General features: G+C 39.9%; 2 protein-coding genes across 2 annotated transcripts; both read right to left on the bottom strand.

Moving 5' to 3' along the window:
• Window positions 1–24,379: 24,379 nt before the first annotated feature.
• Window positions 24,380–29,346, bottom strand: alx1 (ALX homeobox 1). The gene is made up of 4 exons (XM_085412953.1): window positions 28,998–29,346; window positions 28,333–28,637; window positions 27,849–27,977; window positions 24,380–25,513 (listed from the first exon to the last, which is right to left on the bottom strand). Exons 1-4 carry the CDS (start codon window positions 29,185–29,187, stop codon window positions 25,178–25,180), a joined length of 960 nt encoding a protein of 319 aa, XP_085269079.1. The 5' UTR covers window positions 29,188–29,346; the 3' UTR covers window positions 24,380–25,177.
• Window positions 29,347–30,600: 1,254 nt separating this feature from the next.
• lrriq1 (leucine-rich repeats and IQ motif containing 1) lies at window positions 30,601–70,807 on the bottom strand. The gene is made up of 27 exons (XM_085412952.1): window positions 70,718–70,807; window positions 70,489–70,580; window positions 69,580–69,676; window positions 69,391–69,473; window positions 69,178–69,292; window positions 67,384–67,559; window positions 65,752–65,826; window positions 63,761–65,413; window positions 63,454–63,606; window positions 63,187–63,337; window positions 62,177–62,370; window positions 61,296–61,423; window positions 60,931–61,004; window positions 60,377–60,470; window positions 55,133–55,312; window positions 50,640–51,029; window positions 49,928–50,111; window positions 48,035–48,160; window positions 47,735–47,824; window positions 46,412–46,503; window positions 44,971–45,042; window positions 44,780–44,868; window positions 43,822–43,923; window positions 38,263–38,371; window positions 37,790–37,850; window positions 37,112–37,232; window positions 30,601–34,520 (listed from the first exon to the last, which is right to left on the bottom strand). The coding sequence occupies exons 2-27, from the start codon at window positions 70,564–70,566 to the stop codon at window positions 34,387–34,389; spliced, it is 4,821 nt and encodes a 1,606-aa protein (XP_085269078.1). The 5' UTR covers window positions 70,567–70,580; window positions 70,718–70,807; the 3' UTR covers window positions 30,601–34,386.
• Window positions 70,808–72,089: the final 1,282 nt, after the last annotated feature.

The raw sequence follows: 72,089 nt of genomic DNA, 5'->3' as shown, positions 1-72,089 counted from the left end.
ATATGTATTATATGTATACATACAGGACCAATAAACACGCTCTCTTCTAGAAAAATGGTATTCAGCATTCCCCTGGTTATAAAGCTTCGATGTTTTGAACACTGTGCATTTTTTGTTTGGACTAATTTCGTGCTGGATTACAAATCAATCAGGGAACATAACCATTCCATTCCCTACAATTCAATATCATATGATGAAATAATAAACAACACTCAAAAAATATTCACATTATTTTTTAATTACCTTATTGAATCCTAGTTAAGCAAAAATCTTACCCTCTAAAGGCAAGTGAAAAAACAACTCTGTATGGATTCTTTAAATACTGAATATTGAATGCAGGAGTACTCATAGCATAAATGTTAGCCCAGCTTCAGTCAGTGTTCCTCAAAGGAACACTTAACAGTAAGCAAATCCCTTAAGGAATTAAGAGATTTTGAACCACTTGAATGAACATGAGCCTCATATTAACTTTTTTAACTGCAAAACCGATTTTGGTTCATTTATTGCATAGTTGTTGATTTTCTCCAAAGAAACGCCAAAAAAGCACAAAACTGGAGGAGAAATATACAGTGGGGCAAAAAAGTATTTAGTCAGCCACCGATTGTGCAAGTTCCCCCACCTAAAATGATGACAGAGGTCAGTAATTTGCACCAGAGGTACACTTCAACTGTGAGAGACAGAATGTGAAAAAAAAATATCCATGAATCCACATGGTAGGATTTGTAAAGAATTTATTCGTAAATTAGGGTGGAAAATAAGTATTTGGTCACCTCAAACAAGGAAAATCTCTGGCTCTCACAGACCTGTAACGTCTTCTGTAAGAAGCTTTTCTGTCCCCCACTCGTTACCTGTATGAATGGCACCTGTTTGAACTCATCATCTGTATAAAAGACACCTGTCCACAGCCTCAAACAGTCAGACTCCAAACTCCGCCATGGCCAAGACCAAAGAGCTTTCGAAGGACACCAGGAAAAGTATTGTAGACCTGCACCAGACTGGGAAGAGTGAATCTACAATAGGCAAGCAGCTTGGTGTGAAAAAATCAACTGTGGGAGCAATCATCAGAAAATGGAAGACATACAAGACCACTGATAATCTCCCTCGATCTGGGGCTCCACGCAAGATCTCATCCCGTGGGGTCAAAATGATCATGAGAACGGTGAGCAAAGATCCCAGAACCACACGGGGGGACCTGGTGAATGACCTGCAGAGAGCTGGGACCAAAGTAACAAAGGTCCCCATCAGTAACACACTACAACGGCAGGGAATCAAATCCCGCAGTGCCAGACGTGTTCCGCTGCTGAAGCCAGTGCATGTCCAGGCCCGTCTGAAGTTTGCCAGAGAGCACATGGATGATACAGCAGAGGATTGGGAGAATGTCATGTGGTCAGATGAAACCAAAGTAGAACTTTTTGGTATAAACTCAACTCGTCGTGTTTGGAGGAAGAAGAATACTGAGTTGCATCCCAAGAACACCATACCTACTGTGAAGCATGGGGGTGGAAACATCATGCTATGGGGCTGTTTTTCTGCCAAGGGGACAGGACGACTGATCCGTGTTAAGGACAGAATGAATGGGGCCATGTATCGTGAGATTTTGAGCCAAAACCTCCTTCCATCAGTGAGAACTTTGAAGATGAAACGAGGCTGGGTCTTCCAACATGACAATGATCCAAAACACACCGCCCGGGCAACAAAGGAGTGGCTCTGTAAGAAGCATTTGAAAGTCCTGGAGTGGCCTAGCCAGTCTCCAGACCTCAACCCTATAGAAAATCTGTGGCGGGAGTTGAAAGTCCGTGTTGCTCGGCGACAGCCCCAAAACATCACTGCTCTCGAGAAGATCTGCATGGAGGAATGGGCCAAAATACCAGCTACTGTGTGTGCAAACCTGGTAAAGACCTATAGTAGACGTTTGACCTCTGTTATTGCCAACAAAGGTTATGTTACAAAGTATTGAGTTGTATTTTTGTTATTGACCAAATACTTATTTTCCACCCTGATTTACGAATAAATTCTTTACAAATCCTACCATGTGGATTCATGGATTTTTTTTTTTCACATTCTGTCTCTCACAGTTGAAGTGTACCTCTGGTGCAAATTACTGACCTCTGTCATCATTTTAGGTGGGGGAACTTGCACAATCGGTGGCTGACTAAATACTTTTTTGCCCCACTGTGTATATATATATATATATACACAGAGAGAGAGAGGCCAATAATGCCACATTCATTACAAAATCTCCATATTCTTTTTTTTTTTTTCCATTGTGCTCGAGCTACAACCAGCTGTTTTCCGTTCCTATGCTGGGAGAATAAAAATAGCATTGTACAGCTTTTGAGGTGTAAATGTTGCACACTTGGATTAAAATGAATTGAAACCAGTGTGGCTTTGTGAATTCGCCTTTACTGCATCTGCAAATATATACATTGACATAGCACAACGTTACACACTTTTGCAGTCTCACACAACTCTTATAGGCGCACTGCCTTATGGGTAGTCTTTAAACTCAAATCACTAATATTTCTTACAGTGCAACAATGAAATAAACATAAACAAAAGATAGTGTGATCCACCAGTCTATATCTGCTTGGTTATAGCTCGGTACAGGTATAAATCCACAAAAGCGCCACGAGGTTTCCGCACAAACTAATGAATTAGATCTAGCTGCTAATCGTTAGCATCACGGCTAATTCACATCGCTACCAATAACTTCTATACTAATGACACATAGTGGGGATCAACAGCCAACTTTCCCACATTCTCTGCAACCCCGTGGACTCATCTGTAGATACATTTTAAGTTATTTACCATCTTGTATCTGCTTACCTGCAAATATATACATTGACATAGCACAACGTTACACACTTTTGCAGTCTCACACAACTCTTATAGGCGCACTGCCTTATGGGTAGTGGCTGGGCTTATTTACTCCCGCTAGACCTGCTCATTTTAGGGGATACTCCCTCTTGTGGTGTAACGGAGGAATAACTACCCTTCTTGCACTATGTCATTTTTGGAGACTGGGGCACACATTATTTTACCACAATCAAAGAAAATACATATTTGAACAATCAGACCATTTAACTAACTATAATATTGTAACTAAAGATTATGGGGGGTGCCCTGTTTTGTCCACAATGTCTTTCTTGTCCTTACACTCTTACACCCCTCAAAAAGTTAATGGCGTCCCGACATTCTATCAATATCAGTCCTTATGTGGCAACTATACATTGCTTGTAGGAGGCTACATCCCTTTAGGAGTCAGAGTTCAGCATTACTGCTGGCCACAGTGAAACACATGACATGTATCTCCCCTTCATGTCATATGCCGCCGCAGGTGTTATTGTGCACGATAACAGTCCACTGCTTTTCCGTCCATATCACGGGTATCTGCATCTTTACTGAGTAAGGTGCTCTCACCTTTACCTGGACATAACCTCGCTACATAACATCGGGTGCCATTCTCATAACGGGTCATTACACTAAAAGACCGAGAACCAGGAGCTTCCTTTCAATGTGTTGAGCATATCCTGTATGCGGGGTATGGGATGGCGGTCAGGGATTGACTTCATATTTAGCTCCCTGTAGTCACAGCACAAGCGGAGGCTGCCATCTTTTTTCCGCACACATACGATGGGGCTGGAGTAGGAGGATTTTGATTTTTTATCCACCCTCTATTCAGCAAGTCTTCCAGATATTCTTTTACTTCTTTATGAAGTGGCTTAGGCACTGATGTATATGTTCGGCGAACAGGTGTGGGGTCGCTGAGGCCAGTGGCGGGATGAGACACCATTCTTCCCAAACACTGACACTTCTTCATTTGAAGTTGTTAATGATAGCTATGCAGAAAAGCTGTCTCACAGATTGCTTCTAAATATCCCACAGGTGTTAAATAACTGTGACAACCCTAGTAAATTATATAAATATTGCAGCGAAGGTGTGGTCCCTGCTCAGCTGCAGGGGAGGAGTGGCGCATTGAGCTCAAGGAGGCGTGCCATGAGGCAGGTGAGGCCACAGGTGGTGGCGATTGGACTGATGACAGTCTCTGTTTCTTTTCATAGTGAAGGGAGAGACGAGCGGAGGAGAAGGAAGCTGAGACCTGGGCTGAGAGGAGACTGTCTTTGTGTGTGCAACTGACAAAAAAGTGGAAACCATTGAGCACAACCATTGTGTGTTGGGTCTTTGTACAAATATAATATGTGAATAACATGAATATGTGAATGATATTAATCACCATGGATGGGACTATTGTCTTTGTAGAAGACACAACTTCATTCATAATAGAAATGTTTATATCATTGGATACAGGTGATACCAGCACCAAATATCTTTGTATTGGCTTTTAGTGACCCGCTTTCTGTAAGAGGACAATGGACCCAATTCAAATGAGATAAAAAAAAGTGCCAAGAATCTGTGCAGCTGAAAAGTTGTTGTTTTTTTCAACAATTCCAACCATTACCACTTCTGTACCTACGCTATGCAGAACCTTTACTCCAACAACAAAGCTGGGAAAGATCTGTGCACTAAAATAGAAAAGATGCTTCCAGGCCAATAATAAAACATGTCATTTTCAACAGTTTTTATGTTTTACAGACATAAAGCTTATGTTGAAATACATTGTTTACCAACACAGAAAACAGGCTAACGCCAGACACCTGATGCATCATCCTTTTCTTTCATCTTTTCTGAGAAGACCTAGGGACCTCAAGTTTCTTCTCACTGATAGACTGCAGTCCTTACTTAGTTTTAGGAGAAATTGGAGCTGATATGAGTTTCCAGATGCTGTATGTACAATATGATAGAAAGCCAATGGGCAAGCTAAGAAGTGTTACTTGTAGGTGTGCGGACTTCTGTTGTGTGACAGGCCTCCTTTTTCCTCTTGCAAGAATCAAAGTCCAGCAGAACGGCAGTCATGTTACCATCTATATGGCACCACCAAGTGAGACCACAATACTTACAGCGAGTGTTTCACAGACAAAGGAAGTGCTACACAATGCACAATAGAACACACACACACACACACACACACATATGTAAATACTGTACTCACCAAACCTTACATATTATTATATTAACTTCCAATACACCCAATAATGTTATATCACCGAACAACAAATCGTTTTAGCTTACAGCTAACAAGCATGAAACATAACAGTTAGCATTAGCAGCATGAACTAGCCACATAGAGAACATGTCAATACGCATTGCACTTCTACATCCACTAAATGCTTGAATGGCATAAAAGACTCCACTAAGCTAATTTCAGCCAACAGTAAATGTTTGGACACACTATTGTGTCTTACGATCAGCATCAGTTCACTACAATGATGATAAGAAAGTAAAATTCATGTATCTGCTATCTTTTTCATTTAATCTATCCTTGGATTTGTTTTTCTGTAACATGACTGAATCTTTAAATGGCTTCTTTTTAGACTCCATCAACGTCCCTCATAACTTAGGGATATGCCTCACTGTTTTCATGTTATCTCTTTACTGGTACAAGGGACAAACTCATTAAACTCATTACATAAAAAAATAAGCTTCAAAGACTGTATACAATTTAGCCCTGTGTGGGGGGAAGTTCCAAGAAATGCCTTTGACAGATTAAAAGAGAAATGTTTGAAGAAAACAACAACTGGAGAACTTAATAGGTAAAAAATCCCCAAACTTGCCTCACACTGCGAATGCATTCACAGTTAGGTAGCTTGAAACCAAATTTCCAGATTTCTTTTGATAACCTCTTTTTTGTTGGTCTTTATGACCAAAGGGGGTCACTTGTCAGAAAAACTTACACTGCTATATCTATTTTTTATACTGTATAATGTTCTACTATAATGTAAGCAAATTCCCGACACAGTCTTCAAACCCTAAAGATCCACTAGCATTTTCAGAGTACTGCATTTTGTCTGACCAGCAGCAGCAGATTAAAATAATCTGACAGTAAGTTAGATCAGTGCTACAGGTCACATAGTACTTTCCCACATTTAATGAACTTAAATTTCTGATTTTATATTAAAAAATTATGGCAGTAAATCTTTTATTCAATAAATAACTGATTAATTGCTGAGCTTTTCTGTAGTACTGGAAAACACTACTAGAAGCACAACAATTCTCCTTTACCCACTTAAACACACTGACAGTGAGAAAACTGTAGATTAAGTTTGACTATCAAGACATCAAGAGCAGCTTATTATTATTATTATAATTAATATTAATAATATTATTATGTTGCTCAAGGACATTCACATGTAGAGGAGAGGAAGAAAAATCGGTTCTAATTTCCTATCAAAACCCATGAAAGGCTAAAGAATGAGTATTATAAATGATCAATAATGCTAAAAAGTTCTATATTTTATCTTATTTTTATCACATAATTTTGCTTCAAGATTTTTTTTTTCTTTTTCAGAACTTAGTAATGTTTTGCTCCTTCTTTGTTCATCTGAGCTGAAGATGCATTAAGGAGTCGTTCATCCAAGCAATGTATATCGATGATTCATCTTAACCTATTTTGCTGTACATTGCAACCACAAGCATGAAAAAGCAAATTCTTCAGTAGAACAGAAGTGATGGGAGGATGCCAAAGTGATTCAGTCAAATAAGTCACACCATAAATAATTCCCTCTACATAGCCCTATTTCCATTCAGTCATTTTCCTAGATGTTTCATCTTATATAATCATTTGTCGCTTGAAAGCGACAAATGCTTTCCATCTTTTGTGCTAATCTATCAATGCACTCAAGAATAAATTAATCTTCAGCAATCTCAACTCTAAGATCAGGTGCACCTTTGAATTGTCTTTTGCTGCTTTTTTCCAGAGGCATAATGAATGAGGCACTGTAATTGCACTTAACATGCTCTCACTCTGAGGGACAATGTGGGGCCCAAAGCTGCCCATGTTTGACCCTATCCCAAGATCCACAACACAAAAACCAAACCTGGAGCCCAGAACCCATAAAGTATGTCAAGTCTTTAAACAAATAAATGTTTCTTTTATTTATTTATTTGACCTGTGGATTCTCAGGAAACTGTTAGCAGTTAAACTCATCTCTGTGCTTTCGTCCTCTGTGGAATCTCTGTGGTTTGGAGGTCCTGTTCATTACTATTATTTTACTCATTGCTGGTAACTTTAGTTATATTGTTTCAATTGCTAAATATCCATCCATCCATCTTCATCCGCTTTATCCGGGGCCGGGTCGCGGGGGCAGCAGCCTAAGCAAAGAGGCCCAGACCTCCCTCTCCCCAGCCACCTCCTCCAGCTTATCCGGGGGAATACCAAGGCGTTCCCAGGCCAGCCGAGAGATATAATCTCTCCAGCGTGTCCTGGGTCTGCCCTGGGGCCTCCTCCCGGTGGGACATGCCTGGAACACCTCACCCAGGAGGCGCCCAGGGGGCATCCTTGTCAGATGCCCGAACCACCTCAGCTGGCTCCTTTCGATGTGGAGCAGCAGCTGCTCTACTCTGAGCCCCTCCCGGATGGCCGAACTTCTCACCCTATCTCTAAGGGAGAGGCCAGCCACCCTTCGGAGGAAGCTCATTTCTGCCGCTTGTATCCGCGATCTCGTTCTTTCGGTCACTACCCACAGCTCGTGGCCATAGGTGAGGGTAGGGACGTAGATCGACCGGTAAATTGAGAGCTTCGCTTTTACACTCAGCTCCCTCTTCACCACGACGGACCGGTGCAGCATCCGCATTACTGCAGCTGCAGCCCCAATCCGTCTGTCGATCTCCGGCTCCCTTCTCCCATCACTCGAGAACAAGACCCCGAGATACTTGAACTCCTCCACTTGGGGCAGGAACTCATCCCCGACCCGGAGTGGGCACTCCACCCTTTTCCGGCTGAGAACCATGGCCTCAGATTTGGAGGTGCTGATCTTCATTCCCGCTGCTTCACACTCGGCTGCGAACCGTTCCAGTGCGAGCTGGAGGCCCCCACCCGATGAAGCCAACAGAACCACATCATCCGCGAAAATCAGAGATGAGATTCTGAGGCCACCAAAGCAAAAGCCTAGAAATCCTGTCCATAAAAATTATGAACAGATCCGGAGACAAAGGGCAGCCCTGGCGGAGCCCATCACCCACCGGGAACGAGTCCGACTTATTGCCGGCAATGCGAACCAAGCTCTTGCAACGGTTATATAGGGATCGAATGGCCCGTAGCAATGGGCCAGACACCCCATATTCCCGCAACACCTCCCACAGGACACCCCGAGGGACACGGTCGAATGCCTTCTCCAAGTCCACAAAACACATGTAGACTGGTTGGGCAAACTCCCATGCACCCTCAAGTATCCTGGAGAGGATAAAGAGCTGGTCCAGTGTTCCGCGACCAGGACGAAAACCGCATTGTTCCTCCTGTATCAGAGGTTCGACTAGCGGACGAACTCTCCTTTCCAGCACCCTGGCATAGACTTTCCCAGGGAGGCTGAGGAGTGTGATCCCCCTGTAGTTGGAACACACCCTCCGGTCCCCCTTCTTAAAGATGGGGACCACCACCCCGGTCTGCCAGTCCACAGGTACTGCCCCTGATCTCCACGCAACATTGCTGAGGCGTGTCAACCAGGACAGCCCTACAACGTCCAGAGCCTTCAGGAACTCGGGGCGGACCTCATCAACACCAGGGGCTCTGCCACCAAGGAGTTGTTTAACTGCCTCAGTGACCTTGCCGGGTCATTCCCCTCATCCCCAGACTCTGCTTCCTCCTCGGAAGACGTGTCAGTGGGATTAAGGAGGTCCTCGAAGTATTCCTTCCACCGCCTGACAATTTTCTCAGTCGACATCAGCAGCGCTCCGCCAGCACTATACACAGTGCAGGTAGAGCACCGCTTTCCCCTCCTGAGACGTCTGACGGTTTGCCAGAATCTCTTCGAGGCAGTCCGAAAGTCTTTTTCCATGGCCTCTCCGAACTCCTCCCACACCCGAGTTTTTGCTTCAGCCACTGCCCGAGCCGCATTCCGCTTGGCCTGTCGATACCTGTCGGCTGCCTCCGGAGTCCCACAGGCTAACCAAGCCCGATAGGACTCCTTCTTCAGCCTGGTGGCTCCGTTCACCTCTGGTGTCCACCATTTGGTTCGGGGATTACCGAGGCAGGCACCAACCACCTTGCGGCCGCAGCTCAATGCAGCAGCTTCGGCAATGGAGACGCTGAACATGGTCCATTCGGACTCAATGTCCCCAGTCTCCCTCGGAATGCTGTTGAAGCTCTGCCGGAGGTGTGCGTTGAAGATCTCGCGGACTGGGGCCTCTGCTAGACGTTCCCAGCACACCCTCACTACGTGTTTAGGTGCACCAGGTCCGTCCAGCGTCCTCCCCCTCCACCTGATCCAACTCACCACCAGGTGGTGATCAGTTGACAGCTCAGCCCCTCTCTTTACCCGAGTGTCCAGAACATATGGTCGCAGGTCTGCTGATACGATTACAAAATCGATCATCGACCTACGGCCTAGAGTGTCCTGGTGCCACGTGCACTTATGGACACTCTTATGTTCGAACAGGCTGTTCGTTATGGCCAAACTGTGATTAGCACAGAAGTCCAATAACAAAGCACCGCTCGGGTTCAGATCAGGGAGGCCGTTCCTCCCAATCACGCCCCTCCAGGTCTCACTGTCGTTACCCACGTGAGCATTGAAGTCTCCCAGCAGGACAACAGAGTCTCCAGGTGGAGCACCCTCCAGCACCCAAACCTTCCGACTGATTCACCTGCATTTTTGCCTGTTGATCTGTAAATATCCCCAAGTCTAACCCGAGGCTATCAGGACAGAGTGGTTTCTGAAAATTTCAGGAGAATAAAAAAAGTCCTAATTTGCATGCATATACTGTTTTTTTCTTAAAAATATTTTTTAATTGAACATTTATGGTTACATTTAATCAGTGTTAAAATACATTTCATCATAGATTTCTGTCTGCACTTTCTTGTATATCTTGTTAATTCAAATAATTCTCCAAAATTCCAAAAATATATATACTATTAATATAAATATTATAATATTTTATTATATTATTGATACAAATCCTATTGGAGTTTCATCAGGAAGGGCATCCTCCATAAAAATCTGCCAGATCAAACATGCAATGCTACCCGCTGTGGCAAACCCTTGTGAATAAGGGAGCAGCCAAAAGTAGCTTCTTCTATACAGTGATTCTTTTTATCAAGTAAAATAAAGCTAGTGATGTCTGCGTTCAAATGGGAACCTGACAGAACAAAGCTTCTAAGTGTGTAAAATGTCTGACTCTAACTGGTGGCTTCACACCAGGCGAGGCTTTCACACATTTAATGAGCTAACAGGATGAGGTTTGTATAGGAGAATTGGCTTTTTCTCCTCAGATTAATGGAAAAATCACTCTATCAATAGACCTCATTTTCATCTCGATAAGATGAGCCCTGAGGCTCCGTCTGAATCATACATTTCAAGAAAGAAACTTTAAAAGAATACAGATTCTGAGGGGGTAATGAGTAAGTTTGTTCTAGCACAATCAGCCTGTGGCCCATGACAGAAAATGGTGAGATCGGTTTAATCATGTGTCTTTGTCGTAAGGGGGAAAAAAGGAATTTTCTGGAATTTACGAGGACAGAAGGGTCATCATTACGGCCGGGGTTTAAGCACAAAATATGTTCACTGAAATGCATCACAAAGTCTGTGTGTTTTCATCAAGTCCAAGGGTAAAAGCACTGTGGTACAGCACATTTATGATAAATAAGTGTCAGCATGACATAACCACAAATGCAGCTAGTTTGTCCCCAGACAGCCAGTCAAATCCACGGCATTGGCTGTGTAGCTCGTGGGCGATTTTGTTGCACAATCAGGAGCCATGAGGCACTCAAGTCTCAGATATGCACTCACAGGAACTCCCCTGTCAATCGTACAGCAAGGCCACAGAGCCCATGAAAAGACAAAGGCAAATAAATATCATGAATTACGCATGGATATTGATGCTGTGGCACTATGGTAACATATGACCTCCAACACAGTATACAGGGGCTTGCATTACCTTTTCTATATGTACACCTTATCATTACCAGATCACCTGACAATCTATGTAGTTTTCCCATGATTCATTGAGCTAACTATAAAAGATATAAGCTGTTAGGTTTTGTAAAAGCTGAAAGTTGCTGATTAAAGGGACTTTAATATTAAACTGCAATTAAAATGTTTTAAAAACTTGTGCTCGTTCTCTGAATCTCATGTCTTCTTTGTTTTATCTTCCCTGCGGCATCTTAAAATGTTTTATTAAATAAGCTGTTCCTTTTCCTTATGAGCTCAGTGTAATTAGATCAATTTTCAGTCACGTCAGGTCAACTAATAGCTGAAGTCATGAGCTTTAATGCCTAAAGTATTAACGTGGAAAAACACACAGCTAATTGTTTTCCTGGTTTTAATTTTTCCATTAATAAATGTAATTAGGATTAGGATCATTAAGATAGAAATTGTCCAGAAAACCTAATTCAACTTCACATGAGAGCTTTATCATGTGTCTCAGATGAGTCACATGGATTTGTATCATAACAGTGATGCAAGTGTATCACCTTCAAAATCTTTACACATTCTCTGGACATGCTGTTCGGCCCACGGCAGCAAGCAGTGTAGAACCAGAAGTGATTAAATGGTAAATATTTACAACCCAATTTAAGCATTTCTATCCATATCACAAAATATTGTTTATGTGAATTATTTGGGTTATGTAAGGATGTGAAAATCTGATATATATCACATATCATCAAGTCTGTGAAGGTTCTCAGTCATCCAGGTCATCGCAGTCTAAGGAGCTTGGAAAGAAAAGCGTCTGGACTTCTTTAGGTTGCTTGAAGACGTTCTTCAGTTCTAGGGTCAAATGGTGGAGAGTCCCAGATTTACACCTTGGCTCATGTGATTAGGTAGAGGATCATCAGGGGCTCCTTTTGTCCCTCTTTGGGAGGATACTCCCACAGGGTGTAAATCTGGGACTCCAAAGGGCGTATTTAGACCAGCGTTAACAGTACATCTGTGGGTATACAGATGCCTGACAGGGTAAAGGATAAAACATCATTAGGTTTGTATGTGAGGTTTTCAGGCTACATGGTAAAGTCCAAAGTTCTCCAAGTCCAAAATAATAAAATGTGGTCAACTGAGATTTTCCTGTCACTGTTTAAATCATATTTCTAATTTCAAGGGAAAATCTCTGAAGTGTCCTTGAGCAAAGCAGGCCAAGGTTCCTGCTATATGTAACTACAGTATGACCTTTGACCTAACTCCATCATGAAGCTGTATTGTATTTTACGGAAAATGCTTCTGATTTGTTTTCAGAAGAAACGCGGTCGATCTAAAAGGTAATATGGAAAGTTCATCAGTGTTGAAGTACAAGCTGCCGTGCTGATCAATACCACCTCTATCTTGTATACAGCTACCATGCCATTACTGCCACTCTTTGTTTCTCCGAGTCGAGTATGAAGTGGATTCATCTTTCCTTTCATATCTTGGTTCCACAGACTGAGTGCCCCATCATAACGCCAGTGCTCTCACATCTTCCATCACCACTGATGAAAAAGGTACTCAGTACCACCTGCCCCCCCATTGTCTTTAAGTGGTTTTAGAGCCACTTACACTGTGCTTCAAAGAAATATCACTGGCAGAGGAGGAAGGTCAGCAGCCCCGCTATAGCTGCCCTCAAATTCAGCTGATGTATTCAGCTGATGTACTGTATGCCACTTCAAAGTAGCACAGCAAACAGGTCACAGATATAGTTGCTGTGGTCTCGTTGGAGAAACAGAATAAAGTCAGCCCTGTAACTATCCTGAGCTCTGTAGTTTAAAGACAAATTGGCAGCTACGTCTTCCTGGAACCCTGGCCTGGCAAAGCCAGCTCTATTAGCACTTGCTTTCACATTAAAGTGCTGATGTTGACCAGCCTGCAAGGAGCCCTGACCTTCAGTCCATCAAACCACCTTGGAATGAAGCAAGTTTGTACAGCCATTCTCCAAAATAGAAATTGAAAACCTTGACTGAAGAGTAGAGACTGTTACTGGGCTGAAGTGGGTGTTATTGGGTTTTTACTTGCTATTAGAATTATATCTATATATAAACTCAAAAGGTTAAGGGAATATTGTTTAATCATTGTACAGCAATAAATCAGTTAAACTTGTGGTCTATTTGTCTGGTCAGTTTAATAGCAAAGGGGGTTGTTAAACAGTTTCAGCTGCTTTATTGCTATTGAAATCAACAACAGGTGCACTAGAGGAGCAACAATGAGACAACTCCCAAAACGGGAATGGTTTTACAGGTGGAGGACACTGACACTCTTCCCTCCTTGTCTTTTACTTCACTTTACTTTTCACTAGTTTGGCAATCCCCTAGGGTCAGCGTCACTGCTGGTAGCACGAGGTGATATCTGGACCCTAAAGAGGTTGCACAGGTATTCCGATATACACAGCATATATAGTTAGCAGCCAGGTTACAAGATTTTACAACTTGGCTACAATTATTGTCAGATGATGAGGTTTTCGTGCTTCATCTCAGGTGATGGAAGACTTTCATGTCATGGCTCTTTGCATCCCACAATATAATCTTTTATTTGTCTGTATGGTTTGTTTTCTTTATTTCTGAAATAAATAAGGTTTAGCTTTGTGTGCCTAAAAAAAGCTTACAGCCTGACTGGATATTCATCCCTAAAGTGATCATATGCTTCCATCTAGTGGACTAGAGCAGAAATCCCTTATTTTTACATCTCTACTCCTGTTGCCCATAAGCAGGCTCGACCTCAGCTACAGTTTGCTTTTAGCACAGTGGATGACTAAGTTTTTAATTCTAGTGACAAAATAAAAATTGAAATTGTAAACTATAGTTAATACTCACGATTTTACAGAGTTCTAAAACGTAGTTTTTTTCAATAAATACTTCTCTCTTTCTCTCTTTTACACTTTACTTTCAGATGGTCTGTCTAAATGAACAGTCATTTTAGTGGATTTAGAAGCAGTCACATCTTCCTGCAGATGCTGTGTGTGACCCTGTTTGACCTGCGATGAATGTGATGTCTTAAGTCTCTGTTTCAAAGTTTTAATTTGAGATGCTTCTGCACTTCATTCTGTATTCGCCGGATATTTCTGCGTTGTGTCTCTCAGTGTGTTGCTCTGTAGCCTTTGCTACCTGGATTTGCCAGGACACCTACAAAACTCTACAGTCTAATAATAATAAACGTAGAATTGCTGTTAATCCTTTGATAGACTCTACAGAATCTGTCCTTTGTCATATTGCAGGCCTTTCATCACATTTTTAGTACAAGCTTATATGTGATCATTATCTTATATATCCTCATTATCTGAGCAAACCTGAGATAACTTTCTTATGTATGACTCATAAATTAGATTCTAGCTTCATTCAAGTATTTCTTCCCTCCCTCAGCTTGTGTGCCTGAGCTCTCATGTATATTTATGACACATATGAACTACCTCGAAGTGTAAACCAAACACACTTATGTCAGATATATGAGCCACTTTAACACTCCTGAGATGCAAGGCTGCAGTTTGGTTTGGCCACTACACAGCAGGAGTCGTCTTCCCCCCGTCAGCTTTCATGTGGTGAGGGCATCCATCTCTGTGGAGGCAGCCTCATGAATACTATCTCGATGGCCCAATTTCCATGGCTGCAAAAACTGAGGTTTTCATATCGTGAATAGCTTTTGATTACATTGTTCTTCTACGTATTTCTAACTAAGTGGATGTGACACCCTTGAAAGACTGCACACAGTAAAGCTCTTGTCACTGAGTTATGAGCTAGTGGATTAGAAATTTTAAAGGTTTCTGTAAATGTGCAAAAAAAATCTATGATGTTAATGGGAAGGATGAAGAGTAAGTCATCAGCAGTAGGCAAACTCAATATACCAACATACCTCCTCCTTCTTGCTGGGAGTCTGAGTATGACAGCGCCACTAAAGCCCATGCTTAGGGGTCAAAAACTGCAGTTGTGTCTAATGTTTTGGCTCCAATAACACTAGATTTTCCAAACTTTGGACACAAAGTATATCTACCTATTATCCCAATGGCTCAAAAAGCCAATCAATTTCCATGGATTCATTTTAAAATGCCCAGCTTAACAGTATTGGACACATGTTTCAGCCTGGTACAAAAAATGTTTTTGACCTCTTGGATGGTTTCTCCCTTTGTAGCATTTGACGCTGGGTGACTGGTAACTGTAGGCGTTTACTGTTTGCGAGGCATCACCTCCACTATCTCCAGTCTCTTAACTGGACCTCTCAGCTGTTTTTGTCGTGTTGGGCCCTTTTAGAGTACTTCTAATGGGATTTTCTGGCAAATAATGTGGCCTGCTGTGTAATACAGACAATCCAGTAGGTTTGTTTGTGTTATTTTAGTCTGTCAGCACTCACTAGCAGAAATGTTTATGTATTGCACTCATATAGTTTAAGAATGCAGTTTGCTAACCAGACCTACTAGCCTTGGCCAGTTGCAGAAATCCAGAACCAGAATGCTTCTCTTCATTGGCTCTCTGTTGAATCCAGAATCAAATGTAAAATCCTCCTCCTCACATACATGATCTTGAACAAACAGGCCTCATCTTTACTGACTTGTACTTCCTAGAATCTGTAAAAGAGAATGGGAGGCCCCTCTTCTGTGGAACAGCTGCCAGTTTGGATTCAGGAGACAAAAACCCTCTATGCTTTTAAGAATAGGCTTAAAACTTTCCTTTTTGATAAAGACTAGATCAGGTGACCCTGGAGCCCCCCTTAGTTCTGCTGCAATAGGTCTGGTTGCTGGTGGTTTCTCCTGATGCACTGAGTGCGACTTCTTCTTCTTTCACATTTTTTCTCTGTGAGTTTCTGCACCTCTCTGCATTTAATCATCAGTTATTATTAAGCTCTTGCTCTCTTCCACAGCATGTCTCTGTTCTGTCAGCCCCCTCTCACCCCGACCAGTCACAGCAGATGGCCGGCCCTTCCTGATCCTGGTTCTGCCAGAGATTTCTTCCTGTTAAAAGGGAGTTTTATATTCCAATAGTCACCAAGTGCTTGCTCATAGGGGATTATTTGATTGTTGGAGTTTTCTCTATATTATTGTAGGGTCTTTACCTTACAATGTAAAGCACCTTGGGGTGACTGTTGTTTTGATTTGGCACTAAGCGCCAAATTGCCGAATTGAAATTAACTGCATTAAAATCTACCAAGAGGTGATGTCATGATGCTTACAGCCATCTTTAATTTGGATGAAGGGCCCAAGCACGCCAACAGTTTATAACATCTGAATATTGTGAGTCTTTTAGTCCTTTGAATACTATAAATGAAGGAAAGGGACTTAGCTCCTGGATGGCAGTTTGGTACCCGTTTCCTTAAAGCAGATTTGCCTCATTTGTCCAGCAGACATTCTGGCATTAGATATCATACACTGACATGAAAAAACAGAACAATGAAAAATCAGCAGTTAATAATAGATCGCAAAAATGTCTCCCAGGCAGTGCTGAGTTACCACAGGGCTTACATTCTACTTATTAAAGAAAGCTGCTGCTTTGCCTAGAGGGGCCCAGAGGACCTTTTGTTAGTTTTGTCTCTATCTTTATTTGACAGATTAGTCTTCAAGACACCCAAGGAACGATATTAACAACGCTTGAGATCCAGCAGATTTTGAATAATTTTTCCTATGTGAATCTTCATCCACATTGTGCAACTCTGGGGCTTAAATGAATGAAAACAAGTGTGATAGAGATTATCCTGTACATGGGGGAAGAGGGTTTATTTGGCGATAGCAAGACAATGATTCAAAGTGAAGAATATGCACTACAGTTCAGGCTACCTGCACACATAGACTCATTAAGATAACTTTTAAATGTGAGGGTGCAAACCTAAGTTCTTACCTTAAGGATGATAATTTTTCTCTACTTACTTTTAGGTTAAAAGTCATATTTCTATGTATCAGTCTACCAGCTGTTTCTGTCCATGACACAAAAGAAAGTGAGTTTTCAAACTTTGTTAATCAAAAAAGGTTCATCAGTTCTGCCTTTAACTGTAAAACTATTCATACCAAGGTAATTCTAACACTAAAACTTTCAGTTTCCGTTTTTGAGGAGAAAGAAGAAGACAGAGAGTTATTAGGAAAGAAAGTGTCGCACTGAGATAAACTGCTCTGTCAATTAGGATTGATGACAAAATCCCACTTCAGGAGTGCAGACTCAGCTGAGTACACACTGACTATAAATCTACTTCCACTGCAATGGTAGGACCGGGCTGCATCTCTAGGAAGCTAAATGAGGACAGCAGAAGAGCTAAACCTTAAGAGGGATTTCTTTGTCCACTAGTGAAAGGAGAGGAGCAGTCAGGGAAACGATTCAGCCAATTTTTGTGACATTCTTTGTGCCATGTGTGTCAGCAAACACTGGCCAGGTCAACTATCCACAAGTACACAGAATAAAGGCGGTTAAAGCTTATTGCTGCTGACTCTCTGGCGCAGTGGTACACTTTGGACAAGTCACCAGCCCTTTAAAAGGCTTGATACAAGGACACACACTTGACACCCACTCCTACAGCAAATTTAAAATCACCAGTCACCTAAGATGCATGTCAGTAGGTGGTGCAAGAAAGCTGCAGCATTTGGAGAGTACCCAAACAGGCACAGGGGGAACATGCAAATACAATGCTTCAAGGTCCCATCTGATGAGGAGCGTTGAACACCAGTGCAAAGTTACAATTTATGTAAAAATTGTATATATTTTTTAAAAATATAACTGATGTAATGTATGTAGGCCTTCTAGCCACAGCTAATTGAAAGACTTCGTCCCTGTTTTGACTTTTAAGACACAATATGTCAATATAAAGAGGAGATCAAATGATAATAATAATATAATAATTTATTTAGAGAAACATTTAAGTAAAATTATTAAGAACACTAGAAGACCTATTTCAGTGATCACAGATTTATTTTAGCCATAATTTTGCTTTTTCATTAAAAAATTTCAGGGCCAATCACACCTTTAAAATTAATGTTAAAAGGGCAAATTGTATAAGAGCATTTATTTAAAAAATATTATTAGCTTCATTTTGCAATAATTCTATTGTATTGCCTTTTTCAAGCTTTTTTGTATGTTGACATTGCAGGTTTTATATCTGATTTGGTTGCCTGGCATAAAAAATCACATTATGAAAGATGTGACAAAATCACAGCATGTAAATATAACTGGAAGCTTTAACAGGTAGACAAGATTGTATTAGAACGGTTAAAAAACAGTTCAAATTAATCTTGATGGGTTTTGGAAATTTTCTTAATCTGTATTTCACATTTTACTTCATCACCCAATATTACTCCCAAATATTTAACTTTATTGATTTGCTGAGTTTCTTTCTGATAAGTAATTATTGAAGAACTATCACATCATTTCCTCCCCTTTGAAAAACTGTGCCACGCTAGAGGCTCAGGATTCAAACAAATCTGTTGGAAATGTGAATTAAGGAACGAAAATAACACAGACTTGAGAGTTGAGTGAATTATAAAATGACAACACCTATTCTTCTGGGCTGCATTTGACCTCCCAGCTTTGTATATCTCGGGTGAGCTGAGTTTCCTCAGGGAGCAGTGGGGTTATGTCTTTTAGCATTCCCAATATTTAATCATTATCATTATCGAGCCTGGAACCATGAAAAGACTCATTACTTCTTATTACTACCTTTACTAAAATGATGTTACACTGATGACAGCTTAATAATACTCCAGCAAAACTTAGGCTAACGTGAGGAAGAAATAATGAGTGACAGAATCCACTCATGTGAGTCAAACCTCGTGTGCTGCAGGGAGATTACATCAGAGATTAGGTAACTGGCATTTGGATTTTTCATTGGTTATGGTGGACTCCATTTACCAAGGGACCCGGCCTGCAGCTTTCCCACAGCACCACCACTGGCACATGTCCTTTATTTATAAGGGTACAGCTAAAACGTGAATATTTACACTTCATATAAATACATTCAAATGGCTTCCATAGGAACAAACACTTACAAACTCTCTCTCACACACAAATACATACACGTTCCACTTTGACATCTTTGGTAACTGGACACCTGCTTTCTCCTGCTCTGACTGACAGCCAGCAGTAGAAAGTCCAGATCCAGTCCCAACTCTTCCTAAATGGATTTGTGAGGCATCCTGCCGCAGGCCTCCTAATAGCCTCTTGTAAGCCACCTCAGGCCTGCTGTGGACCACTTCCTCCCTGCGCTGAGAATAAGGGACCTCCTGAAAGGCATTTTTGGCCATGCACCCGGATTCCTCTGGGTCATTAAGCTCTTGCAGAGTTGGAGGGGCTTTGACAACAACAGGACATGTGTCAAAAAAAGAGATAAAGTAAGAGCATTTGTAACACAGCAACACCGCTAAATGATGATGTTTTTGAATTTTTGGAATTGTATTGAATGGATCATATTTTCTCAGCTCCATGAACTGAAGAATGAAGCATTCTGAGCTCAGCTTAGGCAAAAGAAGTATGCCTGCTTTTAAACTCACAAGAGGTTTTATAAAGGAAGGTGTTGCAAAGGAACACAAAAAAGAAAAAGGCCCACCTTGTTCCCTATTATTGACACAAAAAAACACGTAAAAAGAGCCTCAGGTGTTAAAACAGCTTGCCCCGAATAAACATAATATGAAAATGAGTATTACCTGACTGTTAAGCCTAGACACCAACATGGCTTTTGAAACACAATCACCCTCACTTTCATATGGGTGAACATCACCCAGTGTACGTACTGGGGTTAAATGGATTTTAGTGATTTACACAAAAAGATTTTACCAAGGTAAATTCAAGTCATTTTAGTTGCATTGTTTGAGTAATACACTCTGCTTGCATTAAACATGACCACTAGATGGCTTTAAAAGCGAGCAGTACTTCACGAAGTGTAGTTTGCATGTGCCGGAAGTCTTAATGGCATTGGATATTTGACTGGTTTTGATAGATATTTTGCAGAAATACAAAACTTTGAATTAATACTGCAAATTACACACAACATATGTTCATAAGTAACTAAAAGCAGGAAACCGCATTTGAATGCTACAGGCTGCAGTGGAACAAATCGTAATGTTCTCCAAATGCTCTCTTTCTTTTGTTGCACTTACTGCTGTGCTAAGTAGCCAAATCATGAGTCACATGGCTAAATATTAAAATTCAAACTGCACTGAATGTGCAAGGAAGGCCTGGTGCTGTTTCAGTGTATCATTTGTTTTAAACTGTTATATGTTTTATTGTGCAAATCAAAGAAAGCTAAATGTCTACCAGCTAACATAAGTTCATAATTTATGAAATGTGTCTTTGTCAGTCTGACATGAAAATCTTTTATTAAATGACCTCTAAAGAAATGTAGTCTTATATTACATGTAGCGAGGAAGACGGCAAAGGTGAACTGGTCCATCCTTCCAGAGCAGAGGAAGAAGTAAAACATCACTGCTGAGTGATTAGAAAAACAACAGTGGGCAAGACACATGTTCCACAGCAGAGAAACATGTGTGACCGCCAGTGCTATTTTTCAGCCGCCTGCCACCACAGCGTTTGATCTGCCTCTTTTTCTTCGTACCAATGGCCATGTGCGTATGTATGCACACACACATGCGCACACACTGGGGCTTGTACTCCCCCACGTAAGGTTGTGCGGGAAGAAGGGAGGCAGAGGAGGGAAGCTTTTATATTAATGGCTGCGGTTAACCTGGAAGGGTCAAACCCATTGGAGCTGTTGATGGATCTAGACTGCAGGAGCTCTCTTTCTCTCTCTCTCTCTCGCCTACGCACAAAAACACAAACACAGTGTGGACCTGACTGCATGATCAGTCTCCAGGCACATTGTGATGACCATGGAGAGAGATAAAAGATGGCGTGGAGGCCAGGACAGCATGGACATAGTGATGGTTGGAGGGGGAAAAAGAAGATGAATATATATAAAAGAGCAGATCAGAGTGCTGGTTACAGGCATTTTTATCAGAGGCAGACTAGAAAGAAATTATGAGTTTTTAAATTAGGGTTTAAAATAATAATAATTTTAAAAAACTGGAACGAGATAGATTTTCAATTTTTAATTACTCCTTGAGTACAGTATATCACCGAGGGTTATGGCAAGTGGAATCTCATTAAACCATTTGTACGGTGAGAATGTCACACTGCTCACTTTACTTTTCATAGACAGCAGTTTCTATTCTCTTTGCTACAAGATCTCACCACTTAACAACACCACTGGAACAAAGCTTTTGCCTTGGGCAATTTCTAATAGAATCAATGATTTGTAGTGAAGAAAGTTTAGTAAGAAACGTCACTAGAAACACTACTAGAAAAAGTAGATGTATCTGTAAATACATAGTTCATGGTTATAGTCTACAGATAAGCACCACAAAGCAAAGACAGATTGTCGGTGATGGGATCACACAAGTGGCAATGTAATCAACACGGGGATGTTTTGATTCACAAGTACGAGGTCGTTACTACATAATTACACCAGTCATCATGAGTCACAGACCTTGAATGGGTGCATGAGGCGTGTATCAGAAGCTGCTCTGAGTGCTCGGGTAGAGTAGAGAAGCGCTATATAAGAATCAGTCCATTTAACATTTTCCGAGCTTGACTATGGGGGCGGTGTTCTTTGGGTTATACTCAGTGTTTCACTTTTTCCAAATACAGCAGATCGAATTAATGCCATTAAGCTTGGTTTCAGTTTCATCAGACCACAGCACTTTCTCTCAAGCCTTCTTTAAATGTTCACTGGCAAACTTAAGATGGGCCTGTATCTGTGCCTTCTTAAGCAGGGAGACCTTGCAAGCGCTGCAGGATTTCAATCCAATATGGCATAGTGTGTTACCAATGGTGTTCTTGGTTACTGTGGTTCCACCAGCCTTTAGATCATTAGCAAGATTTTCTCAACTAGTTTTGGGGGATCCACCACCTATCTCATGCTTATCCTCACCTCATGAGTGTGATTTTTGGAGTTCTAGACCTTCCATTTCCATATAATCATATCAACAACTGTCACTTTCTCACCAAGCTTCTTGGTGATGGTCTTGTAGCCATATTGTGCAGGTCTACACTTGTTCCTGACATCTGTTGTCCTCGGAGGTAGAGAGGATGGGATCAAAGAAACAGACTGTGTGACAGATGTGCTTTATACGCATAACGAGTTGAGATCACAAGTATCTGTAATTGATTGACTGACTTATTACTGACTCCTTGTAATTTTAGTGACTTGCAAATCAATTTATAACGTTCATGTAATGTCCTTTTTCTTGATTTTTGATTCATATTCTCTGAGCAAACTAACAAATAAAGCAGAGGTTCAAATAATTTCCCCCACTGGATGGATGGATGGATGGATGGATGAATGGATGGATGGATGGATGGATGGATGGATGACTAACTTTTGAACATTTGACACAATATTATCATTAAGAATTACAACAATCAAACATTAAGTACTTAATAGAAGATATGATTTGGTGACAACAGCCATGATCCACTCAAAAATTGAAAGTGTATGTGCAACATTAAACTGCAGTTTTATTACAAATATCTTATCACAATACACGCAGTTGTGAAAAAGTGAAGACATACGTAAATTATTTGTTCACTATAAGAAGAGTCTCACTGCAACTTTTGGGAGTGTATGCAGCGCTCGTTCCATGAACACTTCAGCATCAAAGCTTGTGTGTTATAACGTGCGCCGATAAGGCACTTGGTGTTCTCAGAATGGCAGCAAGCAGGAAGTACCTCAAAAAAACAAACCTATTTCCAAACCGAGGCATCTGACACAAGTTACGGTCCTAATTGAATCAAGCCCGCTGTTCCTATAGACAGGGTTTCCCTGAAAACACAATTCACCGCTGGCTGGGATTTCAGAGCAAAACAAAGCGATGATGTCAGTAAAAAAAACAGCAGAGAAAGAACATGACATGCTCCTAATTACATGACAGCATGATAGACTACAAGACTTTATTTTTTTTTACATACTGTGGTGTTGGTGAATAAATAGATTAACTGCATTTAATGAGCCGACTTGGACTCCACAGGAAAGGTCTGATTTTGGATAAGGTTCCAGATATATTTTCTTGTTGTAAACAAATCCCATGTAAGTACCACATTTTAAATCCAACAATTAATGTATGCTAGTACTCTTACATAAGAGTCATATATCTAATTCGTATATCCCTTATTCATATCTTGTTCCATTACTATAACCATAGAAACTGTAGTTTATCTTGAACCAAATCCCTTTGTCCTACTGCGTGAATACTAAAGCATTGTGTCACTCCACAGCTGAAAATAGGTCCCTTCTCAAGCGCTGTTAACTTCTCTTTGAGTGACTTTTCTAGTGTCCATCTGTTTGACAAATCGCTAACATTTGTGACCATTTTTTAAAAATTACATGTTCAGTAGAAACTGAGCCACAAACAGGCCAGAGAAGTAAGATAAAAAGTATTCAAAGACAGTGGATACAGTTTGTTACATACAGCTTGTTTGGTATTTTTCATTATCTTTATATCTCTCAGATAATATTTAAAACTTGCTTAAACTGCAGCGGCTAATGCCAAAATGATTCACTTTACAATCAATTTGTAAAGTGAAAGAATGCTGACAATTTGTTGTGCCATTTATCCAGCATTTTTTTTTTACTTTCTACCAACCACAGTAGGTTTTTTTTAAATCTTTGTTAAATGAAATGCTGAACTTATTAATATAATTCAATATTTCACAAAATTTCACAGACAAAATAACCAAGTCATCAAAAAATATTCAACGGAGAAAATAGGTATTTGTTGCAGCTCTTTGGCATAAACGTGATTCCGTGTGAAACAAAGAAATTCCTTGTAAAAGAACATAGTCATATCCTACGGCCAAAAAATGAATGAAGACGTTGATTTTTATCCAAATAGAGGTATTTAGTTAAACAAATCATTTTAAAAATCATGTATTCCAAACAAATACTTGACTTTGATGAACTGAGGTATGCATGACTTTAATTGTCTAATCTATTTTTCCCATAATAAACCAGTTGTGCAACTATGGAACAGCATAATTAAAAACAACTTAATTTCCAAATGTAATTATTTAAAATGTCTAAATCATTTCTTAAGCAATCTCTCAAAGTGGAGTAAAGAGTGAATTTGCTAGAAATAGTCAGCTGCAGATTAATATAGATGTGGGTGTTCTGTGAGATACAGACTAAAGAAACATTTGCAGCACTAATATTAATAATGATGGAAACCATCACCCAGTAAAACTGTTTGACACTCTCATGTTTTTAATATTTCTTAACTTATATTAAAACTCTGCTGCACAAAAGAAGAAATAATAAAAGATCTTGGATGTAAAGGTTCTTCCATGGTTTGTCGACACCTGCCGTACATCTCAGTGTAATCTTTTTTTTAAAAATGCAGCCATACCAGAATCAAGTAAAATCCATTTATTATGATTCCATCAAATAAATTTATAGCACAAACATGATTAAAAAACAACAACACCTGCCTCTTTTGATACAGAACAAAGGCAGAAAACAGAGATTACAGCTTTGCTGCAAAGCACACAGACACGTTAATACGCCAAGTAGGTTTTTCCTCTGCTCTGCTCATCTTCAGTCCTGAGACAGGGAGAAATATGAAAGGTAAAAGAAAGCTATTCACAGTGCTTGGAAATACTGAAGTGGTTTTGGACCCCTCTCTCTGGATCCAAGTGTGCACAAAGTGGTACTAAATCCCACGGTAGCCTTTGGTTTTTGTTATTGTCTCTGTCGAGAGGAAATGGTGATAGGAAAAGAAAAACAACAACGACAAAGCTTATACACATCACAGCTTTCATCTCCACCGATCACAAAGGTTCATTAAATGTCTCTTCTCACCAGAGTGACAATATTTGCTGGGACCATTACCTTGATATGAATGTATTGGTTCCGTTTGATGACAACTTTCAATTAGTTCAAACAGGCTTCAGCCAGAAACACAGCTGATTGTCATACACTTTCATTCCTAGTTCAATTTTATGGTCCGAGCTTGAGTGTATTATTTTTTGAATAAGCACAGAACCATAAGTAGTAGGAGAGTGAACTCGAGTCCACCGAGCAAAGAAAGGCTTGTTAGAGCTTCACTGTGAGTGACATAGAGCTTTTTTTTCAGAACAGTTCACTTTTTTGTGTAAAAAGTGATAATTGAAAAAGATAATAAATTCCCACACAGTATCCGGGCTTTCTGGGAACCCTGATCACATGGCCCACGAGATGTTGGCTGTGTGCTCCTTGGCCTTCATGCGCAGCACGGCGATGCTGGATGACCGCCTCTCAAACTCAGGTTTGGTGTCAAAAGCTGGGTTACTTGCCGGCGTGAGAAGCGAGTCTGCGCTGAAGAAGTTATTGAGAGACACGTGGCCAAATTGGTTCTGCTGATTTGGGAAGCCCATGTAGCCATGGTCAGCAGCAGTGGCGGCCGAACGAGGGGAGTGGGAGTAAGAAGTGACACAAGGAGGGGAACCTCGGGGCAGCATGCAAGAGGAGACCACAGAGCTGCCAGGAGCTGGGCTCGGCCACAGATTGTTGGTGATCTGTTGGGTGAAGAGGCTGTTAGATACTACAGGGAATGGCTTCAATTCATCCCAGCATACAGTACAAATTAGTTTATATGGATTAATAACTGGGCTTGTAAAGACACTGTACGCTGACCTGTTATCTGTAACTTACCATTTGAAAAAATTTAAGAGAATTGTAAATACAGGGTTACAGACATGATCTTGTAAAGTAAACTATGATGTATCCTGGGTACAATTATTGCCTTTCGAACTGTCTATATGGAACATAAAATACAGAGAATACAGTGTATGTAGTTAACAAGCATCTAGTTTACAGAAGTATTTTTCACTAAAAGATGTTGTTGTTGTTGTTTTTAAAATGTCCTCTGTTATTTATATATATGTTATCTCATGCAACTGGAAAGTTGCAAGTGATTTTAAACTTTTACTGTAGCACTAAAGTTTTCTAACAATTACCTAAAAAAAGAGAGGAGAATAGCAATGAATATTACATAGTTTTGACACTGACAGCGCTATAATACAAAGTTTGAGTGATGCCCAACTGAGCCCAGGTAAGAATAAAAATTCACAGTGAGTGCTTGGGCATCCCACATGTTGTATGCTTGAAAGGTCAACTTCAGAAAATATCCGGACCTGATTATCCAAAGCGTGTAAAAACTACTTACAGGAATCTTAAATGGTTGCATATTAATAATACAATAAATGTAAATGTGGACAAAAATATTTTTATACAAAGCGTGAAAACTTAAAATTATTGTTTAAAGGGTTGTGTTTGTAATGCATCTTTCCATGAAATTTTAAGTGAACATTTTTCAGTGAACTGCTGATATGATTACGTTTGATGGTGATGTGTATGATTATCAGTCGTAGTGACTCCGGAGTAGTTTAAAATGTCCTAAATTCACTCTAAAAGGTCATGTGGCCAAAATTTAGTCAGGGAGTAGTAGGATAACACAAGAGATACACTCATGTGATAAGCTACAGCAAACACTACATGACCGATTTTTAATAAACTTCACCTTACAGAAGGATGACTGTCTAACTTATAAGCTCAGAGTCTACTGACTGCTTGATCACATCCAAACAATTTGATCCTGACACAGTGCGAAATTTCCAATAAACTGAGAGGACATGCCAATGTAACTAAGGAGCATGCAAATTTCCTCGGTCAAAAAACAGTGACTGAAATATGTCTGCCTCTTCAAAAGACTCTGCAAATTGCACATCAACAGTAACCAAACTGGTAGAGCTCATTTTGCTGAAGCATGGCTTTCTGAAAATCAAATGACAAAATGCCAAATACGTTTTGACTGACTAAGGTTGTTTTGGGAGTCAGATGAACATCCTTAAGTTAAACTAGCATAAGAATCGACTGGTGCCCTTTTGACCACATGCATCATTGTTAAGCATGACTTCAACTTTTGCACAGAAATCAACGACAACCGAAAACCTCGCTGACAGAAAAAAAAAAAGAAAGTTCTCTAAAAGCCACAGCAATGCAACTCATGTCCAGTGTGTTTCAGCAGACCGAAACAGCCAGTGCCAACAGGGTTACAAGTAGGTTTGTCCGTTTATTGATAGTAATGGGGATCAGCTGTATGAACAGGCATGGCTCATATCCAGGAGAATCTATCAGAAACATATGTGAGGAAAAAATGTGAGACAGTCCAACAGAATTCTAACCTGGTGTTCGGCCAGGGTGTAGCAGAGCTGTGACTCTGCCTTTTACTACATTTTATTATTTTTGCCTCTTGGAATCAAACACGTCAGCTGTTTTGTTTTTGTTTTTCTCAAACTCAGAGTGTAAATGCGAATCTCTCTACAGAGCTGCTGTGTGCATATTTACATCTCTGAAAACCTAAAAGTCTCCACAACACTTGAAGGCCAGATGTCCGTTTTTAATGTAACACCTAACAAAAGGAGAAAAAGACACAAAAAACACTGACATTCTGCATCTCTTCTCTTCTCACCTCCTCTCATCTTGTAACTGACCTTTGTCCAAACAGCAAGACAAATGCTCAGCCAACATGCAATCTGATATAAGCTCATTCATTCAGACATGACGCCTCACAGCGACTCTAATCAGTGTTCAGGCTCCTATCTGAAGATGGGTTTCATAATTAGTGATTTATCGAGCAATCGTGGCCGAAGCACTAATTTAAGTTTGAAGTGACCTACATAACTGAGATGCTTAGAAAGGAGTGAGAGTAAAGAGTTCATATTCTTTATAAAGCACAGTACTGCCTCCAGCCCATGCAGCTGACAAAGAAACTCATTTTCTTTTGACGCTGAGAATAAAGTCCATGAATGCTTAAAATGAATAAAATAAAATAAAATTCTCAATACTTGCCTGTGTGTAGCTGTCTGTCCTCGGTAGCACGGATAAATCGTAGGCGGCGGCAAAGTGACTTTTGGCTTGCTGGATTTGCCCGTAGCGCTCTCTTTTCCTCCACTTTGCCCTTCTGTTTTGAAACCACACCTTTTAAGTAAAAGAAAAAAGACAGAAATATAAAATATGTTTACATTTATTAATATTATTTTTCCCAAAGGCTCAGAAAGACAGAAAAGTAGCCAATCTATTTAAAAAAAAAACAAAAAAAAAAAAAACGGGACAACAGAAAATAACAAAGTTGCAACATTCAAACAAAAAATTAAAAGAAACATGAAAATGTATTTCAACTATCAAAACCTTTATGCTTATATATTCACGTATACATAGGCTGTATGGGTTTGGATATTAACGCCCGCTGCCGTACTAGGCTACGCCTTTCAGCGCTTAAAGGCTCCTGTTCTCATTATGTTTAAGCAAAAACGAGTCGGTCCGTAAACTCTACCTGCACTCTAGCCTCTGTTAATTCTGTCCTCATTGCCAGCTGTTCCCTCACATAAACATCTGGATAGTGTGTCTTCTGAAACACTTTCTCCAACTCCTCGAGCTGCGCGCTGGTGAAGGTCGTCCGGTGTCTCCTCTTCTTGCTGCTGGACACGTTACTGTCGCACTTGTCTCCCATGTCATCCAAATCGGTTTTCTCCGAGCCGGTGGTCACCGGAGACGCCCGCAGAGTGCAACAACCGTCCATGGGCCTCCCGAGGTCAGAGTGCAAGGTGTCTTCATCTGTTTTTGGCACACTGTAACTGGCTACAATACAAATAAGTGATAAGTTAACAACAACAGTCTCAATTTGCTAGTCACTGCACCAAAATATGTAACCTACTAGCCTGTATTGGAGATTAAATTAAATTATTTTACATATCAGATAATGTTAAAAAAAAAAAATAGATTCGATTTAAAAAATTAAAATAAAAATCCAAAAGAAATTGTAATTAATAAGTAGGAGAATAAAACTAAACGTCATTGAAAAGATCGACTTCGGGGAATGTAAGCTTCCCCCCCCCCCCCCCTCTCTCTCTCTCTCTCTCTCTCTCTCTCGCTTAACTCGTTTAACTCGCGCACACATTTGCGGGATAACTTTGACTTTGCAAAAATGAGCGTACTCACGGGTTTGATCCCCGCAGGGAGAGGAGCGGTGCTCGCCGCTCTGCAGCCCGAAGGCCTGCACACATTTTGGGGGAGACTTGGTGAAGTACTGCGCGCTGTCCAGGCTCTCCATGACTTGATCCATGTAGTAATCGCTGGCCTTCATCGCTTGGCTTTTCAAGGCAAACTTATCCTCCATGTATTCCATCATCTTCACCGAAAACCGCTCGCTTTAATCAAATGTCACTAAAAAAAAAAAGAAAAAAGAGAAACTAATCGCTTCGCGCACCGACGAGTAGAGACGACTTGTAAAGCAATAATTCGCCGATGAAGATAATTTGCTCTGTCTTGAAGGCACAACGTCTTTATAGCCCCAAAGAGAACGAGATCCTTAAAGAGCACCCCCTCTCTGAATATGAAAAAGTGCCCTCCTCCCACTCCTCCTACGCCCTGAATCCAAACCAAACAGCAGTTTAAAGTGATTGGAGACCCACAACGAATTCGAGGAAACAATCAAAAGTGACTTTAATTTACAGCATGTTTAGACGTCCAAAATGAGGCAATAATTTTTCTACAGCTAAACCTTTCAGCTGAAAATGGGATTTAATTCGTGTCTTTGGAAATGTTGTAAGAACTCTGCTCGTGATTTATTTATTTGGAGGGATATTTTAACCTGTAGGCAGCAGAAGGAAGTCAACAGTCAGATGTTCTCAAAATGAGGAGATTTCATTGGCGAGAACATATAAATAAGTTTGTTATATTTTGCAGTAAGTCATTTAAGTTCGGAGGATTGATTTATTACCATTTTAAAGAAAAGATCATTTCTGAAACTTCAAACTAGTAAAAACGATATAAAGCAGATTTGACATTTGCGAATCTGTCATGTGACGAAGTAAAATAATCAATCATATTTAATTATTAAAACAGGAAGGTGGAAAATGCGTTCGTCCTTGTCGGGTAAATTGTTGTTATTATTATTATTATTATTATTATTTAATCTGCTTATTTCAAATCCTTCTGAAAACCCAATGCAAGATTTCTCTTCTTTTTTTCATTTATTTGCACCCAAAAACAGATCTTTATTAACACCGTGGCACATTCCAGACTTTCTCTTTTACGTGATCAAAATATGGATTTTAAGAAGTGGTTTTATTATTATTATTATTCTAACACGATAATAATGTAAATGTCATATCTGGTGGCTTTAGAGTAAGTTTTATTTTTATAGCTAAACTTTAAATTACATTTCGAGCTGCGCGGAGGATCTTGTGCACTTCATTGCTTTGTAATAAGAATCTAATATTACGGCTGCAAACCTGCATGAAGCTGCTGCTTGATGCTTGCAAAACTAACTGAAAACTTTTTAAAAGCATAAGACGAGAAATTCTTTTCAGTTGGACTAAAAGCCTAAAACTATGCTCTCTAATTAGAGTAGGATGCCACTGTTGTCTGCTGGGTGAAAAGAGGATTTTATGAACTTTAGCAATAAACTTAAAAAGTTCCATTACTGGAATATTGATCATTCCTGTTTTTCTTAATTGAAACATCCGGGAAAGTTTAGTTTCATTAAGCCCTCACACACACACACACACACACACACACACACACACACACACACACACACACACACAGGACCCAGCTGCGAGTTTTTCACCAAAAAAAAAGAACAGGAAGAGTTGTTCTTCTGTATTTTCTTATTGTAAGAATTATATTACCGCTAACCAAAGCCCATCTTCCACCTCCACATCTCCACCCTGAGCTACACCACCTGCGATGCACACCATGCATAGCTTTGGTTCGCTCGAGGGTCAGTGGCAGTTACCTGGGGCTGCATGGTGCCACAGGAGAAAAAATAAAAATAAATAGGTGTGCTCCTAAGTAGCAGGGGGTGTCTTAGCCTTCCTACGATGACCTTACACACTGGCTCATGCTGTGGAGAAAATGTTAAAAGTTCACTGTGGTTTGGTGGGCTTTCTGCTGGAAATTCCAGCCACAATAGCTCCTGCATGGTTCTGCAAAAGTGGAGAAGCTGGTCATGAGTTGATCAGTCAGGCTAATTCTATAAGTACTGCTGCCAATGTCATGTGAGCAACCTTGAAAGACCTACAACTTGACTTTAAAAAAAGACAATTCTAAAATATATGATTGAATTGAACTAATTCTCAACCTTTTGAGCCTTAATGTGACTGAACATGATCAAACACACAAAAAAGCTGAAACTGAACAGGCCAAAATCTGCCACTTCAGAAGGCATAAACATGACATCATGATGCCCAAAGCTACCCTTGGGTATAATTCAATTTAACGAAATGTCTTCAAACTTTGGCTGCATGAAACACACACAGAAAAAGACCAAAGTTTATTTTCCCCAAAAGCACAAACTGTGAGCTTATTGATGCCACTCGAGTCTGCAGAACATTTGGCTGAATTTCAGAAAGTGAAAGCAGTGCATCAGCGTCACGAAAGTTTGTTTTCATTTTGTTTGCCATTTGCTTTTCCATAGTCAGGCATTCCTGAGCACTAACAAGCTTCAAGTCTCAGTGATTTCACTAAGTCTTCTGAGTTCATGTTAACATGTTGCACAGGCCCCCTATACGACTGAAACCACTGCAAACCGTCCAGTTAAGTAATCGAATGCTATGGTACAGTACAAGGGTAAAGGAAATGTTAAATACATTGTTTATAATAGTGTATGCTTTTTTATATATCAGGGAAATTATAAATGGGAAATTCGTTCTTCTTCGTCTTGTCATTGTGAAGGTTTTTTTTTTGTAGACTATAAATTTCGCATATGATTAATCAATTAATACATTAATAAATTAATATATTTTTCCTAATACTTGAAACATATCTAAAAGGTTTAGGCTTAACAAAAAAATAATCAGTGAACAGCAAAACAGTCTCTATGACCTCTGTGTCATGGGAGATGCTAAAAGACATCAAGTACTTATAAAAGCACAAAACACCACATAAACCATTATTATTGTAGTAAACTGCTGAAACCAGCAGCAAAGGAAAAGGCAGTTTAGGCATTATCAAACCAAATTTAACAAACAAAATCATATCACATCAATTATTATTACAATACAAAAATTGTGTTTCTTATTTACTTCTTCATAAAACACATCTTATATTTCGAGTCATCATAAAAAAACAGACATAAAAAGTGTGTCTAAACGTTCATTTAATGATACATTTGATAATGAAAACATTTCCATTTTCCTTTTTAGAGGGCAGCTTGCACAATATGTTCTTACTCTGACAGAGTTACTAATAAAGTAGAAATAAATAGAATCCAACTCCTCTGTCATTTTTATCAATAAGGGTTTTACATTCTAAAGCATTTTTAAGTAGCGCAATATATCTCTGCAAAATTAAGGTCCCTTTTAAAGAATGTACATACAATTCAAACTCTTTAAGATTTAATATTGACTAAAAAAAATGTAATCACTTCAGAATATATATTATTTTCTTGCAACACACAAATTTGATGTCAAGGTCACGCCACACCCTTATCCTGCATTACCTCACCACAGCTTTCTTTATTTGCATTAGTTGGACCACCAAAAACCTCCTACACATTTAAAGGCCTGTGTGTTTCTCATGTTTTAACTATTTTAACATCACAGTGAATTATTCTGCAAGTACACCAGTGTTCTTGAGAAATCTTTCCAGATAGCCACTGCTTTCTTTAAATTGAAACCACTGGCCAAAGTTAACATTTCACGTGTCTGTTAATTCATTTTCAAATATTCAGAAATGCATAGGAACCTAAAAGCTGCCAGGAATTGGTTATAACTCCACAGCGTACTTCAAAAATGTTCAGCAAAAATGTGCAAAATTTGCAAATTGTAGTGAAAACATGGAAATGTGGTTTTATGGACTTCAATGCATTTAAAGAGAGCACTTGGAGAGATCTGGATGCAGAGTCCCATTGACATGGCAGACGAGGCTGAGAGGGACATTCTTGGTCTTATCTAAATGTGCAGTGGAGCTCTCATTTTACAAGGCAATGGGTTTTGGATCTCTTAGGTTACATATAATTTACCCATAATCCAAACGTAAACAAATGAAATGAAAAGTGGTAGATTACAGCTTAACAACATCCCTTCAGAATAGGAAGCTGCAGAAAACAGCTCTAATGGCAAATCTGAACTTGTGTCAAGTAATACTAGTGACAAGACATAGGCACAGATAGGCCACGCACACCTGTCTGTAAAGCAAAGCATCAGATTTGACTTATGCAGTACTGGTATGATCACAGTCTACAAAAAAGCAACTAGAAGAATCAGTCTCCCCGCTGCAGGAGAACAGTGCTCTCCAGTTTCACAACAGCCCCCAAGTGGGCAGGACCACCACATCTCTGGCATGCGCCACTCTCCAAGACAAAAATCCCCATCAGATCGTGTACAGTCAAAACACAGCCTCAAGCCATGCTTAAGTGAAAGACAGAAGGAAAATAAACAGGCCGACATGCATTTCCTTCCAGGGAGCCACTCTGCAACTCTGACTATTTGTTTTGACATTCATTAACTTATCATTTTCAGCAAGGAACCTTCAAGCCTGATGTTCACTGCCTTCAGTAGGGCTTGTGTTTGTGGACGGACGCCTTGGCTCTCCAAATTCAAATACACAGAAAAGGCCATTACGATCCACAGCAGAAGATAAAGAAAACAGTGTTGCAAATCTAACACCAACGTTTATGCTGAGAACATAAATGCAGTCATTTCACGTGCACTTAGCAAGTGTTAGCAAGTGTTAAACGCAAATACAGGGCAGTCAAACTAAAATTCTGCACTTTCATAAAGTCTGCTCTGAGAAAGCAACAGAAAATTGGAAAAGGGTAAGACTGATCTCATAGCTACAATCTGTATTTAAAATCTGCATGGAGGCAAAATGACAGCATCCTAAGAAACAGGCATTAAAAGTCCTGGTTCTTATTTCCTGCCATCATTTGCATATGAAGCATGTCATCATTTGTGACTTTGTTCCATGTGTTTTGGTGCTAGTTGGATGCAGTGAGGTTTGGGCAATGATACTTGAGAACACAGCATTTGATACTTGAATGAACATAATAGAACCGCCTGCAGATATTTGGGCTGGTCTGAGTCCTGTTGGCCTTAATTAATTTACAGAAAAGGGAGTCTTGAGTTTTCATCTGCTTTTCCATCTTAGTGCAGGCAATAAAACAGCATTAAAAATCAAGCTGACCGGCAAAGGAAAATCACATCGAATTTTAATAGCTAAAAATTTTCTAAAGTATCCACGTGAGCTCTTCCAACGCATATTTTAATAATCTTTTGACGCGAAATGCATCGAAGTACATATAAGAAAGCTGCAACTGCATCTATTAGAGGCTGCAGAGCAAGGGCAGGAAAAGTGGTGACCTCTGGAAGGAGGCTTTGTGTTTTTACTTGCGCACTCTGTCCCTTTTCTTGCCTCCTCCCCAGCCACCGCTCAGCTGAACCGGGTTGTCACGGAAGGAGATACGCTCCTTTTTTGACGGGGCAGACGTGACTCGCGCGGGAGATGGGACTTCTTTTCCTGGAGACAAAATGGAAGAAGACGGCATCAGTATTTAACATTCAAAACAAGCAGAGTGAATTTACTTTGCTGACTCATACTATATGTGTTTTTAAACAACAGTTGACACCGAGAACTCATTTTGTACTTCTGTGTCTGCTCACATATTTTATAGAATTTATTAACATGGGTTATTATTAATTTCATAACATAGTTTTCTAGAGGGAAGGCTATCTTTGCAACACACAACGTCATGTTAGTTTGCCAGGGTCACATTATAGAAATTGTTAAGTACTTAAAAATGCATGGCATAAAAGTAAATATAAAAGCTTTAACTAATGATGCAGTGTTAAGTAGGTTAAAATATGAGGATTTGTAATATGTACTTAATATACATGTTTTGAAAATTGAGCGTCAATTTTGTGTGACTCAAAATACTCGAGATGGTGCTGCATTAAATCTCACACTAAAGACTTAAGTGTGAGCAGGCGGGTTGTTCGGTGCCTCTCGGGAGCAGTGTGTGTGCTGTATCACAGGCCGTTCCACTTTCACCTGGGGATCAGTACAAAGCTTTTCAAACATACAGAACAAAGGCAGCGCTTCTACAGGGTATGATGCATTCCACGTGTAGAGCGCAAACCCACAGTCAGCACGGCTGCCTCACACAGGGAGTCCAACAGCATGAAGCGCTCTTTAGGTGGGAGGGCTGGGATGCATCGCACGTTCTATGCTAGCCCCAAATATCCGCACAGCTGGCAAACTGTATAGAATAACCATCCGCTCACAAGTCACACATAATCACACATCTCTAAGTTTTGATTTTGTTCAAGTCTGTTGGGCTAACACTGCGATTTTCCTTTCCTCGTGGTCTCTCTTAATACACAGTGTTTTGGTGTTTATTTCCAGGTCAGCTTTGGTGGCTCAGTATATTAAGGAACTTTGTGCAGTAATGCGTTTGAAATCAGAAGCATTACTGCACTAAAAGTTCAGTGTAATAAACACTGAACTTTTGCTGCATGTTTTCCTAATAGCACTGCTAGTTGTGCATTCTGTTATTAACAGTACAGAGTTTTATTTTTGTTTAAACTGCTCATTTTAACAAACCACTGTGACCAAACAAATTGTTTTCAGTCATCTTACTCCTATTAGGGTTGCAAGAGGAGCTTAACTTAAGTAGTTTCCTCTGCACACGTAATGAAAATATTGTGTGAGCCGAGAAATGCATTTTATGGTACTGTCCCGGCAAGAGGTGAGTATCGCATTGCAACAGGTTATAGACTATTTATGTAGTCTTTACTGCTATACCAAACTAAGTGAACCCTCTAACTTTAAACCCCCACCTTGATGATGTATGCCCCTTTACAGGCGAAGGCGATTGTTAGTCACACTTTTTTGCAGGATCACGTAGGCTCAGTATGAAGATTTACATCAAAGAAGCTGCGTTCCCTGATTTTACTCCCTAAGGAATTTCCAAGCCATGACTTTTTGATGACCACTGGGACCATTAGATACCCTTTCCAAGTTTATAAAATATCTAATTGGCTTTTCAAGAAATATTCTTTCCTTACACATACATCCATATTTCAATTTGTCCTTCACAATTTTGATAATGGATGTTTTGATCAGTGCGGACAAAGAGGCTTTCTTTCTCCCGGCCACACTCCCCGTAGAGTCTGCCTGCCTAACAGGGAAATGCTCGTTCCTGCTGCTGCACCTCGTGGATATCATTTTGAAATCATCATCGGAATCCAATTTGGCTTCGTTAACATGGACAGGGCTCTCCTTCACTCAGATTCCTGGGCTTGTTTAATGTGGTCATCTGCTTGTCAGCCTGTCAGTAGCATCTTTGTCACTCAAACTCCTGAGCCCCACTACTCCTGACAGAAGGGCCAGTCATTCTTCACTGAAAGGACTGATTTTTTTTCTCTCCCTCGCTGCCTGTTTCCTGTCAGAGGAAAATTTCACGACACTCTGTCCCCAGCCCGACCTTGTGGCTCCCCTCCCCTCCCGCAGCAGACGACCAGCGGACTCGGTCTAGGCTGAATAAGCAGCGGTCTTTATCCCTGGCTCTGCGCACTCAGATCTGTGTGGCCCAGTAGTCATAGGTGCAACTATGCAAACCTAAAGAGATCACATGTAATAAACACACAGTTATGTGCACCCCTGCCAAAAGATTTTGAAGAGTTTGAATTTGAGCCTGTGCTTTTCTCTCTGTGACTGCTAACAGGAGAATATAGAGATATATGTGACAGTGAGCTCATATGTTTATTGGTCCTTTTCTTAATTGTTATTTTTAAGTCAGAACTTGGTTTCAAGTTAAGGGCAACTTTCTAGAATTGTAATAATTAACACATTTGCATAAAAATACATTTTGCATACATAATGAGTTTTAAATATATATACATCTCTAAATTTGCTATAAATTATATGTGTTAAAAATTATATGTGTTAAAAAAAAAAAAACTAAGGGAAACACTTCTGTAAGGAGAGTTGGGTTTTTTACTTCACATACATACAGATATTTTTTACACTCTGCTGAAAGACCAGTTCATTATTCCCAGTATCACTGTGATGTTGTGGAGAAAAGCAGTTTACAAGTTTACAAGACTCACTTGCATGACTGGAGGAGGTTCTACGGGTATAACTGTTCACTTTGCAACCCTGGCCAACCAAATTGCTGTTCGTCCACAGTCCACTGGTGTGATTTAGACAATCTGCATATGCTGGGTTAGCCTGCATGCACCACACACAGAAACAGACACACACACACACACACACAAATGAGGCCCAAAATGAAACATCTCACGCAAGTAGTCGAACATTCTGAAAATCAACAACCCAGCAGCTCTGCAGTCAGAGGATATATCTAAGAAACTGGAGGAAAGGGGCGGCCCCTCTTGCCAGTAAACATAAGTCACACTGCTCCATAATGGCACGAGGAGACCTGTGGTTTGTGACTTCAAAGACTTCACAACCATCAGCATCGTTCTCAGGTCTAAACAAACTGCTCCAATGTGACACTGGGATTTCAACAAGTGAAATTAAGAAATCGCGCCCACTTGATCCAATTGAAAGTGTCACTACAGAGCTAAACCTCAGACTCCCCCCGCCCCTTCCTCCTTTAAATCAAAGTTGATGAGACAGACTCCAAGGAAGAGGACCTACGGTGTGGGATGTGACTCTGACTGGTAAATGTAAATACTACATAGCTTTACATGCATGCAACTGCGCCACAAAAAAGATTCAAATCAAGGGGGGGAAACAGCATGGCTGGGGGGACCGATACTCACTACGAGCTGCACTCTGCCTCCGTTCAGAATGGATGAGTTTATGTCCGGTAAGAAATGATCACTGAGGACAAAACACAAAATGCTTAGATGATTAGTGTTCTGCATGCTTCACACCAATTCAGTGATTAACTCTCTATTGCAGGCTCCATTTCCAAGCAAAAAACTCATATTAAATTTTAAAAAAAGAAACAAATTATATGGATTATGTCTGTTTTTTTTAAATAGGGCAGGGATAGCACAGGCCTACACACTGACTTGTTTCTGTCATCTCCCTGATTCAGCAGAATCAGAATACTTTATTGATCCCTGGGGGAAATTATTTAATAAGTTAATCAATTAAGTTAATATGTCATTCTCAGTGCACTGGAATATTTTATTTTAGAATGATACAGCGCAGGTCTTAAGGTGAATCGATACAGATAGATGCATAAACACCACCTTCATCACCTTATGATCTACATTAAATAGCTCACCTGTCTGAATGCCCATGAGTGGCCTGGGTATGGAGCCACTGCTGAGTTTGATCTTGTTTAACTTGCTCTGTCCTCTCTGCCTGCTGATGGCCCGTCTTAGCCCCACCAGCTGCACTCAACAGAAGAAATGAAATAAAGGGTCACAGGCTGTTCTTTTTTCAGTTTGTTGGTTAGGTAACATTTTTGACAACAGTGGCAATAAAGAAATAACTGCCTCATCACCGTGTGCTGTGGAGAAGATAGCATGAGTCTAAATGAAAGGACAAGGCTTGTGTTAACAGATGCTTACAAATGTTCAAGCTGAACAAATAAACAACTGCAGGGCCTGTTCTGTGGCAAAGTTTGACACGTTTTACTGCCATTACAGCGTGCCAGCTTTCCCTCAACGGGACAGATTAGTGGTCAAAGTCATGTTAGGGCAGAAGGTGGTGTAATAATTCATGTAGCACTGCTGAAAGTTGCAACAGGAAAGGCCTCATTTTGTTCCAACAATGGCAGTGACTTGTTTTTTTTTTTTTGTAAAATTGAATCCAAGCAATGTTTCAAAAGTTTGTGAAAGTGAAAAATCCAAGAGGCCGGTGATTTACGGGTTATGCTGAAATCCCATAATAAGGTCGTAATTCAAAATAAACATTTAGGTTGTACTGACAGTAATGCTGCCTTAGATGGGTGTAAACTGATAATTTATTTTGACAGGCCAGTGCTGGAACTAATGACGCATTTATTTAAGCCATTCACTTGCTTTTGCTGAGCTGTAAAAAGAAGAAAAGAGCTTTACAGTTTTTATGGGTTAATTGAGAAGCCACACTAAAAACGTCAAGTGATAGATGCCTCCCCTGGGCCAGCAAAGGGCAGGATATGGCTACTTGCACTTCCCGAAGTTGAGAGAGAAAGAGGGAGAGATGGTGCATGAGAAGTCCAGATATCAGTTTTCAAACACCAGCCTGCTCGCGTAGAGTAAATACAGTGATTACAAAGGGTAGGTAAACACATGCACAGAAATCTGTACACACTGATGCAAGATAAGAACCACGAAAAAAAATCATTTAGTTTGATGTACTTGAGCAGCATGGAGAGATTTCTTCTCTCCATTTCCCCCTCAGAACCCCCTACTAGAGCTTCCTCCTGACCTCCTTCAACCTCCTCAATCCCCCTTGAGTACTCCTCCAGGACATCATGAGGGGGGCCTGTAAAAGTCATGCCTGTTAAGGGGGGCTTTTAACCACATTAGGGGATCTCGTCAATATCAGAGCGCCGGGGAGGAGGAGTAGCATTCAGGTTTTGGCCTGCAGCAAAGCAGAGATGAAGGAGAGATGATGTTGTCACTAAGTAGTCTCCTCTCCTCGAACCTCACTAAAGGAACAAAAAACACTGAGTCCTGCAAAGAGTCAGTACCAGTACCAATAACAAGTAGAAAAAAAAACAAAAAACTCCTAAACAAATGATAGTGACCTTAAAGGACAGTTGTGTCAAGAGTAAAACTGTGCACGTGCACAAATATAGCAAGTTTAACAACCAAGTCACTTTATAACAGACATATTTTAAAGTCAGAGGATTCTTGATTTGTCCTTCAGGCATAAACCATAGATAAAAGATGCCCATAGTTTGTGGATGACTTGGCAATCTTGGTTTTTTGAAGCCAACTAAAGACACTGTAGTGATTTATCAATCAAGCTGGAGGCCCACACTGAAGAATACGTTGCATTATATTCCTTTTATAAAAATGGACATCAAGTTGTACTCAGTCAGACTCAAACTAGCATTTGAGACCATATACTCATTAAGAAACCCTTCACTGAGGTCATGAATCAAGTAAGTAGTAGATTTTTTAGAAATCTTTTATTGATTTTTTATAAATTCTGGAGCAGCCAGAAGAGTCCCTCTCCTTTTGGCAATGAGAAAAAAAAATGCATGTTTAAAGCCGTTTTAGGTCGAAAACCTGAATCTTCATCTTTTCTACACATGCTGTGTCACAAAACAAATCTAAATGTAAAAGTGTGAGATGGAATAACAGTGCACATCTGTGGATTAGAACATCTATCCACCAGAGATGTAAAGCTTTTCTAACCCCTAAAACTTGGTTTCATGCATTAGGCGACTTGACTCTAAATGATTCTACAAACATGTCACTGAAGTTAATCTGAATCACAATAAGGTCTGTAAAATGAAGTTGTCTCTTGCAAACATATTGGCTGGTTTTGGTCTGCTAAAACATGAAAATAAAGACCACAGTAGGATGGAGCAATTCATACACGCTAATCATCTTTTGATCTAAAAGCATTCTAAGATCCATTTGTTAACTTTGTAAAAACACTGGAACACTGACAGGAAAATGTTTGTGACGATACTTGAAGAGAACCAGTTCAAATTGCATATTATCCAAACACATTAGAAATTAAAAATGTAAATGTTTAGTTCCCACATTTTCAGGCACTGCTCCTGAAAGGACTTCTAACTTGACAGATTAATGTGTTTCTCGATTACTGGAGACTTGTAAGGGACCTTCTGTAAGTAACATGAATTTAAATTAATAAGACGGCTAAAGTGCATACGTTTTCTGTTTTGTGCAGATGGCTAATGTTGGAAAATGTAGGAAAAAAATGAAAAAGAAATATAGAAAAGTATTTTATAATCCTTTTTTTTTAGGCATTTGCTAAGTGAAATGTGTGACATTTTAGCAACTCGGTGGTTTTAGTTAGATGTCTGACTCTGTGAATGACTGATGGCCCAATGCACATTGGCTCAGCTCGTTTCTGAAGTGTGCCAATGCGCCTCAGTCATGTAGTATGAGGAGAGAGGCTCCACTGCACGAGATAAATAGAAGCTTAGAGATTACGGGGCTGAAATTGGATGCATATGAATGGTGGGGAACAGCCTAAGCTATTTTGACTGATCAATGATAAACAAAATGATTGTGTTTCAGTTTGACTTTGTTGATGACATCAAGTGTGAAATCAAGTTAAATGCTCAGGAGGTAGGGGAACCAGGCTGAAACAAAAATATATATCATTGTGTCCCTGAGACACGAGGACGGATGTTTGGTGGGGTTGGATCTCAGTTTGGATGGAAGAGGATGATTAGAACTCTGTGTGTATATGTATGGATATGTATGTGTGTGTGTGTGTGTGTGTGTGTGTGTGTGTGTGTGTGTGTGTGTGTGTGTGTGTGTGTGTGTGTGTGTGTGTGTGTGTGTGTGTGTGTGTGTATCTGTGTGTGCATCTGGAGGGGTTGAGTGGTAATTAAGAGTAGAAATTAGGAGAATTCCTTAGAGGCACACCACACTGTCAACATCTGCAGCACCCCAGACACATGCAAAAGATGCAAATAATAAGGAAAAGGTATATTTATATTCTCTTTTAAACTTTTAGAAGAAAATTTGTTGTGGCTCTGCACTATTCTCTCCCTCTCTGTCTCCGTGTCTGGGTATGTAAACTGATACCCATTTCAAGTGGGTTACTCATGTCCAGCACATCCACACAAAGAGCCCGGATAAAATAAACACGCAGCGTCAGATATCTTGGAAAGAATCTGTCATGGGTTTGAGGCTAATCACCTCCAGAAGGAGCTTGACTCGAGGCCTGAAACGTTAGCCCCTGTCGGGGAGCGCTGGCTGGGCCAGTCTGGGGCTGGGCTGGCCAGGCCCCGGGCACTGGTGATGAATCCGGAGGAGGGGGTGTCTTACACAGGTCAGGACCAGGGGGGCGAGGATGTAGTCAAACCTGGACCCTTTTACAGAGACCCAGCTTCACAGCACCACAAGTTAATAACTGACACAGCACCTCACTCGCCAGCCTTATAGCAATGCTGTAAAAAGACAGTAGGAATCGTTTCCCCTAGACTGAAGCTGGATAGAGTTACACATTTCTGTCAGATCAGAAAACTGACTGAGGATACAGAATATAAACCGGAAAGAAAGAGAATGCCCTAACCAGAGATCCTTCCATTACTTTATCAGTTGTATTAGCTCAAAAGCATCAGTCCCGTTTGATAAACTGTCAATAAGAGGGTGGGGAGGAGCGATGAAGCTATGGGAAAAAACAGAGCTGGAAATATTGTTGTAATTTAATATGTTATCGGGATACAGCTATTCCTCGATTGCCAGTTAGCTGACAGTTTATCCACAGCAGTATTATGCTCACACATAATTCCAGTGTCAGCAATCACAATGTTGGAAAGTTGACATAATACACCTGCAATTCAAATAAACAATAGATAACATAATGATGCTGTCACGCAGCTGAGATAGCTCCAGCTCCCCCCATGACCCTGAGCTGGATAAGAGGAAGAAAATGGATGGATGATGCTGTCATAGTCAAGCTCCATTTTTCATGCATTTTATAAATTGTCAATGGAAAATAATTATTGGAAAAGAATGTTGTGCCACCTACTCCAAAAGGGAACATTTGTTAGTCCGTCACTGTCCTGATGAAAATGCCTTGTAATGCTGGCAAAACAGTGTCTGCTGACAGAAGAACTTCAGAATTAATGAAAATAAGAGAACTCATTCACATATAAATCGCCACATTTTTACGCTAAAAAGATCATGGTTGTTCTATTTTTTAAGACTGCAACATAAAATGACAGGCAAATCTGCTCTTCGTCTTCACAGCTAATTCTTTAGTATGTTAGTCTTATAACTGATCGCTTCACTTTCTGCTGGCAAATGCTGCTGTTCCAGCATCCCTCTGACTGCTGGATGACCGTGAGACTATTACTCCATGGATGTGAGGCCTTGACCCTGGTACGTGGTGGTGGGGTCCAAAAGAAAGACGGAGACAGTCCCTCATGATAAAAACAGACTCCCCCCCCCCCCCAACTCTCCCTTATGCTCTCCCTCCAGCGCTTCCCTTCCTTTTAAGTCTGTCTGTGTGTGTCACAATGCCAAATCCTCTCTGCACCTCAGGGCAGGGCACCAGGCCACAGCAGAATATGGATGAAGGTGGAGGGAGGCTTTTGACTTTTCTCAACCAATCACACTATCCCACATATAATCAATCCATAGCCTTTTTTTGACACTGTATTTCCATAACACTGAAAACTCTTTGGAAAAAAGTTGTGCCATACAGTCCTGTGAAAAGTACACCCTGACCGTCATGACAGTACAATTAGAAAAAGGTTGGAAAAATATGGCTTTGAGGGGTTGCCAAAAGAAAGCTTCTTCTCTTTTAAAAGAATGTGGACATTTGAGCCATCCAGAAGACATCTTTCACCTTTAGACTGATGAGACCAAAGCGGAGATGTTGGGTCATAAAGCGCAGTGGCCCAACAGGCAAAAACCAAACACAACATATCAGCACAAAAACCTCTCACCAACTGTTAAGCACGGCGGTGGACGGGTGGTGATTTGGGCTTGTTTTGTAGTTGCAGGACCTTTGAAAATTGCAATCACTGAGTTGATCATGAGTGTCTCTATATATCACAGTATTTTAGAGACAAATGTGAGGCCATCTACCCCTTCTGCTTTGCAATAGTCCAGTCTAAGACCAGAATTTCTTAAAAATAATCCAAGCATTTGAAATACTACTGGGTTAGAAAATATGCATAGATCTCTTTTCTTACCTTTTGCATAATTTCTGTTGTATCGTGCTGTTGTGTTTTGTGCCTCCGCTGGACTAAGCTGGTAATTACAATTTCTGAACAAGTCAAGTCGGACGGAGGGATCTAACACAGCAAGAAAGAGAAGGTCAAAGCAGGACACACCAGGCTTTAAACCAGAAGCAGAAAACCAGGATCAAACAGTCAGAAAATATTAGTGCATATGTAATACAGCGCTGTGGTTCAGCTGAGGCAGATGCCATTAGGAGTTAAAGCCGACAAAGACCTGTGTGTCGATGGAGCAAGATGACAAGAGCACCACTAATGCAATCATGCATTTGAAAGTCTGATCAAAGACCAACCTCCCATTACATGACCATGACATGATACCCATGGCAGAACTACTGTTTCTTGGAACAGAGCAGAGGTGAGGTCACCTTTCACTGCAGTTACACTAAACCACTACAATGAAATGGAATGAAAGTCGCCACAAGACGACTTGTCATGAGCTTTCTTGGCAATAGTTATTTCCTTTGCAGGCTCGTAAATAAGTCCAATGAGAGGTGACAGCCCTGGCTTCTGCTGTCTGTTATGGCTCATTAACATACATGCGGCGGAAAGGTTCACTGCTACTAAAGCACGGCTGAAGAATGAGAATGAAGAGAGATCTTTCTCCTTTTTAGACAACAGATTTATGTCTTAACAGGAGTTATCTCCATTTTGTGAACTATATAAAGACAGAAACATCAGCTGAGGTGTAGAAGGATTAATGAATGAAGGAAGCATTGCATATGAGGTGACTGAAGAAGGAAACCACAACAGTGTTTAATCTCCAATCACAGCATTCAAATTCTATGGGGAATTTTCTAAAAACATACAAAAATAGTTTTTTTAAACCTGAACTACTGCATAAAAAGCACACATGCAAACACAAAGGGTCCAAATCTCAAATTTCCACCTATCCCACTTTAAACACACTAACCCCTTTGCTTCTTTTGCAGTTGTCTCTTTGACTTCATCTTCCGAGCTCTCCTCAGCAGCAGAAGTGCTGTGTGGCTGTCAGTAAAGCCCCTGCAGATGGCAAGGAAAGAAAAGACAAATAGAAAGTGCCGTTCTGCCATTTACTAACAACACACAGTTGCAGCAAGCAGTGAGGAGGAGATGATGATTTACCATTCTTCTAGAATCTTTTCTGATCTTTCAGAGAGACCACTAAGCGCTGAGGTGGAAGTAGGAGATGTGTTTCTGGAATCATAAAGAAATTATTGTCCTTAAAAACATAACTTGAGATGCAGAAATTCACAACAGGACTACACATATTTAAATCTTTCGGGATTGAATTATGGCTGATCTTTAAGTCAAGGTTGTCCTGTATTTTTTCCTGCATGGCTGCTAATATTATTATGCTCAGTGGACGTGCAATAAAGATGTGCAAAATGGAAACCCATTTCATTTAAGGAAAAAGGGAGCTAAACTGGGCGAGTAGGGCTAGTGGTGATTGAAGATTGTGTTTGTGTGTCCAAACACAATCTTTATTGGGGCCAAAAACACATTTTCAGTGCACTCTGATGGTGGCATGCTCCACAGCTGTGGTCTTTAGTAGCAACTGTTCTCTCAGATGCCTTGGGATCTTACAGTAAAAACATGCATTAAACATTTGATTGTTTAAAAGTCTCAGTCCTCTAAAAGTTCATTTAAAAAAGGAAAAGCACACTCCTGCTCCAGCTCTTGAACTGAAGCTTGATCAAACTCTTAAACTGAAAACTGTTGTCTGGTCTGTAGCAAAAGATGCACCTGTCATCCACATAACTGTAACCAACATAACAAGCATGCTGGAAGTGGAGCAGTGCTGCCTTGTTTTCCTTTCCATTTCATTTTTTTCCTCAATGGAAGCCATTGAATTTTATGATTTGTATGCCACCAAGTAAAAAAGTAAACGAAAACAAATATTACCACTTTATAGATTACCAGTGACATCAGCTGAACATCATAGAGAGGAGAACTGAACAGTCATTCAGTGAACCTGCTTATTTGAGTGTTTTGCTAGCTGAATATGTGGATACATTTTGTGGATCACAACCATAACAAAAATATAAATGTGATTTAGTGTGTGTGTCATCCTCCTTTATATCCAGAAAGTGAAATTTCAACATCTGTATCATCATTTTTTCTATGCTATACTAAAATCTTATGACATTAAAATCTTGCATTATTAGGACCAGTTTGATTATTGTTCCTTGCATTTTTAATATCAGATTTATATTTTGCTATCCATGAAACACTTAAACACATACTTCAGGTTGTCTGTATTTTGTTCCAAGAGCAAACGCCATATCATGAGCTTCATATGTGAAAAAGTAAACCCAGTTAAAATCTCTAACTTCTAAGATACATCCGACTCTTTAATGTGCTTAGCAAAGATTGTATTTTTCTACTTGGAGTTGCATTAACGAAAAATATTAATGTCACAAATCAACACTGTTTGCTATATGTCCTATTATGAAAATTATTTATCTTCTTTTTCCCTATATAACTTTGTACAATAATTATGAAAATCTATATAAAGCTTAAAATAAACAGCTTTTTCAAATGCTGTGGCTGTGGGTTGTTGTACCTGTTAGAACCGTCCACATGTTCCCCAGCCATCCAGGCGTGCTTTGGTAGGGGGAGTATGTCCTGGGAGGGATCAAGACAGGGCCCAGGAGGCTGAAATACATATATCAATTAATGACAGGCCTAAGTTACTTTTCTTTTTTTTTGTTACCTTGAAATGTTACCAAAACACACTTGTTGTAGTTTTCCTAATGAATTACCAGAATACACATAAAACATCTGGGATACCAGTGTGTGTTTTTATTTCTGTTATTCTGCATCACAGACATTAAATCGGAGCGGCTTTGCTTTTTCAGTTTCTAAATGTTTCATTATTATACTGTTCATCAAACTCAAAGCTGGTTGGAGATAAAACCACGCTGAACAAAGGCAGGATTTTAGCTTTAGACTGTGACACTTGGAGTTTATGCAAAATTGATTTGGTTGCAGTTTTTTAAAAAATTGAATGTGTTTTTCAGGCTGGAAAAACTAATGTAGCTTTCTCCTGTATTTATGAACTTGAGCACACTCAAAAATCCTAGGAAAAAAATAGACATAGATTACTAGTGGAAAACTTCAACTGACATCTGTGTACTTAAAGGACCTGTAACAAAGGTAAAATTGTGCATGCTTTCATTATAGTTACAAAAATCTGAGCAGTCTGTTGTGGCATACTAATTAATTTTTCATGGAATAACACTACAGTTATCTGTAACTCTTGGGGGAAGTGATTACATTCTACACTATTATATCCAGTGACACTTAACTCAGGGGCCTATTTTTGTTGTAGGTATGTGGCTGACCGAGTGAACGGTTCACAATCATGGAATTCTCATATTTAAGTCAAAGTAACAGCTTAATTACTCTCCAGATTCTATTTTCTCTTGGTTAAAGTGCTAAATTGTTCATCCCCTGCCTTTGATCTGTGCCTCAGTGTCAACATATTGAGGCTGACCACGCTAGCAGCTGCACCACATCAGCTTGCTTAAACTGGCTACCATGATGTACAGCGCTGAGCACGCTCCAAAGAAAAGATCCAACAAGAGGTAAATGAAGAAAAAAAACAGGACGACAGTCCAGCCAGCATGAAAAATGACATCTGCTGGTGCTGTGCAACTTTCAGCCCTCCAGGAAATAATCCTGTTTTTCCAAGTGAATAAATTTAGAGATCAATAAGGGAGGGTGAGACAATTCCTGGAGGGGAGGTAGACAAGCAAGAAAATAACTCCAACACTGACATAACACAAGATGGTAAATCCCAAAATTCACAATTTGCATAGCAGGTTTCAAAGTATTAGAGAATATCATGTCAGGACTACCAGGTTTTAAGAATATCAAACTTTACCTTCGTAGATAATTGCTGCTCTGACACAAGTTGGTGTCTGGTAGACGAGTCCTGAGAAAGCATCAGTGTGCAGTGTTCCTCCAAAGCTGCCTTTATGAAAATGAAAAATACTTGAATTTCTGGACGGCAATGACAAACAAACCACAAATAAAGTGTCTTTGGAGTGAAGTATACAGTACTATATTTATGTGTTACATTTATGTGTTAGCCTCTGTGCAGGTTTTTTGGTCTGATGGGGTGCGAGATGGGGAACAACTGCCGAATCGTGAAAGTGAAGAACATACAGGCTTGTGCAGATACCTCATCAAAGACAAATTCATCTATGTCCACCTCCTCAAAGGTATCATCCTCTCCAACACTGGGGCATGTCACAGCAGCAAGAGCAGATGTGAGCCTCCTCCTCAGAGAGTAGCCCCTCCAGAATGCCTGGAGGTACCCAGAAAAAGAAATGGTAGTTGCTCAATGAATCATGGAGCAAACGTAAATATTGCATGTTATCCCATTAGGAAGATAAAACATGTTAACCCCTCTTTTAATTGCTGAGTGTTCTGCTGTCTGAACTCTGTGTGACTCCAGGCTGCTCTGAGACAAATAGAGCTCCAGTGCGCCTCTAAATCCTGCAATTCCCAATGGGCAGAGGGGGGGGGCACACTTCACTTCAAGTTGAGCCGCACAGGAATTTTAGAACTCTTACTACCGCACGTCTTTGGAATCTGATTAATCACTCTATACCCCCCTGACATGCACAAAACACACACTTACACTTACACAGTGCTGTAGTGCACGGTACACGGCAACTCCCAGCCTCTACCTAGCCCTCAAGGAGTCATCAAACACTTTGTGTGTTGAAAAGGGATTTGAGAGGGGTGATGAGTAGCATGTTTTTCAGAAGAGCAGCTTACACCTCTGTGCAGAGGATTAGCCGAATAAGCCTCAAGAACGTATGAGGCCTGAAGTTCAGTTTTTAAGGATGAAAATTGGCATTTTCAGATATCCACAAAGAGGAAGTGACTTCAGGCACACTTTCTACATGCAGAAGTAAGATCCTTAATTACACAATAAAAGGTTAATGTGAGCAGTTTCTTCTCAACGCATAATCTTAAGCTATGACAAACTCTGATGGGGTTTTTTCCTACTCTTTTTTATCAAATTTTTATAAACTCACTAATTAATGAACCCAAAATAGAACAAATCAACTATTTGCTATCTGTGATATTCAGCAGTTTCTGCTATCCTCTAGGAGCAACAGCCGATCTTTCAGGGATTTTAGTGTAGCCAGGCTACGTTCAAAGCAAATGCAAAGCATCAAGCAATGCATCTGGGCTACACACATAAATCTCAGGCCACAAGAAGGAACCTAAAAGCTTTTGCTACCAAAAATCCTCTGCCTTTGAATTCTGCAACTGCGAAATGAAAATAGACGTCATAGCCACAGTGGCCCAGTGGATAGATGGATATAAATCTCAACAACAATACCCTCAAGGTGCTTAATACTGTAAGCTAAAAATCCTAAAATAATAAAGAGAAAATTGCGAACAATAAGACAACCGCCTATGAGCAAGCATTTGGCGACAGTGGGAAAAAAAACTTTAACAGGAAGAAACCTCCAGCAGAACCAAGTGCATGGAGGGGCAGCCATCTGCTGTCACAAGTTGTGGGTGTGGGGAGGAACACAGGACAAAGGACGCAGAGAGAGACAGAGTTTAACAATAACTAATGATTAAATGCAGAGAGGTGTGTAAACACATAGTGAGTGAAAAAAGGTGAATGAAAAAGAAAGTGCACCTTGGGAAGCCCCCAGCAGCCTAGGCCTATTGCAGCATAAAAATGGAGGATTTAGTACTACAACATTTCCAATTCAAAAAAGAAAGATTTAAGCCTAATTTTCAAAGTAGCGAGGGTGTCTATCTCCTACTTCCAAATGGTAGCTGGTTCCACAGAAGGCGGGCCTGGACGCTGAAGGCTCTGCCTCCTGTTTTACTTTAAAACATCCTAGGTAAGCAAGCCAGCAGTCTCAGAGCAAAGTGCTCTGTTGGGGTGATATGGTGCTATGAGGTCTATTACAAGTAAACAGTTTGACTGACTGAATTCATATGAACTCGCCTGGATAACCGTTCTAAGTTGTTACCCAGAAATCTTCAGAGGGAAATTGTTCTAGGACGCTACAAATGCTACAAGCTACAAATGTTTTACCTGGATGACAGTTGCCGCACAGTGTTTGCCAGCAGTGCTCCTATTAATATAGAAAAGTCTTGACTCTGGCTTTCCTCCATCTCCTCCTCTTTCTCCTCCTTTCTCTGTGATGGGGGGAGCATTAATGTTCCCACATATCTGCTTGTATTTCCTCCAACATTGCTGAATCACAACTGCTGCTGTGCTGCTCAAAAAAGAACACACACACACACACAGGCATTTAAATACACACAAAGTGAGGGATATATTGCACATGATATCATAGCACCTTCATCTTTCAAAACATGAATTTATATGTGAGCAGACATCTGGAGAGCAGTACTCTGGAGAGTTTAAGCCTGTCTAAAGCCACCCTTCAAATCAAAGATGTATTGTCCTCCCGAAGATAGCACAGTGTTAATGATAAAGCTACGTGTTAAAATGAATAAAATCTTCAACGTCTTCTGGTGTAAATCAAGTAGAGGAGGCTCCAATGATGACAAATGCTTTGCAGCAGAAACTAATAAAAGGCTGAGCTCTGTTAAAAGAATTACATAAAAACAGAGTGTTTGCTTTAAGTCGGCAGCATCCAGTTGTATACCACGAATGAATTTGGAGGTTTTCATCGCATGCATTTTTATCAGCTGATCTTTCATCGAATACAAAGGTTTTATTAGAGTGAATATACAAACATACACACGAGTGACTCAGATAAAAGCAGAGAGTGAATTACTTTTTGAGGTTTAAGTCTTGATGGCTGGAGACAGATGCTTTTTCATCACTGAAGAAGGTCGCTGGACCCTGTTTTGGGCCAAATGTGTCATAGTGACTCTCTGTAGCTGGAGTCTCATCAAAATTCCAATAGCTGCATCTCATGATGTCTCTATTTGGAAAGACTGGTGGTAATTTGTTAGTGGACTCTATATCTCGGCAATCCATAAGCTCTTCACCAATGACACTATCCAGTGTTTTCTCAGGCGCTGTTTGACTTGCAGCCCAGTGTTCATCAGTCACAGTGGTCTCACCATATTCATGGGCAAATCTCTGGTCCTCAGCCAGCTTCAGAGTCATACTGAAGTGCCGGCAGAAGCTTTGCACATCATTAAAGGGAAATGCAAGTCTGCTGTAAACAAACACATACAAAAATATTTCACGTTACATTATTAACTGGCAATACAGACCAGTTTTGACAACAGGGCAATAGTCCTAATCAATGCAAATACCTGACCTGACCTGACCTACATAACTGATTTTATTTTTGCACATATATTTTTATCGCTGCCCATTTCATTTCTGCATTTCAAGTACACCTTACTCTGCATATATCTTATTTATCATGATTACTGTTCGCCTTTCTTTTAGTACCGATGAAGGAAGGAACCCCAGTTTCATTGTACAACACAAAGTATGACTGTGCAATGGCAATAAAGTGAATGACATTAAAGTTAATCTTAGTCCACATGGTTCCCAATCAAATTTATTTAATAGGTTTACTGTAAGCAGTAATTGTAGCATATTGTTCTGAGCTCAGGAGAAGCAGTTATCCACTTTTAGGGTTGTCTGTGAAGGTTCTCAGTCATCCAGGTCATCGTAGTCAAAGGAGCTTGCAAAGAAAAGCTTCTCATCCGAGAAGCTTCTTCAGAAGCAGAACTGAAGAAGCTTCTCGGATGAGAGGTGAAACGTCTTCAAGTAACTTAAAGAAGTCCAGACGCTTTTCTTTGCAAGCTCCTTTGACCACTTTTAGGGTTGTTTAATGCAAGAATGAGATTCTTTAAATATGTCTTCTCTATGTCCTGTGAGGTGAACTCCGTGGAGAGGATTGCTCTGATACTGTAAAAGCAGATAAGCTATAACTTTGACTTTTATGCAGGTCAGATTTAATTATACTGGTGATAAGAAGAAAATTGTTCTGTTTCCAGAATAGATTCACATACATTCTAATCACAATGAGGATTATACTACTAGTCTATAACCAAAACTCTCAAAGAAAGATTTATTTAACCCTTGTATGGTGTTCGGGTCTGTGAGACCCGTGTTCAGTTTTTTTCAAAAGAAAAATTAAACAATCAATTATTTTTTCACGTGTAAATGTGTTGTGTCTTTCCACTCACTCCACTTGATTATAACTGATTTATTTATAACATTTTATATAAAAGAAAAACGAGAAGCACATTAATTCATAAATGTGATCTAACAAAGGTAAAGGGAAAAAATTAACCATGTTTGCTGTTCATATGTCTTGTAATTGGGATGAAGTAAACATCTGTTGAGTAATTTAACATAAAATTGTTTGATAGTGTTAATTTGGAAAGCCAAAACTCTAGCGGGTCCACCAGACCCATGAACACTGGCTGAGTAACAAAAATACGAACACCACACAAGGGTTAAAAACACACAGTGATCGGTGGTGTTAGAAAATTAAATCATTCAAAAAGGATCAAAGCCATTCCATTTTGAGTTAAATATCACATATATATCCATTTTTAGCTCTTATTCTTGGCCAGCCTGTGATAGGTGTGGTCAGTGTGTCCTTATATTTATGTGAGGGTAGGGGTGGTGAGGGGGCGAGAGAGAAAGAGCTGTCTGCCTGCTCTGTGTGTGCCCTAATACCATATAATGTCTCTTTCATTGAGGGGATAAACTGACAACAAAGCTACCTCAATGGAAACTTAATTAATCTATTAGCTATGCTCCGCTCCTTGTCTTAAACCCCGAGGGGCCAGAGACGCTCGGCCAGTCTGGAAGGCCAGTAGCCACAAGTAGTGCAACTCCTTCTCTACAAAGACCTCGCTCTTCACTCTCAGTGGGATAAGAAAGAGAAGAGTCAGAAGGTCTTAAAGGATTGTGACACCAGTGACCCTCCCTCCCTCTACCTGCTGGTTCACTCCAGGGTCACCATAACACGGGTAAAAGAAAGCTTCAGTATACAATGTTCATGACAGGAAAATGAAAAGTTATTCGCTGATTAATACTCGCCTGTGAACATATCCAACCATGTATGTAGATGCTAAAAGCTCTCAGTGGTTATTTGTCTTCTGACTTGCAATACAGGAAATTTAGAGATATTTGGTGTTGCTTTATCACATGGGTGTCCCCAGGAGGCCACTCAACAAAAAAACTGAGGTCGAGAGCTGTAAGAAATTCCTGAGCCAGCAGCAAACCCTATACTAGTTATATTATAGAGGCGTTTACTGTCCTTTTGAAAATTCAATTTGTGTCTGTCGCAACTGTCAGACAACTATGAACAGAACATAGAAGACCTCACAGCTCCAGAAATGATATGTATACTTAACACAACAAAAGTCTTGTGTAACTGTTTCACTTCTGTGTTCACTTTTTCTACATTGTGGGTGAAAAATGTGGTTTGGTGATAACAATAAAATTGATAAAAACAGAGAGAAAATCCCAACAATCAGACGACCCCTAAGAGCAAGCACTAGGCAACAGTGGGGATGAAAACCTCCGGCAGGGCCAACTATCTCACATGACTGGCTGGGGTGAGTGGTGGGAGAAAGGATAAAAGATATAATGCTAAAATGTTGATGAAAACAAACACAAAAAAACATATAGGTTGCTGTAGTTGCTTCTGCTGTTCACACTACCCTTTGCAAGATGCTCAGGGCACATTTAGCTAATGCTAAAATGAGGCTTCAGCAATCTGAAATGGACTAATACTGGTGTATTCTTCAAAGCTTTGGCTTTTTGCCTTAGCAGTTTTTCTTTACCATACTGTGTGATGGTACCACAAACAGAAGGCACAATGAGTGGAAAGTACTCATTTCATTTGTTTAACTCAGACTGCTCACACACTAGCTTTAGCAAAACTCTATAACCCATCTTTTTCCACATAACATAGAAACATAATTTTTGATTCACTTCTTTTACATTACAACCACATAAGGAGCAATTCAAACCTAAAAAATACTAAGTGCCATAGAACACAGTGGAAAAAGTGGGGAGATTGCGGTAGTAGATGGGTTTATTGGTCTTTTTCCCACCACATCCACAAAATGTTTTGATTTAATGGCATGCTCATTTATGGGTGAAACAGAGGCACTTTGGTAGAATCCCTACACCTTGTAAAAGAGAGTAATAGCCCTAATACGCCACAGTACCTCACCTTACAGTCACCAGTTGACTGGCGTGTGGCACTCTTCTCAACTCCCCTAAAAACTCAGTCTGACACAAGGTCAGGCCAGGGGTTAAATGGCTGTGTTGGCTCTTGCAAAGCCCCCAAAATGGCTCATTGTCCAGAGGCCAGAAGGGTAGAGGGCACTCAGTGAGGGGCGAAGCAAGGGGAGGGCCACGCTAACCTCCCCCAAGCCATAGGAGTCCTCGATGTGACCCATACAAGAAGCCGCCACCGCGTTTCATCTTTTGTACTGTGTAATTTGAAAAGGTCAGGAAGATAAGCAGAAAGTTGACCACTGTTTTAAGTGCTGGTGGTCCTCCTTGTATAGGAGTGTCAATATGTGCAGAGGCCAGTGACATTGAAGGACTTGTGAAAATAGATGGACGTTGTCTTTAGGCTCACTACGCCCTATGTATCAGACATAACAAGAGGATAGCTAACATTCCTCACTGCTTGATGGCGGTATCTCTGACAGGTTCAGCAGTACACGACAAAAAAAGTGTAATATAACCTCTGGTGCATTGGTTTTGGGTTATTTTTGTTGTTTTGCCCTGTTCTTTATTATTCCCTTTTACTATTTGATTCTTCTTTTCTTTTCAACCTGTTCTCGGTTTGACCTCATGCCTTCATCCTATCTCTTTATATCTTAAGTACTCTCAGTCAAACATAACTTGATTTTTATGCATACAGTAGAAGAGACGAGAATTCTGCAGTACAGTATTCGTTTTCTATTACCATAACCAATTTTTTTTTATTATTTGAAGCTGAACATTTCGCACCTCTTCCCCATGATCTGCTTTCAAGCTTCTTCAGAAATCTGCAGCTTACCTGCAATATTTTAGTTTACAAATACAGATCATATAAGATGAGTGTGAGTATGAAATCTGACAATATGGAAATTGTGTAAACTGAGTTCACAATAAGCACTTGTATCTGCAGATTGTTTTCTCTTCCACAATGTGGATAACTTAAGAAAGTGTTAGCAGTAACTTCTGGGGTCAAACACACATCCTACCACCGGCAAAACCTGCAGTTATCCACACTAAACACATAGCACACTGCAAGCACATTGACACAGGCAGCCTGTCTCTTACCTGTGCTCCCTGCTGTGATGCTGCTGTAAATTCTGAGTCTGCTGAAGCTGAGCCTGGCAGAAAGTTAGGAAGCAGTCTGAGGCCGAGCTGACCTGCTGAACAGCTGGAGGCAAGAAAAAGGAATCTGTCTCCTGGCTATCAATGACTCTAAGGCCAGGCACTGATTTCTGTAGTGTGGATCTGAAAAGGAAAGTAAAATCAGCAAAACCTGAGCTGTGCAGAAGTGATTTTACTAATATTTTTAAATGCATTATTTATACCATTTTACAGTTTTTCTCAGTTGCTTTGGTGCATTTCTCACAACAGAATTAAACTTTGCACAATAGTTAGTTCAACCTCCACAACATGTAGTTGTTTTGGCACAACCTTGTGGCGGTGTCCAAAGGCAAATGCCTTTGGACATGAAGCAGTTGAGTAAGTACAAATATCTAAAGAATGGTCACTTTTGACTTGCTATTCATCACTATCTCCTTGCTTTTATCATGAATGTCACAATTATTTATACTTGTACCGGCTTAATAGTCATTGTCCTTACAACTAATAGTCTTCATTTCATTGCTTGTGTCAGTGCACTCAAAATTGTTGAACATCTTGTCAAACAATTTGTACACCCATTTTGAAAACCCTATTTTTAAGGAGTTTCCATGAAAATCTCCATAAATTACTTTTCTCAGGTGAACCTTATCTCACACTAATGTGTGAGATAAGGTGGTGTGTGTTACTCTTACTTGCAACCAATGAAAAGCCTCTTCTACCCAGTCACAGGTGACGAGTGAAGGAGCTCCGTCACCAGTATGTACAGGTAAAACATGTTTGCATATGTACCTCTGTTTACTGTAAAAGTTTAGGCCATGTACTGCACTTACATTTATGCATGTTACTGTAATCCTATTTACAATTCAAACTGTACAATCTGTTGTGCCAAATGCACCATTACAGACTTTTTCATTCTCATCCTTTGTATAGCGTATCCTGGAATTGGAAGCCAGGGAACACCTGCACACATTTGTATATCTTGACGAAGCGGGATTCAATCTCGCAAAAGGCAGATGGCGTGGACGAAATCACATTGGAGAAAGAGCCACCATTGATGTCCCAGGCCAACGAGGAGGAAATATTACAATGTGTGCAGCAATCTCAGAAAATGTCGTCCACACCCATATTCCTCGTATTGGTGCATACAATACACAACACCTGTTGGCTTTTCTGGACGCTCTTTATAGGGACCTAATCCCACTAAATGAAAGGGATGATCCTGGTGACAATCGGACAATGTATGTAGCGGTTTGGGATAATGTTAGCTTCCATCACTCTGCTGTAGTCAGGCAGTGGTTTGCAGCACACGACAGGATGCTTATGGAGTTTCTTCCTCCTTACACTCCATTCCTAAATCCAATTGAGGAGTTTTTCTCTTCCTGGAGGTGGAAGGTATATGACAGGCATCCACATACCCAAATGACCCTGCTAGCAGCTATGGATGCAGCTTGTGATGACATCACAGCAGAGTCCTGCAGAGGGTGGATTCAACACTCCAGAAGATACTTTCCCCGATGCGTCGATAGAGCTGACATTCGCTGTGATGTTGATGCAAATATGTGGGCAGACAGACGGGAGCGTCTAGATATCAATGATTGATATGCAGCAGTGTCTGTTTTTCAGGGTTTTGTTTCATAACTACTGCAGTAAGGTTTACTGTCTAAGTGAGTTTATGTTTGCTGTAAAATGTTTGATTTGCTGTATTTCCCCAGTTGCACAATGCTGTGAACAGTTTCAATTAAATATTATCAAGAGTGCATATGAAGTGTCTTGATTTTCCTTTACAATTTATGGTTTTCAACATGCCATGGATGCTGTCCAGACTTGACATGTCATTGGGGAGCACCTACAAAGAAATCCGTCACAATGAGAACATGTTCAAACCATTTGATTTTGTGACCAAAGGTGCTGGTGTAATGACTTGTAATTGTGACAGCCCTGACACTTTGATATAAGTACTTGCTTTTGATGAATATATTATCTGTTTTGATTAAGGGACTTGCTTTTGAAGCATTGACTACTTATTTTGAACAACTGACTTTTCTTTTTGATGAAGTGACTCACTTTTGCAAGTTATCCACCATGTTTTGCAGTTTGCACTAATTGTTTTGAGAAGAGCCTTAGTAGTGGTGCAGAGATCAATTCTGTTGTGAGAAATGCACCAAAGCAACTGAGAAAAACTGTAACTGCTACTGGTATTATGTATATCTGTATTTTTGTATGAACTCATTACCTCTGCATTAAAGGCAAACAGCTTGGTGATTTTTTTAAAGTTTATAATAAACAACACTATTAACAGGTAACAAAGACAATGAGGGCAACTTGAACGGAACTCAGGTTGAGGTTGCACAGAGGTGTCAGGGCTATGAAACAGGACACTTATTTTACTCAACAGATTTTGTAGATCACAAAATAGTTTTGCCAAATAGACGTAGTTTAATTTGAGTTCTATATTTGTTTCCAGTTATTTACTTACTAATACGACTCATAACTGTCAAATTACAATCACTGCCTGACTAAGAAAATAATATTCACAGCCAACAGAAAGCTTCTCTAAAGCTGGCAGAACCATTCTCTGTTTAGACCGTAGTGTTTTGAGGAAACCGTTTAACTTTCCTCTCACAGTATATGTTGTTTTGTACACAGTACATTTTGTTCTCTGAACTAATTAAAGGACCATATGTACAGTGATTTAGTCATCCCCTGGTATTATTGGTTGTCTGAGTCTACAATCTGAACCTGTTTGAACTCATTACTATCAATCTAGTGCCATTTTCTAAAAGTGTAGTTACACAGCCACTTTGGATAGAAATCCTTTCCAAAGTGCATATGTTAGGTAGTGTGAGCATTCAGCTGGAGGAGCGCCCTGAATGGCTGTGATACAGGGGGAGAGGTAACCACTGCCCGAGGCTAAGGATGTGCAAGCAGAGGAATCTCAAATATCTGCCAGAGAAACAGACTAAGAGCATCTACTAGTGGAGCACTGGCCAAATGTGGTCTCTGTGCAGTGGGAAAATGTGGAGCTGGAAACTCTACAGGGCACTAGGGAACAGCAACAATAAAATTTGCAAAAATAAAAGCCTTTGGGCTGCGAAGTCAGTTTTTAAAAACATTAAGAACTGGGTTTTCTAAAATCGATTCCCAGAGTACTGTATGCTCTTAAATCTGTCCCACGACTTCACCAGAGAGAACAAAACATGTGTTGAGGTCATTTACTGCTTCAGATGCATTCATAAATGGTTTATATGAAAATGTCTTTCTTTATAATGTGAAGTACTTTACATGTACTTATATATTCACAATAGATAGATAGATAGATAGATAGATAGATAGATAGATAGATAGATAGATAGATAGATAGATAGATAGATAGATAGATAGATAGATAGATAGATAGATAGATAGATAGATAGATAGATAGATAGATAGATAGATAGATAGATAGATAGATAGATAGATAGATTTGATGTGGATCACTGGGTCTCTCAAACACAGATTAGAATTGGATTCCAACCCTAAATAGGATGCCTGACTCGCTGTCTTTAAATGAAGCTCCAAACCCGAATTAGACAAAATTGGATAAATAGCAGCAACTTATTACCTTTTTAATATAAGGGCTTCATTATTCACAGCTATATCTACAGTACACTGAAGATACTCAAACTTCAACTTGAGTCTTACTAAACTGTTATAAATTTTATCCTCCTTTTCTTTTAAAACACTTTTTTGGATCCTTCATCCTGATTCTCCAGTTCCTATGAGCATAACTCCGTATTTCATTTAGTGAAGACTTCCTCCAAAACATAGGCTCTTTAAGCGGCTCTGATTAATCAGGGCCAGTATTTTCTTCATCTATTTCTCCTGGATCAGGGGGTGCCTACAGGGATTGTAATTCTTAGCGCTTGCCTTTTGGTGCTTTTATTTAGCCAGTGTTATCACTGGCTGAGGATGAAAGGGCAAGGGCATGAGTGTGGAAATACTGAGGGTTAATTCTACTGTTGGCACTGGGGGTTAAGTAAAGTTCAGTGAAAAATTAAGGTAATGTTTCAGTTATGGCTTAAGGAAGAAAGTGTTCACAAGTAACTCATAGTTTTACACCTATTCCAGCAAAGAATCCTCTAAAAACTCAATCTAAAGATAAAAAAAATAGATTTTATGTTCATATTGTCAGCACAATAAAAATCATTAAAAAAATATGGTACAATGTACCATTTTAAAATGAATATAAATTTTTAAAGGCTTTTTTTCCTGTATTTTTTTAATCACACGTTAAATTTTGCCATTTACCATTTATGGAAACCAACATTGGCAGTGGTACTGGCAAAAATTTAACAGAACATTTGTTTTGTTTTGTTTTTTTATTGATGTTTTTATTGAACCTGCTGGGCAGTAACTCCAACATATGAACAATGATAAAAATCTGACTATTAAATAAGCAAAAAGTTTCCAAAACTAGTATAGTTTTTCATATTTTGGTTATTTTGCTGGGTGTAACTGACTCTGAGGAGCCAAATAACTTTGCAAACCTGTAACAGCTGACATCACCGCTCATGACATCCCAGTAGAACCTCAAAGAATATAAGTGCTCATTGCATATTTTTCATATAAACTCATTGCAACTGCCTTAACACTGGTAAAATATTTAAGCAATGTAAGTGAATGAGCAAATTGACAATGAAAAGATAATTGATTTTTCTGCTGTATCAATATTTTGGAAATTATGACCACTTAGTGTGGCATACACACATACAGATGTTGGTAATCTAATAGGCAATGCAGATCAGAGTGGTAATCCTGGAAGTGGACAGGGAGACCAGTGTTCAGCTGGAATGTTTAGACTACCTGAGCCCACAGACTAAATTTTGGATAGGCAAATACTGACTTTTCAGTGGTATTTTCCTTTGATCACCCATCATATCAAGTTATATTTAAGAGCAAAAGAGGCAGAAACTGGAACTTCTATCCAAATAATTTCCAAAAAGAACAGAAATTTCTAATTACTATATCTTGATTTGAAACTGTGGAGCAGGTGAGGAAAATGTGTCTCAACGAGAGGCAGCCAGAAAATTCAAGATTCCTGAAACTAGCGCAATGCACTATCACTGCATGATGGGTCGTGAAAGCAGATACATACAGATAACAACATATTTAGTACTAAAAAGACAGTATATCATGTCATTTTCTTACTCTGTCCAGTGCTTACCCTACCTCCAGCCACTCTCCTGCTGAAGAGGATTCCCTGTGAGGTGGATTTCACGCAGGAACTGACATCCCTCAAGATTTTCACACACATTCTGCAGGTCTGAAAGAGAGCATGACACGTTTTTCAATATATTCTTCAGTTTCAATATAACTCCAACTTACAAACTATATCAACCTACATGAAATAAGCAGAGGTGTGTAGTGAACTTATATCAAAGTTACAAAGTTACAAAATTTTACACAAGGCACCGAAATAAGATCAACAAAATATAAAAGCAATAGTTCAAGTACGGTGAGCTGAAAGAAGAAGAAAAACCACAGGTTTTAAACTGGCTTAGGTGGTAAAACAGGTTGACCACTAATCACAGGATTAGCAGCTCTATACTCAGGCTGTCCTGAGCAAAACAATGAAGGCCAAGCTGCTCCTAACAGAGCAGGCGATGCTCTATTAGGAGTAGCGCTTGCATAACAGTGAACAAGAGACATTTGCTGAACCACTAAGGTAAAACAGCGCTAAACAAGCACAGCCCATTCACCATTTTATAAAGAAAACATGTTACCTGACAGGCAGTTGTATCTAAGATCCAGATTTTCAAGGGACACAAAATTAGACATGGAGGGCAGCTGAGTAATTCTAGGAAAATAAGAGACAAATTACATTAGAAGCTAGACCACATCTCAATGCATCGCTCATGTCACCGTTAAACACAGAAGCATTTTGAATTTATGCGACTGTGTGGCTTTGACTCGTCGTGGTTTTACAGAACCTACTGATTGCAATTTTTTATATCAAGTTACATTTTCAAAAGAAAGAAAAGCCAGAAAAAATTGTGGCACGTGTGTTATTTTCTACTTTGAATATATATCACATAACAAAACTTAGGCGAAGACAGATGGCAAGTAGTATTGGATGAATACTGGATACCCGTTTTGAGCTGCAGAGAGGTGCTGCATTAGAGGAAGCCAGCAGGCAGCGAGGCCGTGAAGGGAGGAGACGCTGTTGTCATCCAGATATAGCTCTCTGAGGAGGACCTGGTTGTTCAGACTCGGGGGCTGATGAAGCAACAGGACAAAGTCGTCAGTTAACACCCATCACACTGTGAGGTTAGACTAACTTCACACCGCTGCTCCTGCTGTAGCAACGAAACGACCTCATCCATCAATGTCAGTTGTTTTAGCCCTGCTATGCCTACTGCTATGAGTGCCTGCCACAAGCGAAGCTCGTCAGGTTCATTTTCACACTGCTTGTGAAGCACTGTGATAAAACTTTCAGGCTTGGCAAACACAAGCATAGTTAATCTGTGACTGAAAGATTACTGAGGATAGAGTGGGCCATTATCACATGTGTGCAATAATATACATTTTTAACAGCACATCTGCTGGACTGGAGAAAATTTGAAATTTGGCCAGGTAAAATTTATTTTCACAGCTGAGAAATGCGAATTAGCAAACAACAGCATGTGTTTGACTGAGGTACTTCTTGGATTAGATCTGATGGATCAGCTTCCTTTTTTTTTTAATTGAAATTAAGCACCTTATTTATATTTGTCATACTTGCCTGGTTTTAATTTTATTTTTTGAAGGTTTGACAATCATTTATCACTAAACGTAACTTCTGGAATAAGGGGAACTGTTTCTCAATTAAAAGGGCACGTAGTAGATAAAAGCAAAAGGATTTTAGGCTTAATTCAAGCCCATCACCTGTCTCAAACACCCACACCACTTTCTCTGCAGCTCTCGCAAAATTGCAACAGTGAACAGTGATATTAGATTTAGTGCTTCCAGTCATCTGCCGTGAGTTTTTACCTCAGTAAGGCCGTTTCCTCTTAGATCCAGTGTGTGAAGCAGAGCACTGTTCTCCAGACCCTCCACGTTGGCCAGGTGGTTGTGAGAGCAATCCAGGTGGAGCAGTGTATATACATCTCTCATCCCTTTGGTGTTGATCAGCTGGTTGTGGTTCACTGACAACCTCTGTAGCCTCCTTACAGACTCCAGACCAGCTAGGAAGCAGACAGAATATATGCAGAAAGCAGAGCATGAGTCTTAAAAGTTGACATGATACAGTCTAAAAAAAAAGTACAGTCTGTACATGGAGTCAAAATTGCAGTTTTCACTGCAGAGTGAATGGTGTGACGTCCTCAGCAGGAAAGAAGAGAGATGCTGCCCTCTTGTGTTACATTACATTACATTGATTTTTTTGACCAGAAGAGGAAGTTTAGTTAAACCTGGAGGGAAACTTGGAATTCCTGATGTCCATCTATGATAGTCCTTTAGCATGTGAGGTAATAAGTAAAATGTTGCATGAAAGATTTTAGATACTGTTTGTTTGTTTTTTTCCATTTTCACGTTTATTTCTCAGGTTTGATAAGCTCTGAATGTAGTCCTTTAGAATTTCAAATGAAATATATGTAAGAAATGTATTGTAACTGCAGCATGTCTTTTACCAGGATTCTGATGTTAAGAGCCATAACTTTCATTCATTTTGTTAAACATAAAGAAGTCCAAATGCATTTGACATACTCCATAGACTCTTTTTATTTTGAAGTTTCACACTCATACTACTTTCTGTGTTTACATGGAACACGATGGCATCGTGCCTGTTCTCAGGTTAAGTGAATGCTGCTCTTTTTTGAGGATTTTAGACTTACCAGGTGTTCGGATCAGTCACGCGTTATCTCAAGCTGCTACACACACATTGTTAGCAAATAAGTATTTAAAACACAAACACTTTCAGACATTATACTGACGAAAAAATTAATCCGTTTTTCTTTTTTGGGGCTTTTTTCAATAGCTGTCAGTGTTTCATGAGTTCTCACCAATACGGGTGATGGAGTTATGCGAGAGATCAAGAATATCCAAATTCTCAGCACCATTTAAACCATGGATGGAAGTCAGCTTGTTGTGGGCAAGTTGAAGAACTCGTAAGCTGCTCATGTTTTCACAATCCACAAATGAGATGTCATTTTCCTAAAACAAAACAAAAGCAAAGCTGTTGTGACTGAAATGACTGAAACAACATGAAAAAAAATCACAGTAATGACTAGTTTTTTGTTATTTTTGTTATTTTTTAACTATATAATCACCTGTAGGTCAATGTACCAGAGCTCTTGTAAGTGGTTGATACCTTCCAATGATTTCAGTCCACAGCGTCTGAGGGTGAGCGACTGAAGTTGAGTACACTGGGCAAGGGTAAAAAGGCTACAGCCAGGTAAGTCCTCCAAGGTCACACTGGTAACCTGAAAGAGAGCCAAACATATTTCAGCGCTTCTGGATCTCAAATGAAAATAATGGGTTCTATGTGTGAATATTCTTTCCGAACACAACAAACATTTAAGTACAAAACATTTTCATCAGTGTTCCTGGATCACAGCTAAGCACACAGTATGTTACCTCCTGCAGGGCTCTCCATCCTGTGGACTGAAGCAGAGTGTGTGGGCACAGAGGGGGCAGACTGCTACCCTCTGCCACCCTCCTTGGCCCTGTCCTACTCCGGACTGATCCTTTCTGCTTCCTCCTGTTCTGGCAGGACAGATTAGACCAACGGATGCATTCCTTCATCCACAACAGCCTCTTCTGCTCTGTGTGCTCTGGAAGGCCTGCAGGCAAAAAGCAAGAAGAAGTGCCAGGCTTTGCAGGATCTTGCCGGTTACTGGTTTTATACACAGGGATCTGACTGATGTTCTTGTTTAGGTTCTGTTGTTTTGCAGTTTCAGAGCTGACGGGGTCAGCTGTAGATTCACTCTGCAGTGAATTAGCACTTGAGGTCCGTGTGGTGTTGCCTCCTGGGTGTGAGATCCTGCCAGTATTATGAGATTGCATGCTGCTATTTTCTCTTTCCTTGTCTCGCAGCTCATTCTTACTTACGACTCGTTCTTTCAACTCTTCTTCTACTTTCCTTTCTTCTGCTTGTATGTTTTCCTTCACCTCATTTCCATAATCCTTTGCATCTTCCTTGTTTCCCGTCCCATCCTTCTTTTTTCCTATACTAAGCCCCTCTTGGTGTTTCTGCAACTCTTCTTGCTTCTTTTCTTTATCTTTTTTCCTCTCATGTTCCATTTTTGTGTTCTGGTCTTTATTCTCACAAATCTCTGGCTTGAGTTTTATTACTTCATCTGTGTTTCTGTGTTCTTGTTCTTCATTCTGTTTCATTTCTTCCATTCTCATTGTAATCAGCTCTTCTTTGTTTGTTTTAGTCTTTTCCTCCTTCCTCATCATATCTTGATTTTCCAAACTCTCCTCATCGTTCTTTTTCTTTTCCTCACTTTCCGTGAGTTGCATTTTGTCATCTATTCTTTTATTCTCATCTTTTCCCCTGATGTCTTCATTCAACAGCTTTTTCTTCATCTCGGGCTTTTCTCTTTGCTCTACCTCATTTCTTTCCATTTTATGTTCTGTAGTTTTTCTTACAATTTCCTTTCTTGTCGTCTCTTCCTCACCTCCGTTATCTATTCTCTTTTCTTCCTTAATACTTCTTATTTCTTTATTTTTTGTCTTTTGATCTTCAGTCATCTTCCTTCCAGAAACCTCTGTCACATTGTTTTTGACATCCATTATTCTTGTTTCCTCGTCCTCACTTTTCCTGTTTTTCTTTCTCTCCTTCTGCTTTTGCTTTATCTCCTCCACCTCTTGTATCTCTCTTCTCCTCTCCTCATCCTTGATTTCTTCAATTTTTCTCTCTTCCTCTTTCTTTCTAATCTCTTCTTCTTCCATTTTCTTCTTTACCTCCTCCCTTTCCCACAGCTCCTTTTGCTTCTTTTCTTCTTTATGTCTTAATTTTATCATGTTTTTCTTTTCCTCTTCATCCAATCTTTTCCTCTCTTCCAGTTTCTTCCTTTTCTGTTCTTCTTCACTCTTAATTTTCTCTTCTTCCTCCTTCATTTTCCTTCTGTCTTCCTCTTCCTGCTTCTTTTTCGCTTGCATGTCTTCATTTTTCCTTTTCTCTTCTTCATTTTTCCTTTTCTTCTCTTTGTTTTTCTTTCTCTGCTCTTCCTCAATCATCCTCCTCTCTTGCTCCACTTGTTTTTGTAAGTTACCAATCAGTTCCTAATTAGAGATGATATTTATAGAGTTACAAAAAAACTAGTTGCCTCATTTCTTTAATATATTCTTTGAAATATATTAAGCAAACTACATGGAATTTACAAACATCACAAAAAGTATTCAATCAAAATGGAAAAAAGCATCTATAAGTACTAAATTTAAGGTGTGTTTTTGAGGACCACTGATTTATAAATCCAGTATGTTCAGTAAATTGATTCTACCAAATGCTGCGCTGATAACAAATACCCAAAAGTATATCAAATGTCTAAAAATACAATGGTGAGCCTGTGCTCTACGTCACACTGCACACAAATTTGAAAAAAATAAAAAAAATTAATTACCTGCTGAAGCAGCATCTCCTGCTCAAGTTTTTCCTGGGCTCTTTTCGCCATCAATTCCAGTTCCTTTTCATGCAGCTGGAACCAGAATAAATAAAACACAACAGGGTTAATTAATACAGCCATTTTTGCTGCATTCTGTATTTTCTCTGTGACAGTTTGCCCTCCGTACCCTTGTCTGGGGGTATGAAACATCTAATCCTGAGGCATCTAAATGAATACATTTATTTTCCCCACTCCTTAAGAACACAGTAAAACAACAGGTCCCTTGACTTTAGTGATGAATGCTGTACATACCAGCCTGTACCACACCATACCAGCCCATCATATTATCATAATACAAATGTTTGTCCTGAGAATCAGAACAGAACTGAGGGGGAAAAGGCTTTTAAATATGCTGGCCTGGTTTTCTGGAATAATCTACAGAAGGGATAGAAATTGTCAAAAATGGTTACGATGCAGGAGTTTAAGTTCATTTTAAAGGAGCGAGAGAATAACTCAAGCACCAATCTTGCTCCTGCCACAGTTACTGTAGAAGCACAGGACTGCAATCACAATACACTGCACTAATTACCAAAATGCTGCAGTACTCTACAGCTTACACAATAATAATCTGCAATCTATCCTAATTATTATTTTTTCTGTTCTCAAACTGTTCTCCCATTAGGAGCTCACTCTGCGTGGAGTTCGTTTTTCTCCTCCTCTCACCTCATGTTGTGTATTTTCGTTGTTCTTCTTATCAGTTTCTGACCTGTCTTCCCAATGTGATCTTTGTGTAAACTATGTTTGGTTGGAGGGTTCCTTTGTTACTATGCTCAAATCAGTGTTCCTCCATGTGCCAGTGAAAGCGTGACCACTGCTTTAATGCTGTAAATAGACTGTAGAGTCCAGGCTAGACAAGCTATCTCTTATGTGTTGTGCCATTTCTTAAGCTTGAGGTTGTTTAGTTTACCTACATAATTCATCTCAATGTTCTTGGTCCTTAACTGCGTACACAATATTACTCTGTTTAAGGCAGAGGACACAATCCTCGGGGTGGACAAACTTTTGAGAGTTTTGTTTGGAATTTGAAAGCCACAGAGACACAATGTTATGAAAACATGTGTCACTGTTGTTCCGACACTCCAGACACATAAGGAATCACCAGTGGTCTTCACTTTAGATGACACTTTAGCACTGCTTAGTTGTCTTCCCAGCGTAGTCAAATACCCAGCTGGATAACCACATTTACTCAGGCTCTTCTTGATATGATGATCTTCTGCTTCTCTGCCCACTGTGTCTTTGGGGATGGTGTTCTCAGTGTGTCAGTGTCCTAAAGACACACAATTTTTGCTCCAGTGGACAATTACAGTCAAACCTTTCATATCCTCTGTGGTGAGCTTGATCGGTCTGTGGACTAAGTCTGTGTACTTACTAAGTAAGGTATCAGCCATAAACATAAACAATGGCTCTGTGGTGCACCAGGCTATCAGAGGCCTCTTTTCCACTTCCTCCATATCCAAGTAAGGCTGGGTTATGTAATTACCCTTAAGACCAGCTTATTGTTTATTCGTAGCAATTATGGGATAGCTGCTCTACCACCTGGATCCAAAAGTACTATGTCGAGGAGAGAAAAAAAAGTCAGAAGTAACTTACTTTCTCTGCCTCCATTATCTTCCTCAGCTCCTCCTGGAAGTTAATTTCTCTTTTTTGCCTTTCCTCGTTTTTATGCATCTCCTCATCACAGTGTTTCTCTGGTGCTATGTCATGTTTGCTAAAGTCCCGGGCCAAATATTTCTCAGTCTCCCAACATCGATCTGTTCCAGCTCCATCTAAGACAAATACAAAAATGTAAGGCTTCAATAGTTCAGTAAGCAAGAAAGGAAAGCCATGCATATGTAGTTCAAATCAGGCTCAAAGTAAGACATGCCTTGCCTCTCCATTGATTGTTATGCACTAATAACAAATAACAACCAAATTTCCTGCATAAAGAATGATCCAAATCTAATCTTTTTTCTAAATTTACATCAGTGACGTGGCAGTGATTTTGAGTCCATCTACATTATATATGATTTAACTAAAATATACCTCCAGGAAGCTTGATCACCATTAGCTTTATGCTTTCAGTTGCAAATTTAAAAGTCTATTCACAAGACAGGATTATCTACCTTTTCATGTTACTGAAGTCGTGAGTGACAGCAAATTCTATGAAAGTAGTGACGTCTTGTGGCAAACTATGTTACCTTTTACCTTTATTTCGAGTGTATTATGGCTGTATTATGCAACATCAGAACTTCAGTAACCTCAAAGTTGTTCACTTTTCTGGCCATTTCTAAAGTTTTGGCTGTCTCTCTGATAGTTTTTTTTTCTTCACTTTTTTCACTCACTTCCACTAACATCTCTTTTGGCCTGATATTATAAATAATTGAAATTACAGTATAAAGCTATAAAAACAAAAATTAAACACATTGAATTGAATTGACTTGAATTGAATTGACTTGAGATATTATATCTCCTTCATTTAAAATTTAAAAAAAATGATCAGGCCTCACATGGCCACTGCTTGTCAATCAATTATCCCATTAAATTTGAACCTGGGGGAAATAGGGGACTGAAGCAAAAAAGAAAGTCTGTGTCAGGATCTGGAGGTTTGACTGGAAAGTTCCACCAGGCACCTGAGTCCCTTGGTCTCCACCCCTGGGCGGAGCCATCATCGCTCCTGCAGTCCTGCACACCTGAGGCTGATTCTGGGTAATCAGGCTGAGGATTTAAGCTCCACTCAGACGCTCCTTTGCTGCCAGTTTGTCAATGACCTCACGTTGGTATCGGTGCTAAGGTTTTGCCCCATGCTCTTGCCACTTGTTTTGTTGCCTACTTTGGTTTCCTGTGCTACAGTTTTCCTGGACCTTCTTTGCCATTGCCTTCAACCTCAGCTCTCCTTGGATTATCTTCGCATTCTGGAAAAATACAAAGAACCTCACCTGCCTGCCCTCCAGCCACCACTCACCACCTCGGCACTCAGGTCAGCCAGCCTTTTTCAGTACTCGCCTGGATTCTCTTCGCCTCTCCCTCAAAGCCAAGCTCACCCTGACTATCAGTAAGCATTGTCAGTCATTACCACCTCCGCTAAATACCCTGCGTCTGGCGCCTTCTTAACCTTGTTCTCCTTTCTTCCCAGATGCACCCGCTCCATCCCCGTCGCAACCTGCCAATTCCCCCTTCACCCCCACTGACCCACGGCCGCATCATTAGTAACACTTTGCCACAAATTCACCTGTTGACTTCATAATAAAACACTGTAAAAACGTTTGAGTCCAGTTTAGCTATTGGCCTGTGTACTTCAAGCACATGCTGGTTGTTTGATCTACAATCAATTGTGGTGATGTACAGAAGCAAAACTACAACAATGGTGTCTTTGTCCCAAACAATACACATGTACATGTTATCTACCTTCATTATTAGGCCACATGGACATATTGTGAGTCAAAGGATTTTGTGTCACTATTCGTGTTTGAAGAAGGGACCCATCAGCCTTTTTTTCCTCATTTTCTGTTTCACCACCCACCTGTATCAGTAAAAAGAAATCATTTTTAAAAATTAGGCCACGTGACATATTTTAGATGTAATAAAACAACCAAGATTAGACCGTTAAGACCAATTTACCTGTTCATTCACTTTCACCATATCTTTGCTGACTTCATTTGATAGCCTCATCATATTATCAGTGGAATCTGATGGTGTGAAGTCTGACATGGAATTCAAAGACAGTGCAGACAAAATCCAGAATGGTGAGGAGATAATCTCAGCTTTATCACCGTACACATTAGTTAAATGCTGTAAGTTATTACTTACCTTCAAGTTCCTCAAGGATAAGTTTCTCACAAACTGCCGCTCTAGTTTTTGATGTTTCAAAGTAGCTTAGAAGAGCTGGTGGGAAATTATCTGAAGCCTGCGGTCAGAAAATAGGTTAATTATTATTTCTGCTTTCGCCACAAAAGGAAAATGTTAATATAAGCAAGCAATATTAACAATATTAGCAAGCATTGTGGGGACAAAAGTGAAGCAATAACTCTTACTGATACTAAATCCATTGTCTATTCTGCTTATGGGTCAATCGGTTTCCTTATTGATTTCTGATTAATTTTAAAGTAGGCCAGCAGACGTTCAGGGAGAATGCAAAAGTAGAAAAACAAAGTAAGGAAAAAAGGGTCTGCACTGTATGTGACCCACACATACAAAAGCTCAAAGGTTTTGGGGTCACTGTGTTGCAATTATCATTTTGTTTTCTAAGCAGCATTCATAAATGGCATTACTACACTTAAAGAGATATTAGTCCAATGAACTGGACAATTTGGTACCATTTATTTTTATTTGGAAGAATTTCTTAAATCCCATCCATACTCACTATATGAAAAAGCAATAGTTGGGATGTATAAGTCATAAGGCAGTAAGTGGATTTACGGAGGGTCAGCTTATGTTGTGCATAATTTATCTTCTATCCATTATCCGTTTAGCTTCGCTGTCCTGTTCAGTGTCACTCTAAGCTCATGTGTGGCTCTCAAACGAATCATCCTGATGCTTTTGTGGTAGAGATATAAATTAAGGTGTCTACCCTGACAAATAGCTGTTAATTTCCAGCTCTCCGGGTGATAGAATGTATGCAGAATTGGACAAAAAATAGTAAATGAAGAGAATATTTTGGAGAATAGCGGAAACATACATGCATGTGCTGTATTTTTAGAACGAGGCCCACACCCTTACCTCTTCTTCATGACATGAAACATTTTCCTGTTCTTCTTCAGTTTCGTCAGAGGTGAATGGCTCATCCAGCTCCAGCATGACGATTTACTTATCTGTCAGAGCAGTGAAAATGAAGGCATGATTAGACGGTCTGCTAAGTTTCAGTTGCTGAAACCATTTACTGTAACACGTTTATCCAAAGTACTCATATTTACCGTTAAGTTATACGTAATTATTTAAAATGTCCTACCTGGATACAGCACTAGTGCTATACTCGCTTAGAAGCTTAGAAGAACTTGGCTGAAAGATCCTCTTGCGTCTAGACGAAGTTCTGTCTCTATGGAAACAACGCTGTGAACTACGAAGTCTCGAAAGGGACTTACCGAACAAAACGCAAAAGAAAAACTAATTCATATTTTAAATGGAAAAAGGCGGCTTACATTTTGTTTTTAATTTTTTTAGACTGCATTTGTTGTATTGACGTCAGTATTTTTATCTTCATTTTTCATGTAAACACGATTAGAAAAGGAGTCCTTTTCTAATGGTGTTTACATGAAGAATGAAGAGGGCGCTAATTTAGGCATTTTTATGTGTGGCACATACATTGTGTCCTTAAAAAAGGAAGAAGAAAAAAGAAAATCACGTGTTGCTTGCTATAAAAATGAAATGATTTCAAAATGCCTCAAACGTTGGCTGCAATTTAATAATTCTATTCTTGAATTATTTTGATCCTTGGAAACTTCCTAACGCACGAGACAAAGAAAAAAGAGTAAATAAGCAGGCATTTATTTAATTTTTTACATCATCAGTTTAAATTTCCCGTTGATCAACAGTCGACCAGAACAGAGGAAAAAACTACCACAAGATGGCGATCACAGGCAATGGCTTAGTGCACATCACAAAGGTACACAGCTCTAGAAGAAGCCCCTTATAATGCGTGACAATAACTAGAGAGACAATACACCAAAAGTTTCATCTTTTAATATCAAATTCTATCAAATTACAGAAAAATGATCTGAATAAAAATGCTTTAATTTTCAATACACTTATAGCATAACAATTGTAGATCTGTCTGGTGAAGTCCAACTAGAAAACATTGAAACAATAATTCATATTGTTGCACAGTTATTGAAAAAAGTTGCACAGAAGTTACAGAAGCAAAATTATGAATCTGAGGTCAGCAAAGCTATTTGGCTACTTAGTGTGAAGAAAATGTAGTGTCACTGACTTGTGTGGGCATTCTAACAGCCAGCAGGGGGGGGGTCAGTGAGCCCGAGACCTTGTAGGTGAATCACACGACCAGAGGGACAAAATCTGTTGGGCTGCTAACAATGCGCACTTTTTCCATGGCATTTCTGATCACAAAGACCAGTTCCTCTCTCCCGTGGTGAGGGCTTTGCACTTGTCCTATAGTCTTCTCTTTGAGGAGATTCCAGTGGCCCACACAGGTTTCCCATACACATTCCTGATAGCTTTCTAAAAGGAACCCAGTCTCCTTCCTGATAACTTTCAAACGAAGAACAGCTTGTCCTTCATCCAAAACTGTTTGGTCAGGAGACACAGTGAGGCCTGTTCTCTATTCTAATACATGAAAACAAAACAGTGGAATGGCGCCAGGTCCT

This window comes from Rhamphochromis longiceps, linkage group LG7 (assembly GCF_057381845.1).
Source record: "Rhamphochromis longiceps isolate RC_006_pf linkage group LG7, R_longiceps_female_GT1.1, whole genome shotgun sequence".
Taxonomy (NCBI): domain Eukaryota; kingdom Metazoa; phylum Chordata; class Actinopteri; order Cichliformes; family Cichlidae; genus Rhamphochromis; species Rhamphochromis longiceps.
The sequence above is the reverse complement of the archived record's forward strand: the minus strand, read 5'-3'. Positions and strand labels throughout refer to the sequence as shown.

Coding starts and splice junctions, on each gene's coding strand:
- lrriq1 (XM_085412952.1), bottom strand. CDS start 70,566: ATGCTGGAGCTGGATGAGCCATTCACCTCTGACGAAACTGAAGAAGAA. Junction 65,827..67,383: donor AGATAATGGAGGCAGAGAAA/GTAAGTTACTTC, acceptor TTCTGGTTCCAG/CTGCATGAAAAGGAACTGGA. Junction 47,825..48,034: donor ATGAATTTGTCTTTGATGAG/GTATCTGCACAA, acceptor ATTTTCATAAAG/GCAGCTTTGGAGGAACACTG.
- alx1 (XM_085412953.1), bottom strand. CDS start 29,187: ATGATGGAATACATGGAGGATAAGTTTGCCTTGAAAAGCCAAGCGATG. Junction 28,638..28,997: donor TCCCTGCGGGGATCAAACCC/GTGAGTACGCTC, acceptor TTTGTATTGTAG/CCAGTTACAGTGTGCCAAAA. Junction 27,978..28,332: donor TAACAGAGGCTAGAGTGCAG/GTAGAGTTTACG, acceptor TTTACTTAAAAG/GTGTGGTTTCAAAACAGAAG.